The 68,157-nt window shown below is 41.4% G+C and overlaps 2 protein-coding genes across 5 annotated transcripts in view; both read left to right on the forward strand.

Moving 5' to 3' along the window:
• The first annotated feature begins 939 nt into the window (after positions 1-939).
• LOC131684276 (calcium-binding mitochondrial carrier protein Aralar1) lies at positions 940-48,203 on the forward strand. 3 transcript variants are annotated; one of them, XM_058966993.1, is made up of 10 exons: positions 940-1,528; positions 30,313-30,453; positions 30,551-31,000; positions 31,060-31,283; positions 31,511-31,546; positions 32,109-32,275; positions 41,001-41,119; positions 41,600-41,770; positions 41,831-42,269; positions 42,331-48,203. In XM_058966993.1, the coding sequence occupies exons 1-10, from the start codon at positions 1,466-1,468 to the stop codon at positions 42,612-42,614; spliced, it is 2,094 nt and encodes a 697-aa protein (XP_058822976.1). In that variant the 5' UTR covers positions 940-1,465; the 3' UTR covers positions 42,615-48,203. The 3 variants fall into 3 exon arrangements, with proteins under 3 accessions (XP_058822976.1, XP_058822993.1, XP_058822986.1); XM_058967003.1 differs by lacking the exon at positions 940-1,528 and adding an exon at positions 22,297-22,790; XM_058967010.1 differs by lacking the exon at positions 31,511-31,546 and having other exon boundaries at positions 942-1,528.
• Positions 48,204-66,728: 18,525 nt separating this feature from the next.
• LOC131684370 (uncharacterized) overlaps positions 66,729-68,157 on the forward strand; it is a 3,434-nt gene continuing 2,005 nt past the window's right edge. For both annotated transcript variants that reach the window (XM_058967197.1, XM_058967206.1), the window contains exons 1-2: positions 66,729-67,384; positions 67,461-67,747. In XM_058967197.1, the coding sequence (XP_058823180.1) occupies positions 67,005-67,384; positions 67,461-67,747 (667 nt within the window). In that variant the 5' untranslated portion in view covers positions 66,729-67,004. The remainder of the gene's footprint in view (positions 67,385-67,460; positions 67,748-68,157) is intronic.

Below are 68,157 nucleotides of genomic sequence, written 5' to 3' on the forward strand. Positions count from 1 at the left end.
TGGACTTTTTTTGTTCAAAGGGGGGAAAATATCCAAATCGAGCAGGTATTATTGATGTCAAATGACTTTAAAATGCATAAAGCGTCAAAATTTGATGTAATCTCGAGAAATTTTGATGCCAAATGACTTTAAACTGCATAAAACGTCGAGATTTGATGTAAACTCGAAATTTTTTTTTTGACGAAAATCGACTTTTTTTGACTTTTTTTTGTTCAAAGGGGGGAAAATATCCAAATCGAGCAGGTATTATTCATGTCAAATGACTTTAAAATGCATAAAGCGTCAAAATTTGATGTAATCTCGAGAAATTTTTTTTACAAAGATTGACTTTTTTTGACGATTTTTGTTCAAAGGGGGGAGTAAAGGAAAATTTCAAAATCGACTTTGTAATTTTGATGCCAAATGACTTTAAACTGCATGAAACGTCGAGATTTGATGTAAACTCGAAAAAATTTTTTTGACGAAAATCGACTTTTTTGGACATTTTTTGTTCAAAGGGGAGGAAATATCCAAATCGAGCAGGTATTATTGATGTCAAATGACTTTAAAATGCATAAAGCGTCAAAATTTGATGTAATTTCGAGAATTTTTTTTTTACAAAAATTGACTTTTTTTGACGATTTTTGTTCAAAGGGGGGAGTAAAGGAAAATTTCAAAATCGACTTTGTAATTTTGATGCCAAATGACTTTAAACTGCATGAAACGTCGAGATTTGATGTAAATTCGAAAAAAAAATTTGACGAAAATTGACTTTTTTGGACGTAATATCGCATATCATTCCCACTAACGCACCCGTACGGTAAACTACCACTCACGCTCTCCAGCTAGCATCAGCCCGTTCACGTCACGCTCTCCTTTTCTCGAGGAGGTGCACCACCAAACAACGATCTCTTGCTTCTGTATTATCCCACTATCGCGCGACTATCATCATTCCATGCCAGTTTGTGATGCCTCTCTCTACGTTGGTACATGTAAACCGTATGCAGTCCGGCAAGTAATCGGGTACATTGTAATAGTTTGACAGAACAATTCCATCTTTCATACATGCAGGGCGCATTACTACCGATGTAAGCACAGAGCGAAAAAAATTGCAATAATATAATCAGTTCTGAGACAAAAGGTGGGAAGAGAAATTTGTCGAGAAGTGTTTGTGAATATTTTCCCCGTTGAAAAAATACTGGTGGAAAGGAAAAAAATCGTGCGTTCGGTTCGGTAGGTACGTCCATTCTACACGACCATCGACAGTGACTGGATTAGTGGTTGTTGGTTGAGATACAGAAGAAAAGGTTACGCAAAAATCAGAAAAAACCGGTGCAACTGAGACAATCCAGATATTGCGGTCGCTGCAGATAGGAAGTTAATTGTACCGTCTTAAGTGGAACTGAAACGATTAATTGTCGTAGAAACTCATTGTCCACGAGGGAGATAAAACCGATCGCCTGCTGGAGCACAAAGATAGGACAAGATGAAAGCGCTGACCTTGGAGGAAATTCTGAACCTATGCGGCATGATTGCCTACTGCCAGGAGGTAAGTTTGATTTGGGTAATCGATTTACTTCCCGGACCGGAAAGCCTTGAATAGTACGATCGGATTATCATCAGGAAACAATAGCTGAAGTTTTTTTCTTCTTTATTTTCATTGGACATGTTATTTTTCCACTTCGGAATGATGACGTCTCTAACCTTCATAGACCTTCATGGGGTTACCAGAGTCAGGTGCGGTACCGAGAGTATCACGATCGGTGTGTGAATGGAGTAAGAGAATGTTAGTCTGGGCACCGTAATCACCGGAACACCCTATAATATAGTGCATGGGGGATTGTTTTGACAGTTCCACCTTGCTGCAGCTGGAGCGAGTTCCGCCGATACAACTAATACACGAAAGCGCGCGCGCGAATCCAGCTGTGTGCTCGACGTTTGGACGTGTTGCTTGCGTATACGCTGTGGATAAGGGGGGGACACGTGCAAAATAAGCGGCCTGTCGTCGGTGGCGGTGGTTGTGTGAGTCGACTGACCTTCTCATAACTGGGATGATGTTTTATGATTAAATTTTGTTGTGGGGAATTCGTAAAATAAGTAGAGGATTTTCGATTCAAAGTGGATTGGTTTCCGTATTGATCTCTTAGAGATATTTTTGAACTCAAAAGTAACTAGAATTTTATGTAATTAGTGTTTCAGATAATGTAAACACTAGGATTTCGGGAAGATCTAACTATTTCTTACAGTTTTGAGCCGGCTTTTCTGGTAGTACTTTTTTGAAATATTTCCTATAACAGCTTTTACACTATAAGTCTGTCAACCTAACCTTAATTATTGAAATTGTAGGGTCAGGCTTCGGAACTGTCCCAATTAAATGGACTAATATTTGTTCAAAAGAAAAAAAATAGTATGAAACAATTTTTTTCTGAAGATTCATGTAAAAAGCCATAGGTATATTAAAAAAGAAACAAATCGCGAATAAAATAAAATTTCATGATTGTCTATGCTGCAGAAAGGAACATATTACCTGTACGTCAATCGAAAGCTGAAACAGGTTACTTTGATTACTTATTATATTTGCGCTCACGATGAGTGTATATGCACAGGGTGGTTCCATAGATGGCCAGTAAACAATACACAATTAGGTTCTTTACTGGCACAGTTAACCTCACTTTTCTTGACAGTTCGCTTGTACTGTTTACATGGACTTAGAAAAATTTGTGGACGACTAGATTCGCTCGAAGAAAATCGTAAAGAATTTTTCTAAGTCCATGTAAACAGTACAAGCGAACTGTCAAAAATGAACACTCAGTTCATTTGTGACGTCAGCGTAAAGTATTCAATTAGGTTTTACACCAACCGACATAACCCCGCAAAACGAGCCGGATGAACTTCTTTTGACAATTCTCGGTGGTTTGTTTACATGGAAGTTACGTGAGTTCGAATGTAACAGATGAGCAACCGTTGCGCTCGCTCTCACGCATCTGACAAAGTAAACAAATCACCGAGAATTGTCAAACATGAACTTCATTCATTATAAGTTCATTCGTGTCGTCATCTTGTAGAACTCAATATAGAAGTACAGAAGCGGATTCAGAAAAAAAAGGTAAGTACAGAAGCGGATTCAGAAAAAAAAATCGGGGGGATCCAACATTTTGATTTTGAAATGTTCATTGTGCAATACGTAATATACAATAATAATTGTTACCAACAGTCCTTATTTTAAAGGACTTGCCCTCAATTTTGAAGAGTTTGAAAAGCTGTAGCGGGCCAAATGGCCGTTTACGGTTTCCGTCTACCAAAACGCTCCTCAGGACGTTTTAAACGAGTAGCTTTAGCGCCACCCCCGAAGAGGACCACTCGTCAGGTTAGAATTGCCCAGCATGAAACCTAACCTCAGGGCAGGTTATAGAAATTGATCCCGAAATGGCGCAAAGGAACGGTAGGTAAACACAAAATGTGAAAAGATGCACTCCGTTTCGCGTATAGATGGAGCCACTACTATATTTAGCAAAGACGCAAGAGAAATGATCGTTATACCAACTCGAAAGCTCATGCACTAAAAAAACGATCAGTTATCATCACAGGCAGAACTCAGTCGAACACTCTTTCCCTCTCGCTTTGTAAGTAGTAGTGGGGACTAATTCCCGATAGCCCATCGGAGTAAAACAAACACAAAGAAAATTCAAATCTACGGAAACGACGCGAAACGTGAGAAATCTTCTCGAACCAAATTCACTACATGGGAAAGCTAATCAACATAAAAAATACAAACATTTCAGGTAACACTAACAGGAAAACATTTTATTGGACGGATTAAAATACGGCATTTTATTCTTAACCTAGGTTTCATATATTCATTTAGCTTTACATTTTTCGTGTTCCTTCCCTTTCTAGCTTTCCCCTTTCCTGTCTACCTATGTGCGGTCAAAATTTCCTGCTAGCGGATAAAGCTGCGCTGAGCAGTACAAATGCGCGCTCGGCTTTAGCTTTCGAGCGGCAAAGAAAGCTTTCGAAGGTTTGAGTGTTGTGTGTGTATGGATCTACGTGCACGGATCAATGATCTATTTTTAACTTACATGCGTTATTTCAGGAACAGCGCCGATCTAGTAGAGCTGCATCTCAGCTGGGTGCCGACTGGTATTGCGGCTTCGGCACCGACTTCCTATCGCAAACCAATTAAGCGATGGCGACGAACGGCGTCTACAATGGCGTCGCAATGATGACGCTATTTAGGCCTTTGCCTACCGGGTGTTGAATTCGGCCAACTTTTCGGCGATGAAGATGGCCGTCGCTCTAACGAAGCGCGTTGATGATTTGCTGCTTCCTTCCGACCTTTTGCCAAAAGCGTCGGGAACTTTCGAAGCCGGAACGTGGGGTCAGCAGGGTGGCAAACGAGACGGGCGGTGTGCCGAGCGTATGCGTCGCTAGAACGCGGATGGCAGAAAATCTCCAAACTTTTGCAATAAAAGAAAAGAAGCCGTCGATCGGCTATTCGACGCTTTGAAGCTTTTTATCACACAACTCAATTATTAGTTCTTACCTTCTTTTCACACACAAGTTCGCACGAAATGTAACGAATTCAAATTTGTTGACCGCACAATTCACTGATCGCACTAGCTATGCCTATCGGAAAGGAACTTTTTTAAATAAATTTAATCCTAAAATACTTCTCACATTTTTAACAACTACCTTTTAAAACACACCGCGATACTAAAAAAAGAACTTCACACTGCTGCCTCTTCCACGATCAGGATCGAAATGGACGAGTTGCAGTTCTGTAGATCCTCAGATAGGCGTCAAGTGATTCGAGTATTCGTAGTCGGAAGTACGTATTTTTACAAATACTACTCTTTCGACAACCATTTCTCTCGCTTGAATTTTAAGAATACTCTTTCCTCTTAACACATTCGTATCTATCCATTTCATTCTAATGCGCATTTGGGTTTTGGTGAGACGGAATATTTTGGAAAGTTCATCCGAAATAGGCTAAAATTGCATGCAAGGGAATATTTGTACACAAGCGTCTGAATATTTCTTGATGTGATGCGTTTTGGCATAGTGAGTGTAGTGAACGAATAATGACAAAAATTACGAAAAAGGTGAACATGCTACAAAGCGTCCTTTATTTTACCTCAAATGCTCTTAATTTTTTTTCGAGAGTTGTCCTACTAGAGCTGTAGAACTAGGTTCTCGGAAGGGCTTCCCGTCAGAATCACATACTACAATTGGCAGACGATACAGGCAATGTCGCCCACTAAAACACTGCCTTAGGTCAATTGTAGCGGGCCGTGATTCTGAATGTGATATTCATTTGTCGGTTCAGGTATGTGCGGGCGTAGAGACTCGCGATCGCGTGTATCATCGCGAAGGGCTCGAACATTCGTACGTTAACGTGTTCGATCCCGTGTGCGTTTGTATGTCGCGTGTACTAACGTGTATGTAACTTCGCGTGTATAAATTCTATTTTATAACCGTGTGCCTTTCGCATATTCGCGTGTGTTCTTGGATAATCGTGCGCGGACTGTGAATCTAATACTTTATTTTTGGTGTACGGCTAGGATGCTAAAAGAGAGTGAGATCTTCCATATCACTAGAGTTCCCGGTGATGTCGCCATGGAACGTGTTGTCTAGTGGATATGAGCTTTATTTATTGATTGGTCCTACTGAATGTATGGATCTAAGTTATTAGGACAGAGAATAATGGTTTCCGGAAGTGACCGATTCATGAGCACGCGAAAACGGACGTTTGTAGGCTCGCGTTTGTTCGTATGTTAACGTGTTTGTTACGTGTGCTCGCGTTCATGTCAGTACCGTCTTTATGCATGGGCACAGTGGGCCAGGGCCAGGGGCCCCGGGCTTTTAGGGGCCCCATCTTAGGATGAATGTAGAATCATTCTGAAAGCTATGTTCCAAAAAAAGTAGCGCTCAACTCAACTCTTTAGCGTGTGGGTACATAAACCTTGTTTGGTAAGCTATCTGCGCATGTGGCAAATTTTCGTTTCTTCATCACATCTGGGATTGAGAATGGACAAATCTACATGAAAACCTCAAAAATTAACCCTGGATTTTTTGAGGTATCACTATACTTTCGCGGCCAGATTAGGCATTTTCCACTATGCCATCGTAGTTTGATACAGAACCAATTATGCTATTTTTGTACGACACTCCCCCTTATCAACAATATTTTAGTCCGAATCAGGAATCAGAATATACTGGATCAAATGGAACGTATCCCGCAGGTAGTTGAGGATTCGTGCCTAACGGCAGCGTGCATTCGATATGTTTCCTATTTGGACTGTTTTATATGACTGGCATTGAAATTATTTTTTTAACTTAAATTTTTATTCATTCAAGTCAGGGATGTAATGCAGAGCAAATAAAGAGAAGAATAAAAAGCGCACTTTGCACTTTTCATGCGAACCACCGCTCTTCTCTTTCACAATAAACCTCTTCACTCCGATGTGTGTGGCTCCTATACGTGCATTTTACTCCATGGCTGCACACCTCAAAGTGTAGAAATAAAGAGGCTCTTTAGTGCGAATCTTGGTCCCACACGCATGTAAACAGAGAAAGCAACAAAAAACGTTTTTAAAATGTTCTTTCGATCAATCTTTATCTGAATTGTAGGTTGATTCGCCTTTCTACCTGTTTGCCAGTGAAGGGAGGCACAAAAAAGTGGCTCTTCAAGGTGACTCTTTGAACGAAATTGTGCAGCTCTTGGTGCACAGACCTTTCTCTTTTTCGTTTTCAAGTTTCTCTTTGTGCGGTCGTTCAGCACATCGCAGTGTTTTTGTACTGTTCTATTTTTCATTGATGTATTTCGCTCTTTGTGGCACATTATGTGAGCAAATAAGACTGATTCAAATTTAGGTTTACGTTTTATATGTTTCAGTCTAAGTGATATAGCTTTGATTTTCATCTTTGATGAGCTTCGTTGGTAGGTAGTTGCATTCCTGTTTTGTGGGTGATTATGAATGAACTGCTAATAGTTGTGGTAGTGAATTATTAAAATGAATTGTGTTGCTCATATTAATAGGTTCGAGCAGCGATGCCAGCCTTCCACTTTAAACTGGATTCTTCCAGTTTTTTACAGCATCCAGTCAAACAGACAATCGGAAAAATCTTCCAGTTTTTTGAAATTTGAGCCAGTTATATCCAGTTTTTTTAAATATTCATATATTTAGTTTTTTTTTCTCACAAATTGTAACTTGATTCATAGAATTTTCAAGCAAGCCATGGGATGATGCCGAGTGTTCCAGAATAAGATTTTAATCCACCGTAACCTGAACTCGTTTTTATACCACTGGTGAGTAAAACGGTTCGGGAATGTACAAATGATTCGATTTCAAATGAATTTTACTCAAACATAAACAATAAACTACATTGTGACCATTTGTTGAATTCTCAACTAGTTGTCATAGTGGTATCTAAAGAAAGGTTTAAGCGCATCCTTAAGTTTAGCAAATGGTCTTAATTTTAGGATTTTGTGGATGTGTAGATTGAAACCTTCAAAACAGTAAAATTCGACTAACTATTACAATTTCAATCAAATTCGAATGTTTTAATTTTTTTTTTGATTTGGACAACAATATCAAAAAACCGACTGAAATTTTCAGTAAAAGGAGGTATGGAACATACGTGTTCACTAAAAATTACGTTCATTGAACCGTTGACTTAAACATTACAGGGGTAAAGTAGGTTTTTTTTTCGAGCATCCAGTTTTTTTTCAAGAAAGGTTCTAGTTTTTTTGAAAAAATGTTGGCAACGCTGGGTTCGAGCAATTTCGAAGTTTTGCTATGTTTATTTGTTTATGTAACAATGGAAATATAGGACATTTGTACTTTTAAAAAGTAAAAATGCTTATTATGGATATTATTTAATATTTCCATATCAACATTTGAATAGGGCTAATAAGATTTGTAAACAAACTTTTGTTTTGCTAATTTCTCCTAATTTGTTATAATTTCAACACAAAAAACATTTGAAATTGATTCTACCAAGGATAAAGATGTTGATTCATGTGTATTTTTCATGAAATTCAACTCGGTAGCGGAATAATGAGCGAAATAAGTTTGTTTACAAAAGTTTCATTAGCCCTTTTGAAGAATTACTATTGATTTTTTCTTCGGTCTCCTTCTGCACTGATTGCAGGAGACCGACACTAAAGAGGCAGAATTCTAGACGTGCCGCTTAACTACCGGCGCCGTCTTTGAGATACTAAATCGTTAAATATGGAAATTTTAATATTACTTATAATGTACTTGTGGTTCGTCTCGGTTTTATTAGCATATTGCTAAATATTTTTCCTAGATTGCCATAGTGTAAAGACAATTATTGAATTAATCGTCGACATTGTAGTGTTGACAGCTAACCCGCCGTACTCCATCATTCCTCATTATTGACGGAGGCACTCTTCAGTCTCAAATAACGTCTTACAACTATGACAGATTATATAATATGGAGAGGTAACAGCGCAGCTGGTAAGTGCATCACACTGTACGCAGCTCATCTTGTGTTAGGCCCTTTGCCGCTTTCGGTCAGATTGGTCGGAAAAGCTAATATCTTTTTAAGATCTACAAAAATCATCTTCCGTTTTACGACGATACTTGGAAATTTACTATGCCATCTATAGTGATGGAAATCTAAATCTTTTATCCATATATTTTGATTCCTACAGTGTTTTTAATACTTTCACATGGTTGCATGATTTGGGGCTAAAATTTGAAAAATAAATCCAAACGTGGCATAGATAGCTCCCTGATACTGGGGATCTTTTTTAGATCATCCTACTCTACAGCAGTTTATACCTGTTCAATTATAGGGGCCCCTGAGATAAGTTGTGCCCAGGGGCCCCGAATGGTCTTAAGACGGCCCTGGTTCATGTGACTTCGCGTGTACAAGGTTACAAGATTTTGTAACCATGTGGCCATTCCTATAAACGCGTGCGTTCTTGGATGGTCACGCGGACCTTCATTATGATAGTTAGTTTTCGGTGTACAATTCACATTCTGACAGGGAGTAAGTTACCCCATATCACTAGAGTCCTCGGTCATGTCGCCATGTAACGTGGTGTCCAATTAAAGGCATGGACCTAGTCTGCTGATATCCAGATAGAAACATCCGGAAGTGACCGATTCATGATCGTGCGACCACGGGAGTTTTTAGGTTCACGCTTGAGACCGCGTTTGAAAATTTATAGGAGCTGAGACATTCACTTTATTACCGGGATGTTATCATGTTTACGAGATCGCGGGTGCAGGCGCTGTGGATGGTTGCGAAGGGCTCAAGCATTTGTGTATTAACGTGTTTGTCACTTGTATGTGACTTCGCGTGTAAAATTTCGATTTTATGATGATGTAGTGTGTATTCTTGTTTGATGGCGCGCAAACCGTGAGTCTGATGATTAATTTTTTGGTGTATGGTACAGATGGTAGAAGAAAGTCTGTTTCCCCATATCACTAGAGTTCCAGGTCATGTCACCATGGAACGTGTTGTTTAGTGAATATGAGCGTCACTTTGTTGATTGGTTCAACTGAAGAGATTAGTTCAGACTGTTAGAACCGAGGTAAGACTTCCGGACGTGACCGTTTCATGATCGCGCGAGTGGTGGGTTAATGTGTGAGACCGTGTTTGGATGTTTAAAGATGCTACGTTTACTTAACTACCGGGGTTTTTTCATGTAGGCGAAATCGCGAGCATAAGTATGTGTGGATTATTGTAATTGCATGATCGCGTTTGTGGACAGGTTTGTGTTATTGCGAAGGGGCCGAGCGTTTGTACCTATATGAGTATAGATAGCGTATAGTAGAGATATACTAATAAAAGGAATCATAACATGCCGAATAACCGATTTACCGATACTATTATGGTATACATCAATAATAGAAAAGCAAACTAATAGATGTACAAAAGAAACAGACTAGCGAAGTAGAACAGAAAAAACACATGTGACATGCAATCAAACTCGTCTAAATGCAGCAAATGTTGTATATTTACCATTATCGACAATTGCATGCTGTTAGACTTTCATTATGCTATGCTGGCCGGGAATGGATGACTCAACGTAAAAAAGGCGCATAAGCCCTCTCGGTCTCCTAGATGCACCACTATCGAGGCGTAATGCAATAACCAACTTGAAGCAGTTGTTCTCTAACGCTGATGCGCGCAATATGCCTGATGATGTTTGCAATACCGTCAAACCCCTTAACCGTGGGGAGGCTCAAATGCTCTTAATTTTAGTCTCAAACCCATTTCAAATTTTATCAGATGAAGTTAATTCCGAAAGAATGAAACTTTTCAATCAGCATTTTCCATTTTGTTGTTTCTGTGCTGGTTCTGAGTGGGATTATCGAGTAACAATGCATTAGACAAGATTACGTAGTTCACTTATGCTCCAAAATTTTAAAAGAAGTCACATTCTGTCTTCACATATTACCAATAAATGTTTTTGCTAGTGAATTAGTTTACATTTCCTCTGAACTGAAGGCGATTCTGTGTGAAACTTCAGTAAGCTCGGGAGTGAAGGAATAGAGGAGGTGTCGACACTTAATTGTGGCTTCGGTAAATGGATCTCAGAAATAGGCAGATTTTACACAAATTATTCCGTTCTAAATGTTTAAATTATGCATTCTCTCTAAGTCGTTCAACCGCAAATTTTTTTTAAAAGAATCAAAAGAAAAATTTAAAAAAAGAATCTGAATCAAATACGTGAAGTTATAAATAGAAATGCCGCCTGTCCGTTTGAATCATTCGTCGCTCGCCTGCCAAAGCAGCAACATCATGGCTATAATGCCTGGACGGTATAAAAAGTAGTTAAACACAGTTAACTATGTTCGAATTCGCCCTCGTTTATTTGCTATGTGCAAAGCTTATCACGTGCGCGATTTGATACGAACGAGTATAGTAATGCAATGATAAGGATCGAGTCGTGTCCACACGGTGATTTGAAAAATTAAGTTGTTGGGGTGGTTTCGGATTAAGCTCGGCGACGTGTGTGCTGCTTGTTAGTTAGCGTTGGGAAAAAATAATTTATTTTTATGCTATGAAATTTTCATGTCAAAATGCTTTCGGCGGTTTTGTAGGTACCTAGGGTAATGAACCTATTGGTACACATGTTTCATATTTTGGATACACTTGATGCGTTTTTATCATTAAGGCATCTGATAACATGCTTCTGTGAGTATTTCTAAAGCACGGGCGGCCTCTACTGGGTTTGTGCTTACTTAAAGGCGGGGGTTAGTTGGAGATTTTGGTGGGTGAGGAGATTGAGTTATGTTAGAGCAGTGACCAAGAATGGTTTTTATTTTTATCACAGGTTTGCAAGCATTAGTTTTTGTACAGATCAGATTCCTTAGGGCATATTCAGCAGCATGGGATTTAATATGGGAGTTTCAAAGTGGAATTGCAACAGAAACGATTACATCCCCAGTATTTCAAATAGTTTTGCTTCGAACTTTGAAACGGATATGTTCTGCCGTTCGGTTTGCTACTTTATTTGAAACACATTTAGATCTGTTTTGAATAAAGAGTATTTAGAACACCAGACCCGTGCACAGAAATTTCTCAAGGAGAGGGTTTTGATTTGTTTTATGTTTCTTACAAAAAAAAAGTTATAGAAAACCCTCAAACATCGAAGAATTTTGCCGAGGGCAGGAGGGCCGAGTCTTGTGTACCAATTAGCTTAGCTGAACAAATTGAGTAAAGCCTGTTATAGAAAAGGAATCATCAACAGACACCGCTACCTGCTGGCTCGTGTTGGTGTCGGATTCATTTGTAGTAGTTAAGCCTATCGACTAAACCTTAAGCTCTTGTATCTCGCAATCCTCATCCATCCGAGGCAGCTGTTAGATACTACATCAGCAGGGATTGTGCTCAGGCTCTTGTCAGTTTATGTCAATGTTTTTTTTTTCATTGCTGCCGACCAACATTCGCTGTATATCTAACCTACTGAGGTCTGCTGCAAACATCGTGACCTGTTGAGACACAAACTGATCCGAAGGTGTCGACCATCATGATTCACATCACTTTACAACCACCTTCGTGGGGTTTCTGTCCCTTCTTGGCGCTACTCGTCTATGTTTCTGCTTGCTGGTTCTGAGAGTTCCTCGGATGCGGTATTTCTCCCGATACCGATGCCCATTTTCGCGAGCCCTTTAGCTGTCAGCCACTCCAACGGAGAAATTATCGGCGGTGAAATTTCTCCATACTGCGATGTCTTCATTTTCTCCGACTTCGTGTTGTTCCCACTGACCGACTTTTCTGTGTAACTAGTCTACTCTCAAGTGTTGCTAATATCGAAACTTGTCGAAATGTGAGCCGATCCAGAGAAGCAGACCAAATTGGGTTTCTTCTACGGCTTGTTTTTAAAGTGACGGAACTCAAATGACATTTTATGTGTCATAACGGCTCGCAGTATATTTTTTCCAGAACAGGATGTTCATAAAGTGTTAGAAGTAATTCAAAACCCTCATGAGAGGGGTTTGAACCCACAAAACTCTCCCCTTGCGCACGGGCCTGCAGCACGCTAAACTCAGATTCGATCGACTTGGGAAAATAATTTTGAGTCTAGTAATGACCGAAGGGACCTCCCCTCAGGAATGGTTAGTTCTAGGCTTTTTGTAGTAAATAGTATTGCTACGAAAGTAGGTACAGCCCTTGTGAATATTGTAGTAAATCCTACTCATGGCTTAGCTGCAGTTCTTGATATCCAGTGAAAACCTACTCTACTTGCTATTTTTCGCACTTCCCAGGTGTGATTATTATGTTATACATTACTCTCTAACACATATTGTTGATCCCATAATTTACACTCACCTTACCGTAAGCAAGCTAATAGATTGTGCATATATACATTACTTCTATCATCACAAACACGCGACTTCTATTAGCACGGAAGAAAAACCTATGCTCCCCGAAAAATCATTATCATTCCGAGTCACGTGCCCGAGGAGCCAGAAGGTCAATTATACTCCGCAGTAAAACATTGGCCGCGGCTGCGATGGCGATGACGAATTGATTGGACTCATCGGCCAAAATAGTAAATTTGGAAGGTAGCTGTCTAGAAGAAATGTGCATATTTACTCCTGTAACAGAAATTCAATCATTTTTTTAAATAGTGGACACCATCGTTTTTAACATTGTTATGATTTTGCTGACCTCGCAGTTTCGCACATTGCCAATACCTTCTCATTCTATTCGTCTTGCCAACAAGTAACGTATCCGATAATTTGTGCAAGCGTTCAAGCCAGCATTGATTATAAAGTGCGATTCCGAATTTATTCACACCTTGAACAATAACGGCCGAGGAGTAATACATAGACCTGCCTCGGTGAAGTGGGGTTCAATACTATGCGCTATGCTATATTTATCCTTATTGGAGAATATTTTTGGTAAAACCTATTTTTCTCCACTAAAAAAAAAATTGTTCTAAACCACATTTGCGCGTTAAGGGCACAAAACCTATAACTAAATTAGTTATGGAATTTCCGTTTGAACTTCGTCTCATCAGAATCCGACAGTAGCTTAGTGACAGGACGCCTTTTCTTTCGGTACATCACTTAGGGCTAGTGGTTTGCTCAGAAACACAAATAGTGTTTTCGTTCTTGGAGCTAGCATTAATCCGGCGCTAGCTTAGTCCTGTCACTAAGTTAGTGTCGGATTCTGATGAGACGAAGTCGAAACGTAAATTCCATAACTAATTTAGTTTGGTAGTATATTTTTTTTGATCGGAAAGTAAAAGAAACATAACCTACAAGTTTTGAACAAATCAGCAGATTCAAGTAAAACTCATTTCTCTGCAGGGTTAAAAACAACATATTCATTATATTCTATACCAAAAGGGGATTATCTCCTTTCACGGAGCTACATATGCTATGCATTCCAACGTATGAGATTATACGTGTACATATGTATGTTGTTTACGGTGAAGTATAGCGGAAAGTGCACTTTATCTGATAAGACAGCTAGCCGTGGCAGGTTGTTGTTTGTTGTGCAGGATCATAGCAGAATCGATTAAGTAGTGCTTGGAAGGGAAACTGAGCGGGTGAAAAATAGGAAATAGTCTACGATATGAGTTATTCGTTAATTTCCGTAAAATATCGTAAAAACATCGATAGAGCTCGGCATTCTAATTTAAGTTAAATCCAATTCTCTAAACTTCAGAATGATATCTAATTGATTTTTACGAAAATGTAGAAATCTGTTTCGTTTTACAGAAACTGAGCAACAGGATTAGGTATAAGGCGCATGCTCACGGGTGGGCTAAGTTCTAGATTCATAATTTTGATAGTTGTATAATATAAAACTGAAAATTTTAAAACTAGAACTTGCCCTCCCAGGAAAAAATTTAATGGGTGCTTTGTTTAGTACAACACTCCTGTTACGTTATGTCTTGAGTATAACTCTTGTACTCATAATTATTTTTCCTCAGTCTATCAAATCTAAGTGTCTGTGCCCGAAACTGTCGATGTATTTAAAACAGTTCTAACCATGTTTTAAATTAAGCAACAAATAGAATGGTGTCTTAAAATAGTATTAAATTTTTAAACAAAACTGTCCGAAATTTTGTTTTAGGGTGGTCCAACTGAAGGTTGGAATTGCAGCGGGTAGTGATTCTGATAAATATATTGAGTGTACAGTTCAGATATAGGGGCATGGAAACTTTATGATCGCGTGGGAACGAGCGTTTGCATGTTCGTATGTTTGTTAGGACTGCATTTAAAAGGTGTTTTTTATCTTTTTTTTTAATTTGAAATTAAAATTGAAAAAAAAAACCGTTGACAACCACCGTACGTGTATTTTTGTAGCATATAATCTACAATTTAATGTTCAGAAATAATATCAGATGAACGCCAATGTAACAGTGGTTATGTTTTGAAAATCCATTTCGATTGGTGCAATTTTTGTCATTTTTTCGAGAAAAACTAGAAAATTTTGGTGAAAAACGCATTCAATATTGACCTGTTGCACATGAGTTATTTGCTGTTTATTTGTGTAGACGAGAAAATTAATGTAGCATTATGAAAAAAAAATCCAAAAAACGTCAAATCACAAGAACGAAGCAGCCAACCGTCATTATGGTTTTTCGATATGATTCGTCCATCGAACGGCGTCTACAATAACTCGATGATTGCAGCGGCCATATGACATGTTACACTATTTTTTTTTCGACAAAAGATCTTCCAAATCATAGGTAGCAACATTTGGAAGCATCCAGTCCTCAACTAAGTTTCGATATTGTTCGCAAGTGATGTTGACCTTTGTTTCAGCATCATTTTTGAATAAAAATCGGCCCCGGAGGCCATACTTCTATAAACCGCACCAAACAGTAACTTTATTGGGATGAATTAGGTGTCTCTAGGATCTTCTCGGGTTGCCCATCACACTGAATAGACACATCCGTTTGTTTAATAAACCTAAAATGAGCTTTGCCTGAAAAGACGAATTTTCGGCAGCTAATTGCGAAAAGTTGGCTTGATCGATAGGTAATGGAATTGTAGAGAAAACTGAACAAATTAAAAGAAAAATTAAGATTATTTATTAACTCAGTTGTCAAAAATCGTGATTGAAAAAATGATGAAAAAACATCCTTTTTAATTCGAAAAGGCTAACACGTTGACTAAATTGCCGGAGAATTTTTACTATTACCAGGTGTATAAGCTTAAAACCGCTGTTTGCTCATAGATGGCGTTGCTGAGTGTATTTAGCTACCATAGAAACGTCATACTTTTTTGCGTGAGTCCGACACCTGTTTGCATTAATCATTGCACATCATCAGTGATTTCATATGACAACTTACATTTTTACCTAGGTAATCAGGTCTATGTTTGTTTCACAAAAAGGTTTAATTTTTTGTTTTAATTTGAAGAAATCGTCTGACTAATCGCATCAAATGCTTGTAGGAGGCCTATAGTGACAGTGCGTTATCGGAAAAAGATCAAAGATGCCCGAAAATGGCAAAGGTTAAAAAAATGGCATACGTCAAAACAAAAAAAGCGAAAAAATGGCATACGTCAAAACAAAAAAAGCGAAAAAAATACCGAGAGATGGAAAAAATGTGTAGCTAGCGAGGGCAAATACTTTGAATAAATTATTTTTTGCGTTCTATAAAAAAAATCATTTTTTGACAAAAAACAGCGGATTTAAGCTTATACACCTGGTACGATTACGAGATCATGGGCGTAGGTATGCGTGAGTGCTCCCCCCAAGTAACCATAAGCATTAAGCCATTGCACTATATTGGCTATACATTTGCACTAATTAAAACTCCATTACAGCATTAACAATGCAATAAAGCTCTATATTAACATCAATGATGCATAACTGCACAGCCGACATATAGCATTATCGCTTGCTCTATATGCGTATATAAATCTGATATAACGCGTACATGCTTCAAGGATCTTTAAAGCATGTAAGCTTTACAAGTGCATTTAATGCCATTGTAGAGCAAATAAAAAGCTGATATAATGCTATTGTAATGCTGTGGGTTTATTTGTTATGCAACTCTTCTTGAATATTATATTCGGCATATTTCATTTCAATCGAACATATGCAATATAGCCCAGGAAGCAAACGCAGCGCACTTACCGTGAAGGACGAGGCAAGGTACCTCAGTTCGAGACTTACTAAAGGCAATTTTCGCAAACATTCATATCATGTGAGAACGAAAACCCATTAAGGATATTCATTACAATGCATTAGAACAGAGTCAATTACGGTTTTAAACAGAGCATTTTATTTTTTAAAATTTTTCCTTTTTGCTCATCATACCGAAACGAAACCTGAGAAATGGTTTTAAAACCATGGCGGACAATGACAGTCAACTGAAGCTTTTTAATAGCATTAGTAGTTCCAATATAAGGCTTTCAATTTCGACATTTGTGCGCTGGTGCTATATAATAGCATTAGTACAGCAGAAACGAGTTGTCAATCTCTGCACAGTAATAGCACTATTTCGCCTTTTCTGACATAATACCAGCATTATATCAGTATTTAGAACTAAACGGCTTTTAATACAGCTTTATATATGGATCTAAAGCAGAAATTAGGCTACGTTATAATGCTTATTGGTTACTTGGGCCATTTGCTATCTGGTTTCTATTATCGCGAAAGGCTCGATCGTTTGTATGTTACTGTGCACGTTTTGTTTATCGCATTAACATTCGTATGTCGCGATTGCTAGAGCGTTTGTAGTTTCGCATATACTAATGCGACTCCATAACGGTGTGGTCATTTGCATATTCGCGTATGCTTTTGAGTATTTACACAAACGTGTATGTGTAGTGGAAGTCAATATTGTAGCCGAGAAAGAATAAAAAATAAGATGAAACAACGCATTAATTAGACATATATTCAGTAAAGGTACGAGTAACGTACGAGTCGTATGCTACTGTATATTAGAGAAAGACGGTAAATATCGTAACAATCATTCGCAGAACATCAATAAGAAATAGAAATGAAAGGCGAAAAAGTCAACTAAATACAACGCATGATAAATCTATATTTCATCTATATAACAGCCTAAAAGAATCTACTTTTATCTTCATTGACTTACTTGCTCAAAATTTAGTTTTGGGCTAGTTCTGTCCAAATTCCAGCTCAAATGGAGCAAGGATTTTGAATGCATTTGAGCAACAGATCCACAGAAATTAGCCGAAATTATGTATCATATTCTATTACGACCCATTTTAAGCCAATTACCTGTGGTGGATTAAAATTGTTCTGATGTTCATGCGCTGATTGACATCGGTTCATCGATGCTTTATCGAGAGAAACATCGATGAGTTGTCTGTGGGGAAGTGCCAAAACTATATGTAATCGATATTCAACGAACAAAAATGAGGAACCTTCCACACGATGAATTTTAACATATTGAAGGAAGGTACACAGTGAAGAGACATCCATTACCGAACAATAATATCAATAAAACCTGTGTAAACCTTTACGTTAGAACACTAGCGCCGCCACATCAGCCCATACAAGAGGGTGAATGTTTTGACGTTTCTTTGAAAAATGAGTGAAGCCAACATAAGCTGGCTTTCTGGCTCGGCTAGTTGTCAAAAATTGCAGCGAACGCGCTTTAAGCAGCGTTCACATTGCTACGAGCCAATGTTGTTAACTCGACCTGAAACTTTTCGAATGCAAACAAACTTCATTTTGATGTGCTTAACTGGCACTCAGGTTATAAAAGCGTTCGAATTTTGTGGAAAAGAAGCGATGCAAGAGAAAGCGTGAATTCTCTTATATTATTAATTACTTGTTTTGATTCCAACTTTTAAACAGTGTTATACAGTTCATGTGAACAGACCTTAAACATTTGAAACGTAGCTAGCGCTACTGGCATTTGGTGGCAGCTTCAGGCAACAAACAGTTTTCACGGGGCTGAGCCCATATCAACTACCCATTCAAACCGATCCCAGAACCGTTTCGAAATCCTTAATGGAGACCAGCTCAAAGGCAACAACCGATTCCGACTCAATCGGTTGTTGCATTTGAGCTTAAACATCGTGTACGTACACCGGATGCGTACACAAGAAAGATAAACGCAAAACAAAACGAGCTAACGCTAGTGATGATGAGTACGTACATGGGGTTCGGTTGTGCAGGCGAACACGTATACGTGTTTTTGTACGCATTAGCGTGTTTGAGTTTTCACACGAAATGCGGGTGTAGCATGAGCACAGAACTAGAGCGAACACGGTGTTCGATGTTCATTTGGGAAGACAGCTTCATATAAACTATAGGTATCAGTTGCTTAATGGTATCCGAGACAAATGAAAATCAAACATCAAAGTACTTCCAATTTCCGAATAATACTCCAGCAGCGTGGAGCGCTTCTCGGCTGTTGCCGAAATGTCAAAGGTCCACTCGGACAAGATCAGGGTCCTTTTAGCAAACTCAAAGCAGGCAAACGATATTGCTTGCTGCGAGTATTTCACGCGGTACTATATTGTGTATGTTCCAGCAGTAATTGTAGAAATTGAAGGTGTCGTTTATGATGAGTTTGGCATGCGAGGATCTACTGAAGTGCGGGGTTGGCTGTTTTAGCCGGTGAAAATAGTGGAGGGGTTGTACTTTACGATTAGTCTCTTAAGATGGCTCAAAAACTTATCCCCAATCAAATTCCTCTCGGGTGAACTTCGCTTGAACCGCTTTACGCTAGTTTAGTTGATACACCCAAATCCGACGGGTATGTTTATGCCATTGCGCATTGCGGTATTAATCTCATATTGCAGCAAAGGTAGTAAACGGTGGAATGACGAATTCCGGTTGCTGTTCATGTATGTGTATCACACAACCAAACACTTTTTGAGTATGTGTCAAGCTCGGCTCTGTTCGTATGTAGGATAATTCGGTCGATTTCTATGATAGTGTTAGTATCGTGTCAAACCAACCGGAATTCTAGCAGATTTCTGCCCAAATTCAGGCTGAAATCTGCCCCAATATTGGCAGAAACCAGCCGGAATTACAGATTTTTTTTACTGGGTAGGTTGGATAGTCAAATAAAATTGTGGGCAGTTTCCGGATCCAGCACAGTTCCCGATCCGGACCAGCTCATAAACCCGATCCTCCCGTATCCGGACCAGCACCCGGATCCGGACCAGTTCCCGGATCTTGACCAGTACCCGGATCCGGACCGGTCCCTAGAACCAGCCTAACCCCTTTTCCCCTTATCAGCTCCGGACCTGAAACAGGCCCAGACTTGGTTCGGATGTGTGGATTCAAACCGTAGGTCTTGCTTCCCTACATGACGGGAAGCACTGTGCATGATTTGTGCAGTCGCTTCCTTGCTGTTGACGTCCGTGATAGAAAAACTGACCGAAATACCCCACCACTATTCCGAGTCGGAGTCTGACTTAGCTTTGAAGCTAGCCGAGTGTGAGCCGATATTCAAATACGGAATGTGTCGTGTAGAAAAAATCGACACTCGTTTTTATCCACAATGTGTTTGCTTTGCTTGATGCGCAATACAATGACAAGTGAAGTGCTCCACACTTCCAGACAATCCGACGCGTTAATATTTATTGTATAAGAATTGATGAAACATGCGATGTAGAGAAGATTTGAATGTGTTGGTATTGCCGTTTAGGGAATCTTTTGTTGGGACCGTTTCAGTATTAAACATCTTGCTATTAGAGCACTTTCTTCTTATTACCGTAAAAGTATTACAGCCGAGTTTTGGGTGTAGTTGTGCCTCCTAAATAATTAGTTTGTCTAGTCTTGCAAATGAATTTTAAACTTTTCGAAGCTCGCCTTTGAATTTCTTTTAGGATAAGAACTCCTACAAAGTATTCGATCTATCGTATATCGATTCTCTCTGATACTCTCAATTTCACTGTTGAGGTAAAACTACGTCTTTGTTTCCGATATACGGATACACTTTGAAAATTCAACAAAAATGGCATGTAACGAAAAGTGATCAGGTTTAAAATGCTTATAATTCAGCCATTTCACGATAATTTTTTGGATTTTTTGCACATATCGCTCAGAAATACTTCTAAGAACAGATTCCAATGGATAAACCCAAAGATTTTTATATAATGGCCTTTATAAAATTAAATAATGTATAACAGAATCAAAATACCATGCATTTGCACACAGAAGGTAGCGCTTCCCAAGTCCGGCACGACAGATTTATGTACCTAGCGCGCTACGCTTCTACGAATGACGTCATCACCGACTGTTGAAAGAACCGATTTGGTCGGACAGGCTCAGTCGCCTGTTGAGCTGAAGGCAGAGTATTTCGTTGCGTGCTTTCGTTGCGCAAAGATGAAAACTTTGTTAGCATCAAATTTACACGAATCGATGGAAAGCGCAACGAAGGTTTATTATTTTCGTTAATGGATTCCACTTGATTCATTGCCATTCTGCCTATCCTACTTTGATTCTGCGAATACGTACTACAAAGTCTATTTATGAACAAATACACTGCCACTCACAAAACCGTCGCAAAAAGGCATCTAAGTCCATATACAAAATTATTTTCGGTTTTTGTGTATTTATAGCTCCGATATATGAACAAGCATCCGCTACATTTAAATGTCTACTTTAGGAAAGTTGCAATAATGGAAAAATGAAACTAGAAAGCTTGTTCCATTTCGGGTTTTTTACCGCTCAATTTCTAGTAAATAGCTTCACTATTTATGATCACAATGTTTTGGAAATTTGAGTGCACGGTGGTGCTAATTGTTCCATTTCGTTAAAATGTCAGTATCGAAAAAATATCGGCAAAAAAGTAGTAATACCACGAAATATCAACGCGATAAATACCGATCTAAAATCTCGATATTCGGACGCCGCAGTATCGATATTTTATGTAAAGCTATAGTATCGCCCAATATTATATACACCCGAATTTAAGCGAGTGTAGATTTCGTACACTCGTATAATGCATCGGCCAAAACGTAAATGCCGTTGATTAGAGCTACTTGGTTAAATGTATTACGATTCACTCATAAAGAGCTTCAAGAGATAAGTGTTGTGAAATAAAAGAGCCATATAACAATTGATTCTTTCTATATTTATTGCCACTAATTTGGTTCTCTTACATTGTGGCACCAGGTTGCTTTGTTTCGTTTTATATGCTAACGGAATGATTCGCAATGCGATTGATCCCATGCCGTACTCAGTTTTACTAAAAATTTAAATTAAGGCAGCGTTTTCATAATCTTACTTATTTTTACGTAAATACTGAACTAATTATTATAATTAAGGAGCGTCGTCTACCCTTGAAAAACATATAGAAAGAGAACAGCGGCGGCTCCATTTTGTAACGTTTGGATTCGTTGGCGTTGGCCTTTTGATATTTGGATTGGAAATTCCAAACAGGTAGTACGCTACGAAAGAAGTGCAGTGCCCAACTGGACAGAGTATGTATCTCAATAAAACAAAACCCTTGTCATTCATTTTAGATGGTATGCTTAGATTAAGGGAACAGTCTAGATCTAAATACTGGCCATATTTACTCTTGTTCTACAAAAAATCCTGATGTCGTTGGACGCGCTGCCATACGATACCAGGGCATACGTTATCAAAAATTCCTGTTTTCGTCTTCACCACTCTCTTGCTCTTTACTTTTCTAGTCAATCATATTTATCCATATAAGCAACAAAGAAAATTATAAAATATGTCGTTTGCTCAAAATTTATTTCTCTGAAAGTTTCGAATCAAATCCGAATCCAACATTCTAATCTCACCGGTAAAAAAACTGACCCGCTCCGAGCAAACAGAGCTTCTAAAGAGCGAAATCGCAAATAAACTACATATAAAATCATGTTACATTCCCAGTACCTACCAGAGCTCCGCCGTAGCATTCCACATTTGCCACTGTCAAGGGTTTGTTGTTTGGTGTAGGTGGAGCACACGCGGTCCGCGATTCCACTCGTTGATATCTAATTACACGGTTTCGTTCTTTTTTTTTAATTAGTAATTGTTATACCGTTCCCCATTCCCCATTCAATAGCTGTCAAACAGCTGAGCCCTCCCTATCCCGGGGGATTAGCAACGCACATGAGTGTCATCCCCGCGTGTGTTCGCATTTTCCGTCGACCTTCCGGGTGTCTGTCTAGTATTGTTCAAGGTCGCTACATCGTTGTACGTGTCCGTTAGCGGTGTTCTGTTCGTGTCGAAGTGATTCGGTGTGTAATTCTGATTCGTGTCTATGTGCGAAGGAAAATTCATTATCATTGGAGAAGATTCCACAGTGAAACGTTCAAGTTGGGAAAACTGGATACTAATTGATACATCACGAAGCGATGGCGGAGAAAAATGCAACCAATAATGAGAAAAAGTTACGGAAGGAGAAAGAGGTAGGAGGTTCGATCAATTAGAGTGCTTGTGTTTGCAGATGGGAGATTTTCATGAATATCTACCGATGGGCATTAATTATTAATCAAATTTGATCTGTTAGAACTCTGGTAGTTATTCGTTGGTAGTCAAATGATGTTATGCTAGTTGCTGAAATGCATTGACAGTAAATCAATAAAATTATAAATAAGAAAATTTATCAAATAAAAGTTCACGCTCTCAGTGTTGCTATTCGCTAATTCGTCTCAGGCCCTATAGAATCGTGATTCGCTGGTTGGGACGCTAGCACCGTCCAAACAAATAACTAATTTTATTCGCTGGTTGACACGACTGGCAGATGTTAGAACAAGCCAGAAGGGATGTTGGTGGTATATATGATTCCATTCAAGTCTCTAACTGTTGTCAGTTTAATTGTCCAAATGAAATAGACATGATATTTTGATGAAATAATGTAACAACTTATCTACTGAGGTGACTCATTTAGCCTACTCAAACACTGCATAGAAGTACCTATTTGATCTTTGAGTGAATACCAAACGAGGTCCATCTTTGTACGTGCTTCTATAAAAACCCACCGAGGTGGCTGTGACAAAATCATCATATCAGTTATAACCCCCTAAAACTGTTTGCTCTTGTTTGTATCAGGATTTGTCTAAATTAGGTCCCTTATCTGTGAAAAAGTCATATTTTTAACAGAATAAATCACATAACGGTCGCTAAAGCAACTAAAAATTTTAAATACTTGCCATTTCTCCAATACTACTTCCTATTTTAATGTGACTATATACTATACTAAAATATTAGCGCGTATTCCCTTTCCGCACGACAATCAAAGAGAGTTTGTGAATCATCCTAAAAATAACATTCGCTGGCATTGAACTACTTTCCAACCAAGTTCGTTTGCATTAATTCATTCCCTCTCACTTCAGATATCTCCTACAACATTTGTTTGTATATGGTAAACGACCTTTCCGATGTAATCAAACTTTTAAATCGCTTTATCTTATCAAGAAAATAAATTATAAGACTAGAACCATCAGTATCACTGCATAGTGCATGCATATGGAAGGAAAAGTTATCAGTAAAAATTTTTGCTTTCTTTCCTCGCGTGTATAAAGAACACACAGAAGAAAAAAAACAATCGACCTTTGAATGTGCTCAGCCTGTGTTTTGTGAGTCTGTCCGAAAATAACCCAAAACACGGAGAGTCACTTGCCGCAAGCGTGATTTTGTTGAACTTGTGTGTGCGCGGGATAGTAGTGGGAAGCCACAGAAACAGAGAAAGAGCGGGAGAGAGTGGGAGAGAAACACCACGCGGACATCCACCGGGAGCAGCTGATACCGACCGGTATAGTAGTCATTCTGCGTCAGCGAGGAATGTACCCGCGCGGGTGTGCGTTGCGGTTGATTGATTCATGAATCGTCGCGGCCGGAACTGTGTGACGTACGTCGATACTCACTAAGCGGGTATTTTCAAACTCGATTGAGCACATATTTTGGCACGGCTTGATTTAGATTGCTGTTGACCTGAGTCGAAGTAAGGGGGTTCCGATGGGTGGTTTTGAATGGTACAAACTTGAAGTAAACTTGATGAAATTCGTATTTTAGGAGTTCTAATACCAAGTAGATTTATTCAACAGGCGTATTAGCAAGGGAAGATGGGGTAACATCCACGATCCTCAGCAATCAAATGTATAACTTAAAATGGACAAAAATTTCAAATCTCGCTGTTATACATATGAAAGACCGTTAATTTAGCAACAATCAAACATTACTGAACATCTAGTTTTGTCTTAAATTTGTTGATTTTTCATAACGGAGTAAGACGGACAGAACACCCGCGAATCGCAGAGGAGATTTGGTATATTTCACATCCCTGCTCTCACTTGAGTACTATCGTTCTAAAATTTTTATAACTTTCCCTACTTAGTAATTTCAAGCTAATCGAATGTCGTTAAAATGTTATTTTATTCGTTTTTTTATAATTGGTTCATTTTATTCCTTTGAATATTGATTATAATAATTTTATTAATTGTATTTATTATGCGAATTTTAATCATTTTATCACATTCATTCATTTTATTCTTTAGATTAATTTTTACATTCATTCCGTTGATCAATTGAATTGATTGTTGCCATTTTATTCTTCTTATGCATTTTATTCATTATATTAATTTGGATTATTTTATTCATTTGATAAATTCTCTGCAATTTTATCAACCACTTTCATTCGTTCACTTCTGATCATTTATTCATTCCATTAAGGGGTTATATGCAAAGTTGGGGGAAAAAAGTGAGCTAAGTTCGGGATTTTTTATGGGTTTTAAGCAAATTTTCTTCGAAAAAGCGTTGGATATTCTTGGGAGTACTATTGAAAAAAGAAAAACAAGTTGAGTTCTAAACATATGTAAATATTGTGGGAGTTTTTGCCCCTCCCCCGATGCGCTTTTTCTCAGAGACTTGCAGTCAACATTCTCCGAGGCGACCCGCTCAACTGAAATCATTAAAGTAAAAAAATATTGAAGAATTCTTGTTTGTTTACGAAAAACCAATATTCTTGTAGATGTACCTTGGCCGCCCTGTCATCTAGGGTCTGTTGGACAGGCAAATAAATTAGAAATCAAGTAGTGGGCAAACTAGCTTCTATTGCGCCCGTCTGGCAACATCTATGATGTTGAGAACTATCACACGAACTCAATTTTAAGTTATAGGCTTTCGAGAAAATCGTGCATGATGTACTAATAGTTACCATTGTAACCTCTGGCTACGCAGGGCGAAATAATGTGACAACAATAAAAATTGAAAAGTAATGTCTAGTTTAGGATATAATCGGAGTGTTATGAACGGTGTTCAGTCATTTGGTCGAAAGCCATTTAGCCGAATGGTGTTCGGCCGAACGCTCTTTGGCCGAAAGGACCGAACGGGTCATTTGGATGAATGCCATTTAGCCGAATGCTCTTTGGCCGAATCTCGATTGGTCGAATGGGACATTTGGCCGAATGGGACATTTGGTCGAATGGGACATTTGGCCGAACGGGGCATTTGGGCGAATGGGACATTTGGCCGAATGGGACATTTGGCCGAATGGGACATTTGGCCGAATGGGACATTTGGCCGAATGGGACATTTGGCCGAATGGGACATTTGTCCGAATGGGACATTTGTCCGAATGGGACATTTGGCCGAACGGGACATTTGACCGAACGGGACATTTGGCCGAATGGGACATTTGGCCGAATGGGACATTTGGCCGAATGGGACATTTGGCCGAATGGGACATTTGGCCGAATGGGACATTTGGCCGAATGGGACATTTGGCCGAATGGGACATTTGGCCGAATGGGACATTTGGCCGAATGGGACATTTGACCGAATGGGACATTTGGCCGAATGGGAAATTTAAACCGAATGGGACATTTGGCCGAATGGGACATTTGGCCGAATGGGACATTTGGCCGAATGGGACATTTGGCCGAATGGGACATTTGGCCGAATGGGACATTTGGCCGAATGGGACATTTGGCCGAATGGGACATTTGGCCGAATGGGACATTTGGCCGAATGGGACATTTGGCCGAATGGGACATTTGGCCGAATGGGACATTTGGCCGAATGGGACATTTGGTCGAATGGGACATTTGGTCGAATGGGACATTTGGTCGAATGGGACATTTGGTCGAATGGGACATTTGGCCGAATGGGACATTTGGCCGAATGGGACATTTGGCCGAATGGGACATTTGGCCGAATGGGACATTTGACCGAACGGGACATTTGACCGAACGGGACATTTGACCGAACGGGACATTTGGCCGAACGGGACATTTGGCCGAACGGGACATTTGGCCGAATGGGACATTTGACCGAACGGGACATTTGACCGAACGGGACATTTGACCGAACGGGACATTTGTCCGAACGGGACATTTGGCCGAACGGGACATTTGACCGAACGGGACATTTGGCCGAATGGGACATTTGGCCGAATGGGACATTTGGCCGAATGGGACATTTGGCCGAATGGGACATTTGGCCGAATGGGACATTTGGCCGAATGGGACATTTGGCCGAATGGGACATTTGACCGAATGGGACATTTGACCGAATGGGACATTTGGCCGAATGGGAAATTTAAACCGAATGGGACATTTGGCCGAATGGGACATTTGGCCGAATGGGACATTTGGCCGAATGGGACATTTGACCGAATGGGACATTTGAACGAATGGGACATTTGACCGAATGGGACATTTGGCCGAAAGGTCCAATTAGCCGAAAGATTTAGTTGGCCGAAAGGTCCATTTCGTCGAATGTCATTTGGTTGAATGCCGTTTGAATGTAGGTCATTTTGCCAAAAGTAATTTGGCTGACAGAGGGGCCGAAAATTTGTCCATTTTATGTGACTGAATAACCGAAATAGAGAAATACGACCTAATTAATAACGTTATTCATTTGTCTTATATGTTGTCTATTTATTTTTGTATTTACAATAGTTGTTATTGTTGATCCAAATATCATGTGGATACTTTCCTTCTTTTTAACATGAGCTGTTCTTTTATATCTATCTATACGGAAATAGAGCGATTTAATTTTTTCTAAAGCTCTCGATAAGGTATTCAGTTTTCAGAGAGAGTGAGAAGTATTAAGAGACGACATATATCCATTTCGGGTTTATAAAAATGTTTTAAGGAAATGGTTATCCAATGTAATATGACTAGTTAAGATATTTTTCATTTTTCGATAAGGGTTTGAAATTTATTTGGTGTACTGGTTTTCTCAAGTGAATCGATAAAAAGTTAAAGAAATTTGAACAATTCCATAATTTGTTTGTTTCAATAATGTTACAATATACATTACATTTTTGGTTTTTGACGTAATTGTCCGTACCTTTATTTGAGATGTTTGGTAGTGTTCCACGGAATAATAGACTTACGTCCTTCGCAAATAATCCTGAAATAATTCTGATTGCGCTGAGGCATTGTGTTGCTCTCATAAGCCTAAGATGAACTCCTATCTCAGAGATCTCGACTTTAACAGTACGTACACAAGAGGTTGGGAACTATAATTAGCTAGGATGTTTGCGTTTCGACTTCGTCTCTTCTGAACCATTGCACTTGACCAATGAACCGGACTGACGCTAGTCCAAAATTGGAAACACTACTTGTGAACACACAAAACGTCTTTTAACTTACGATTGTGGTCAAACCTCAATTGTTATTAGGGATGGCAGTAGAGTTTTTGTATATATTGCAATCAAAACATTCCTAGATTGTAACGGATTTCTGGTGTTTTGTTATACAGCTATCGAATAAAAGTAATTAAACGGCCTTCGGTAGCTCGATTTGATAGTAATCTATAACATCGATTTTTTTAGAATTTTTTTCGAGAGTTGGCATACTGCAGCTGTAGGTTCTTGGAAGGGCCCCCGTCAGAATCACACACTACAATTGCGGACGAGACAGGCAATGTCTAAACACTGCTTAAGGCCAATTGCAGCGGGCCGTGATTCTGAATTTGATATTCATTGAACGGTTCAAATATGTGTGGGCGTAGATACTTCGCGTTCGCGTGTATCATCGCGAAGAGCTCGAGCATTTGTATGCTAACGAGTTCAATCGCGCTTGCATGTCGCCTGTGCTAATGTGTATGTAACTTCGCGTGAATAAATTCTAATTTATAGCCGTGTGCCTTTCGCATATTCGCGTGTGTTCTTGGATGATCGCGCGCGGATTGTGAATTTAATACTTAATTTTTGGTGTACGGCTCAGATACTAGAAGAAAGTGAGATCTCGGAGTTCCCGGTTATGTCACCATGGAAGGTGTTGTCTAGTGGACATGAGCTTTATTTTTTTATTGGTCCAACTGAATGTATGGACCTAAGTTGCTAGGACGGTGGGTAATGATTTCCAGACGTGACCGATTCATGATCGCGCGAACACAGACGTTTTTAGTTTCGCGTTTGAGACCGCGACTGAAACTTCACGAAGGGCTTAAGCGTTCGTATGTTAACATGTTTGTCGCGTGTGCTCGCATGCATGTGACTTCGCCTGTATAAAACTCGGTTTTGTAACCGTGTGGCCTTAGATGGTCTTACGGACTGTCTTCCTGATATTTAGTACTCAGTGTATAATTCACATTCTGATAGGGCGTGAGTTACCCCATATCACTAGAGTTTTTGGTCATGTCGACATAGAACGTGTTGTCCAGTGAATATGGGAGCTTTATTTTTTAATTGGTCCAATTGAAGGCATGGATAACGTGCTGATATCAAGGATATAAACTTCCGGAAGTGAATCATGATTGTGTGAGCGTAGAAGTTTTTAGAGTAAAGCTTGAGACTGCGTTTGAAAATTTATAAGCGCTGAGACGTTCACCTTATTATCGGGAAGTTATCATGTTTGCGAGATCGAGGGTGTAGGTGCCGTGGTTGGTCGCGAAGGGCTCAAGCATTTGTATATTAACATGTTTGTCACGTGTATGTGACTTCGCGTATATAATTTTCGATTTTATAATCATGTGGCGTATATTCCTTTCCTATATCCATCACATGATGCTATTGACTTTAATATTATTGCACCATCTACGATCATTGCGATCCGTACATTTCCTTGATACCAAAATCGTAACCGTTATCGGCGGTAGTTGAAAGTAGACTGATTTGGAATTTTTGAACCCATTGGAACTATAAATAGCTCTCCAACCGATATATGGCTGTTTTCTAATGTCGTTTTTGCTTGAAGCGAAGCTGAGTCAGTTTCTAACCCCAACTGCTCTCAAAATGTATGAACTGACAGCGGTTGGGGTCAGAACATGACTCAGTTTCGGGTTCAAGCGAAAACGCCAGAAGTAACAAAACACTATCAACTTTTTTTTGTTCAGTAGTCTGTAAACCTTCGGTCGTTGATTAGTCGGAATTTATACATATTGTTGGATTTTTCACATGAATCCGAAATTTTTAATTAAAAAATTTCATAAATTTAAGATCTCGGAATCGAGATGGGGATATTTCTTGTTGTCATGCATTAGGGTCAATCAACAAACCTCATAGTCAAATCAGCAATTCTTGGATTATAATCTTCTAAAGATTATCTAAGTTTACAATAGTTTTTCCGCGCGAATTCTGTTTTCTAAAGATTTCGGTCTACTACACTTATGATTTCTGATTGTTTCGAGCAATGTCACTCAGCTTAAACCCTGTTCCATTCGCCGGTACCTACCGGGTGCAATCAATCGTCACAAACTTGGGCCGTCTCCTTATCATTATACGCATACTCAGCCACGCACGTTCATTCATTCGGCATTCGGCGCCGCCGACTTGCCAAATCGCTGCCGTCTTCTGTTATCATGTTTGTCGTTTTGGGACCGACCGGCGCCCGAGAATAGGTTCACTCGGTGGATAATGTTTATATTATTCAGTTGTATGGGAGCACCAAACGAAAATGTCGCTATTGAGTAGAACCGTAATTCGCTTGGGATAAGTTTACAAATAGATGTTTAATTCCATCTTTTTTTCTTTATTTACAGAGTCCGTTACATTTGAAGCGAGCATCTACGGAGAAGCTGCGGGAAATCTTCAGTAAATATGCCACCCACGAGGTCAACGGTGAACTTTTTATGACCAGTGAAGACTTCGTATGGAGCTTTCTGGGCCAGTCGTACAACGAGGTGAGTCAGCCATTTGTTTAGATAACTTTCAGCTGACCTTTCCTATCATCAACTGTTCATGTGATCCGCGACACTTACGTGTGTTTGTCACCGGCAGGCATCCGTAAAGCTGCTGACCAGTATCGCCGACACCAGCAAGGATGGACTGATTTCGTTTGCCGAGTTCCAGGCGTTCGAAGGTCTGCTGTGTGCCCCGGATGCCCTGTACAAAACCGCCTTCCAGTTATTCGATCGTAACGGAAACGGTTCGGTGACGTACAGTGAGTTTGTCGATGTTTTCCAACAGACCGATCTGCACGCTAAAATCCCTTTCAAACTGGACGGTCCATTCATACAGCTCTACTTCGGCAAGGACCGACAGCGGATGATTAGCTATGCGGAATTTTCCCAGTTCCTGCATGACTTCCACGAGGAGTGTGCGCTGGAAGCGTTTCGCATGAAGGACACCTCCGGGTCCGGGTTCATCTCGGCACTCGACTTCCAGGATATTATGGTTAATGTGAAAAAGCATCTGCTGACGGCGGAGGTGAAGGATAATCTGGTTGCGGTAGGTGGCGATATTCAATTTTTTTTTAAATTTTAATATGAAGTTCCTTCCATTTGTAGGTTACCGAGGGACACCGAGTCAGCTTTCCATACTTCATGGCATTTAATTCGTTGCTGAATAATATGGAGTTGATTAAACGCATTTATCTGAACGCTACCGCAGGCAGTCGAACGGAACCGATCACCAAGGAAGAGCTACTTCAATCGGCACAAACAATGAGTCAGATCACCCCACTCGAGATCGATATTTTGTATCAGCTAACCGGGGCGATACATCAGACGGGGTAAGTTTATTTTAGGGGAACATTTTGCTGGTTCTGGTTCATAATTCTTACTGGAAAAATGAATCAGTTTCAAGCTTTGTACGTTTACGTGTAAATCTTTATTGAAATTGTGTAAATTTACTAAAACATAATATTTGCCTCGTGTAACTGTTTCTCTTCCTTTTGTAACGCCGCCTTGCCGCTGTTTGTTCTAACGTAAAATCAAAACATTGCTACGGATGGCAAAGGGTTTGGTGGAAGCGTAAAAAAGTTATAGAAAATAGGCAAGTTATCTTTGCACCAGAGAGTTCACCTGTTATGCGATACCCTGTAAAGTCAAAAGTACTCATTCATTTTCAGAGCTTGTTGATCAACTGATTTTCCCCTTCATATTATGTTAAAAATATTAGTCTAATGCACTTCAAACTTTAAACAATAGAGACTATTCCAAATCGCGATGAGTTCGTAAGTTTTTTTTCTTTCCCAGTATTAAGCTAACGGATCAAGTAGAGTGATTTCATTAGACAAGTTTATAATTCTTTCAATTCTGCTATCATATAACATTGGAACAGACCAGCGAAACCTTCGACTATTTATACAAATTTATAAAGCTGTTTTCCATTGTTTTTTCTCTCTTTTTCCACGTTTGTTTTTTATTCGTTTTGTTGTTTATGTTCTATTGCTACTTTTAATCCAAATGTTCCGTTACCCCATTGATTTAACCACCCTGTTTCTTCGAGTATGATTATGTGTTGTTTTCTTTTTCTTCTTTTTTGATCTTCAATTGGCAATTGTGTTTTGCTTATGTACGGAAACATACATACAAAACGTGTTGCGGTGTTGCAGACGCATAGTGTACAACGACTTGAGCAGTATTGCACCGGAACACTACACAAAACATATAACCCGACGGTTGGCGGAGATTAAAGCCGTCGAATCACCGGCCGACCGGTCCATCTGGATTCAGCTGCTGGAGAGCACGTACCGGTTTACGCTGGGATCGGTCGCTGGCGGTAAGTATTGAAAATGGGTCATGCTTTTTACGTGCTCTGTAAGAGTTGCCAAGCCAGTTTGGAGCGAAACGTATCCGAAATTGATTGTAGATTTGGGTCAAAATCAACCATTTTGTTTTAGTTCAACTAGATTATATTGTGTTGGATTCCCGTTCGATCGCTGTTCTTCGAGTGATTGTTGCTTGAATATTCACGAATTTCAGTAATTATGGAGAAATTCAATCGAGTTGTTACTGAAATCTAGATCGAATTGTTTCGAAATCGATCAATCGTAAAATACCGACCGAAATATGAATTCCGACAAAACACTAGCACCACCTGTTGTCCTGTAGCTGAAATTCGATGTAATTTCGCCATAACTCGGGTAAATAAGAGTGTATGTAAGGAGAGTGAACACCACTAGACCTGCCTCTCTCTTTACCTTCGAGCATGTGCTTTGTCTTGGCTGAGCCTATTTTCGCTGCGTCCCTCTTAAAAGGCACGAAGGCCTCTTCCTCTGCTCTACGATCGATTCCAATTACATCAATATCACCCGCAAAACCCAGGAGCATACCCTATGGTGATAGTTCCGTTCCTTTGCACGCCTCTTCTCCTGATAGCTCCTTCAAGAGCAATATTGAACAGCAAATTTGAAAGTGCATCGCCTTGCTTCAGTACATCTAAGGACACATCTGCAATCCGAATGCTTGATTTTGAACCATCCAACGTCGCACGTATCAGTCTAGCCAGTTTCGCCGGAAAATCATGTTCTGACATAATCTGCCACAGCTCATTTATTTTTACTGATTCGTACGCCGCCTTAAAATCAATTAACAAATGGTTGGTCTGCAAGATCTACTCACCCTGTACTTGTCTAGATTCATCCTCAAATACTTCTAGCATACTTCAGATAAATTTATTTCAAACTTTTTCGAAATGGGATCCTTTTTGCGATAATCTGCGAGGGATATGAAGTAGCTGACTCACACGGTTTTCTTGGAAAGCACTTCCATACTTTTTCAATGGCAGTTATTAGAACACTCCACATTTCCTTGGTCCAAAAATGGCGTTTGAACGCTCTTTGCCTCATGTGTTTGTGCTGAATCTTGGGTACAGCAAATGCTAACGTAAGGAAACTCACTACCGACCATGATAAAATATTTTGCTGTAAAAAAACTCCAGGTGGACTTACTGGATTATTTTTACACCATCCGGAATTCGGAAAACAGGAGATGTTTTGCCATTTAAGGCTACTGCAGCCCAAACCATAATCGTATCCGGTTGTTGCGTCCTATATACACATTTATCGCTGGGATTATTGGAATCAAAATTTTTACTGAGTATCCTATCATTTTGAGTAAAAAAATCAATAACCTCCCGTCGACTGTACCACAAGCGGTCTCATCTCTCGATAGTTACAGCCGGTCGAACATACCAATTTGGCCTCGGATTAGTGTAAACGCCGCAAGAGAGCCTGCGTTGTATTGTGGACCAATGTAGCCCTCAGGCTCTCGTCAGAGCCGAGTATTCCAATGATGTTTTGGTCCCTCCTGCACTCAATAGCTCTCTGTTGCAGAAAACCGATTGCTTGAAAGCGTTCATCATATCGTGTGTGGTCATCTCAACAGGTTTTCTAATATTGGAGTTAGAAGATCATCGTCATCATCTCCTGCTCATATCGATCATCCGTTGTTTGTTAATTACCTTTCAGCTTATAATTATAATAGAAGTGATACATCGACAAACGAGTCCGTTCCAGCACCGACGGCTCCTGCTGTGCTTGCTCCACAACCGGATACACATCATGACCAGTTTCTCTCTGTGTACTACCAGAAAGAGAGATGGTATGAGAACAAAAACGCAAGCTTTTTCGCTGCCCCTCTCCTCCAGCGACTATGGCATCATCATTCTGACCGAGACATGGCTGCACGATGCTGTATTCAATTCAGAACTTTCGCTGGACCTCGTAATATACCGATGTGATCGCAACCCAGCTTCTAGTCATGTGCGCCGTGGTGGTGGCGTGCTCATAGCGTTGAAGAACTATCTCGCAGGTTCTCTGCTGAGCTTAAGCGGAGTTGAAAATTTGGAGCAAATTGCAGTACGTCTCTATTTGCTGTATATGTGTGAGGCCAAATAGCGACCCAGAGTTGTACAAAGCAAACACCAATTCCGTAATATCCAATATTTTGGACAAAGCCAGCAGCTCCGACAGTGTTCTCATCATCGGTGATTACAATCTTCATCGTCTGCAGTGGTCGCTTGACAGTGGTTTGAAGTGCTATTTGGTTCCCAACGCCTCGTCAACACAACATACCGTCGGTTCTCATGGAAAAGAGGGACAGTCTGTCTTTGCCTTGAGATATGGTGGTAGACTTGAGCGATTCGTAGTAATGCTGCCTAAGCTCGACTCCTGCCAGCAAAAGACAAAAGATTAGTCCGCAAGATTTTAAGCCACTTCTAGTTTTCCGATCTGTATATTTCACATCCTTGCTCTCACTTGAGTACTAAGGCTCTAAATTTTCATAACTCTCCCTACTTAGTAATCTGTAGCTAATTGAAGGTCGTTAAAGGTCTTTAAAAAGAAACTGTGACTACATATTAGTCGAAATAAAAAAGGCTATTAATACAATTGTATCAAAATATTGAAATTGTGAGAAAAACTAACGACTGTTGATGGGGTTACGTTCGGCTTCCAGTCTTTGAAGTATTTACCAAACGAAACATTTACTTTTCATCCGACATTTCGGCGGCATATATTGCGCCTTTTTCAAGGAATTATGCTAGTTACCGCGTTATCGGCAAGCACACCTTCGTATATTGGTGCAATAGTCATATTCAGCTATTTTTGCGTATTGCCACTGACTCACGAACGTTGCGGTTTAGTAATTATCCGAAAAAGATCCGTAACGAAGAAATTTATTTTGTGTTCTTTGATGGCTTCAGGAATATAATCATTGATCTGAATAATATCGGAGATAATCAATATATAAGTTATAATATTCTTATATTAGATAAATGAGTAATAAAATTCATCATTCTTGCTTTCATGAGCTGTTCTTCAAGGCATTTCTTTGACTTTTGCCCATTCATGTATGTAAGAGCTAATCTAAGTTAATGTACGTTATTCATACCTTAACCCCTTTCATGTTCATGTTGTTTATAAACATTGCGTATTGCAATGAATCTGTTTGGATTCCATTGAATCAGTGCTGCCCGGGACAGTTTAAGTTGACAACGAAAAATGGAATTTTAATATATCTTCGTTATTTTGCTATATTATTAAAAACTGATAAAACCTATCAATTTAGACTGTCTTCAATTACGTTTTCCACGCATTTAGACTATTGTAATTATTCTAGCAGAAAGGTATTGAGCAGAAGGCAAAATTCGAGCGGCTTCCAGCAATGCGAGGGCAGCACCTATCCTTATGAAAAAGTTTTTCGTGTTTTTTGACCCCACCTTTTCAAAGAAAAATAATTTTGGAACCTTATATGCACTATAATAAAGATGAACATGGAAGGGTTAATACATCTGGGATTGATTTTATACAAAAGTGATAAAACTATTCTAGTCATGTGAAATTTATTGGTTGTATACCGAGAAATTTTCGCAATCTGAGTATGCTTTTATTTGAGCAAAGATTCCTCCAAATATATACAGCAGAATAAAATGTTGACCAAGGTTGATCAGTTTCCAGTATAATTCTTCAACAACAAAAAAGTTCAAACATTCATACTACCCGAGGCCATAATCGCAAAAAAATCCTTTAAGTGATACTTCAACATGATAATTTATGCCCATCGTCCATTATGCCTAACGTATATTATGCCTAACGTCCATTATGCCTAACGTCTTTATGCCTAATGTTCATTATGCCTAACGTACGTATGCCAAACGACCGCAACATTTTGGTCCTTCGTGAATAGCAGAAAACGTTCTGGAAGTACACCAACTGATCAGTCCGCATTTGTTTGGGTAAGTAATACGCGGTCAAGCAGGTTTAATGTACCAAGCGGCGTCCCGCAAGGCAGTCATCTATCCCCTCTCATTTTTATCTTATTCATTAAACATACGGGACTCTATAGTGTAGTACGATCACTGTTCGCCAATGCGTTAATCATGTGCTCTTCCTGGCACGTCATCATAGCTCAGGGATAGCAGAACACTTTGTGCATTGGACCGGAGTCCCAAGGGTCGCAGGTTCGAATTTTGGCTCTACGGTGATTTTTCACATATCTTTCGTTTAACTCACCATTTCGATCTATCGTTGGGTACTTTTGTTTAACTCAACATTTCGATCTTATCTACCTCGTTGGATACTACCAAAATGTATTAAATATGTTATTGGCACTTCTGGTAAAACCCAAAGAAATGAATTAATTGTTTGACTCATTAGCTCCTACTAGACTAGACGTCGTTGAGATTTATAATGGAAATACTATCAATTTTACGCCTGAGTACTTTATTATTATCGTAACTACTTGAAAGATAAACAAGCAGGTCTATCACGAATAGTTAGAAGAATGATCAGAATTAATTTACTAATCTAGTACAAAAAACAGGATATCTTAAAGATGCAGAAAATGATGTATAAAGATGTTCTTGTCGCTACTTACGACATGGGAGTGCGAAACCAGTGAAATGTCGCCGGATACTACACGGCCGCATTTTTCTACCCATAACTCCGGAACCGGAACTCCGATCGACAAAAAAATCAATAGCAGCCTATTGGGAGCGCCATATCATTCGTTTGAAACCAAGTTTGTGTGAATCGTTTCAGCGATCTCTCGCTCAGCTCGAAGAATGGGAAAATTGTATGTGTGTTCTTTTTTATCAAGCGGGAATTTTCAAAAAAGATCACTGCCGACTTGTCACGTGGTACTGTCGAATTCATACTGTTCTATCTCCAGTACGCCGACCCATTAAACCTAGATTTCTTGTACTTCTCTGTTCTCTTACCCCCGGGATCATCGTTGGGTATTATTTCGGGAGAGATTGTTTCTCGTTCACCGCTGTCTTCCTTAAGCTTCTGGTATCCTTTGCGTTCGTCGAGCCATTTAGCTCTCACCTGGATCCATTTTTTTTTACCTGCATGCTTTGGGCCCAATTCTCACAGTCACGTCGCCTAGTGACTAGAAGAAAATTTCCTTCTAGTCACTAGGTGACGTGACTGTGAGAATAGGGCCCTTTGTCGCGTTCTACTCGAGTAGTCCCCGGCGGTGAATCTACCCTACTACAGAGAACAAATCCCCAACTGTGGACTTTCTCTAGAGTTCCGCAGGAATTGCTCCAACACCTCCACCCTTCCTAGAAGTAAAAGTGCCTAGTATCAACATGGACATCTGAGCCATTGCCCATATTTTCGGAATTTTTCTTGTATTATCTCAAAATCGGTATTACGAATCTTCTTTCTGACGATTTTTGCGTAGCAGTAGCCGAAATTTGAATACACCGGCTATGTGGCTTTCACTAGGTTACTTGGTAATTACTTGGTAAACATATGTGATTTTTACTAGAGGCGAAACTGAGTCATGTTTTAACCCTAGCTGTCGTCGAAATGAATGAACTGATAGTGATTGGAGTTGGAATCTGACTCTGTTTCGGAGTCAAGCCAAAACGTCATGAGTTTTTAAATTGGTTAACATTACCTTTAAATCTAAACTCGAGAAGTAGCTGGAGACAATTCAGCGTTGTTCATTATTGTATCCGGTAGGACCGCGTGTCAAAATCATAATGATACCGCTGCCGTTATTCAGTAGACCAGCCAATTGATAAGGTGAAACTTGTTATTTATTTATTAAGGCTTCAACCTCGAGGAGCGTTCGCCTTTATGAAAACATTTCAAAATTGAAATACAATTCCATTTACAATATAAATAAAAAAAATGAATAATCGAATATTATTTCTGTCAACTAACCTAGGTGCACTGTTTTCAGCTTCTTGTGTGTCAATTTTTTTTTTTTTTTTTGGTGAACACTCTGTCACTTGCTGATCATTCCGTCTGCCTTCTACCTCGCTTGCGTTTGTGTCCATTCCGTCGTTGCTAGAGCAGCTTTGATTTGCGCTGTAACATGTTTGGTGCTTTTTGTGTTTTCGAGTGACTCGGGTCGTTTATTTCTGCTCTAAATATGTTAACTATTGGCTTGGGGATACCGGGGAATATTAGTTTTCCGGCATTTACTTTTGGCCGTGTGTTTGTAGTGTATCAGCAGATGTCGAAGGCTGTTTGATGTTGCTGGTTGTAGTACATGATTTTTCTTTAGTAGTTTTGGCTCATGGCTTACCGTAGTGTGCCGTCTGGTTTCAGAACTGGCACGTGTGCGTCTGCCCAGGTAATGTGCATAGAGTTCTTTGTATGAAGTTAACATCTTTTTTTTTTATTTTGTTTATTTGACACGGCTCATAGCGGTAGCTTGACGGAGCCGTGGATCTTAAATGTGTTTACAATATGTGCAAAATAAAAATAAAAGAGCAAATATTATTGGATACCCGTTGGATCTCGTGCGCGCAACTTTTTATTGCGAGCGGAGACCTTCTTTCGCGGCTCGCCTACTGCGTCATGGGGATCATTTAATTCTCTTCTATCGTTAAAGGTGCCTTGGTGCTCGCGATCAGATGTTCTTTCCTGCTTATTACCCTTACGGGTGACCAGCGTAAATCCGTCATCATTGTTTTTATCTTCTTCACCGATATTGCTTACAGTGGTGTTTGGGGTGCTGGATGCTGCTTTTGCAGTTGTCAATATGGACTGTACAGCTGCCACAAATTTTGCAACCGTTTGTGGTTCGGGTATTGGTATTGAAAATTCTTTTTTGGGTTGGTTTTCCGTGGATTCGTTGGCAATCGGTTGAGATGCATTCTCCTCTGTATCTTCCGCGCAAGGTTGTCCGTGGTGTGCTGTCTGATTACAATACTTGCACGTAGGAGTTTGCCCATCATGGGTGCATAACGTAGTTTGATTAATAGTAGCTTCGCGGGTTTTAAGTTTTATAGTCAAGTGGGAGGGGATAGGTCTTTCGATCCGCATCCTCACCACCAGAACACCGTTAGGTGTACCCGGAAAGAAATTTCTCCACGCATCAGGTGTAACGGATTCTACTTCTCCGTATTGCGACATGTATTCTGCAACTAGATCAGGAGGGGTACGTGGTGATAGGTCATGTAGCTTTACATCTACATAGTCTTTTTCAATATACACGGGAATCTTAATTCCAACTTTATCACTATCAGCCACGTGCTTCAAGTTGTTCTGCAAAACGAAACGTTCAGCTTTGGCTAACGTGTTGAATGATATAAGTACTACATTGCGAAGATGATGATACTGGAGATACATAACCTCCTTGAGCCTAAGCTGCATCTTTACCTTCAGCAGGTATTCCACTTCACTAAAACTCAATCGTATTGAACAGAATTTAAAGTCAACGACCGCTGTGTTGGGTCGGAGCAGAGTTTTTTCGTCAACTTTACTCATGACGGCAAGAATAAATTAAATGTTTCCTTTGTTCTCGAGGCAATGCACACTAGATCGAGAGGTTGCTAGTTGTTGTTCACTTGGTTCGATTGTACGTCTGACTTGGGCAGAAGTAGAAAGTAGACTCAAAGTTAACATCTTGAGATGATCTGCTCTCGAAAATCAAGTAAGACGGTATAGGTTGGTTCAGCCGCATTCGCACCATTCGAACACCGTTGAGAAAGTCAGAGAAAAGTTTCTGCAAGTGTCACGGATTCCACTTCTCCACACTTCGACCAGAATCTATTAATATAATCCGTGCTAGTACGAGGGGCCAAATCATGTGGGCGACTTTCCGTTAGATCAAGGTCCATATGCACAGGGATCTTGTTTTTGATGTTTTCGTATTCGTCGTCGTGTTGCATGTTGTTCTTCGCTATGAAGCTTTCTGCCTCGAATAAGCAGTTGAACATTATTAGCACTACTTGTCTCGTATGATGTAGCTGTATGTGGGAAACTTCTGTAAGAAAAGGTTCCATTTTCGCCTTGATCTACTGTTCCACCTCGCGCATTAAGACGGGTCTGCGATAATTCAATCGTTTATGTTCTCCCGCAATGGGCGAAATTTATTTTGTGGTTCACTCATTTCACTTGCAGTTGGGGATAACGGAACTTTGTCTATATGTTACACGTTCACGCTAGAGTGGCAGGTGCGTTCGCAAGCGTTGCACTTTTTGACTTCTGATCTGTACGAGATGAGGAAGCATACTGAAAGTGAAACTTGTTTCACCACGTAGAACCGCATATTGTAGCGTGGTAGTGTAATTGTTGAGTATGATGGAAAATTCATAGTTCCTGCTTTTCCTATTCCAGATACAAATCATCGTATGATAAAAACAGAAGAAAATTATATTGCTAAGGTAGCAGACATTGTCATTCTAAAAATTACCTCTCCGATTTTCCACCAATGTTTTCACTATAATATTCCTTATATCAAGCCCGGGAAACTATTGCAGACGACCAAGTCCAGTCATGACAGCGAAATCGAGAAAAAAAGAAAACAGCAAAACATTAAATAATTCGAATCTTGGCAGAAAATGCTTCACCCATCCTGTTCTATTCTCGGTGCACTTCGTAGTAAGGTTCGAAATATTTCGATCTAGATTTGAGAATGACTCAAATTGTGAACAAAACTGACTTCTGATACCATCATGGCACGTAAAAAGTTGGGATATAAAATAAGGTACTTTAAATGTGAATCAAACTAATAACTTACCATTATGTCTACCACAGCTGTCGGAGCCACCGCAGTCTATCCAATCGATTTGGTCAAAACCCGAATGCAGAACCAGCGAACGGGATCATTTATCGGTGAAGTGGCGTACCGAAACTCGTGGGATTGTTGTAAAAAGGTAAACGATTTGTATAGTTTCTGTAATATAGTATACGCTAAATGGTTAACTAAAATTACGTACAACGTAGTACTCACTGGTTGGACCACAATCTCTGTCCAACCAATAAATTTGATTCGCTAGTTCAAATAACTGACACATGTCAAAAAACTGACCAAAGGGGATGTTAGTTGTGCAAGTGGTTCGTCTTAAAGTTCACATCTCTAAGCGTTGTCAGTTTGGTTGTCAAAATGGATTAGACACGAGATTTTGACATTCAGATACTTTTTAAGTTGCAATGGCCAAACAGGCGGAGGTCCATCTAAAAAGTGTCCAACCAGCGAACTACGACTGTACTCAAAACTATTTCAAGTAGAACAAGATTTACTATTATAGGTATTCAATAAAAAAAATTAAAGGGTTAACAGGCCTAAAATACAGAAACGAATTGATAGGAGAAGATTTATGTGTCCACTCTTTAATCCCATAATTCGTTCCCAGGTCATTCGCCACGAAGGCTTCCTCGGACTGTACCGTGGCCTGGTACCGCAGCTGATGGGCGTAGCTCCGGAGAAGGCCATCAAACTGACGGTGAACGATTTGGTTCGCGATAAGTTCACCGACAAACAGGGTCAAATCCCACGGTGGGCCGAAGTTATGGCTGGTGCTTGCGTAAGTAACAATATTCTTAATCAATGTACGATTTGTTGATCAAATCCTCCACCCTTCTAGGCCGGTGGCTCCCAAGTCATCTTCACCAACCCGCTGGAAATCGTCAAGATCCGCCTACAGGTTGCCGGCGAAATTGCTGGTGGTGCTAAGGTGCGTGCGTGGAGCGTCGTTCGCGAACTGGGACTTTTCGGTCTGTACAAGGGTGCCCGCGCTTGTCTGCTCCGTGACGTACCCTTCTCGGCGATCTATTTCCCCATGTACGCCCACACGAAAGCTGCCTTCGCCGACGAGCAGGGCTACAATCATCCGCTGTCTCTGCTGGTAGCTGGTGCAATTGCTGGCATTCCCGCTGCTTCACTCGTCACACCAGCGGATGTGATCAAAACGCGCCTCCAGGTGGTAGCTCGTACCGGCCAGACGACGTACAGCGGTGTGCTGGATGCAGCTCGCAAAATAATGGCCGAGGAAGGGCCACGTGCCTTTTGGAAGGGAACAGTTGGTGAGTGTAATATGTTGGCCATTTTTGCTCAAAACTCGTTCTAACCGATTTTTGTTTATAGCTCGTGTCTTCCGATCATCACCTCAGTTTGGTGTCACCCTAGTTACCTACGAACTGCTGCAGCGAATGCTGTACGTTGACTTTGGTGGTTCACGTCCTACCGGTTCCGATGTGATCCAGTCCAAGCAGGAACTGGGTAAAGTCAACCCGGATCACATTGGTGGTTACCATGCGGCACTGCCGATGTTGAATGGAATAGAGACAAAGTTCGGTCTCAGTTTGCCACGGTTTGGTTCGACGCTGAAGGTACCGGTGAAGCAGCAGCAGCAGCAGCAAACGTCTTGATCCGGTAGAAGCTGAAATAGGAAATAGGTCGAAGAAATGACAGGTGAAAAAGCTTCTTTTGGCAGCGCAGGAAGACGTATGTTAAGTTTATCTGAGTGGTTGCGAAGAAGGTTGACGAAAACGCGAAGCGTTGATTTTTGTGTTAGGACGAACCAGGTTGTTAGGTTGATATAGTCGGAATTAGGATATTGTGGTCCTATGTAGGGTTATTACGTGTAACAAAATGACAGGAACAGTTGATGCTACTGGTAAAGCTTTAGTTTGAAGAAAAAGTACGATGTTTTCCGATCGATAGGAATAGTAATTAGTAATTTGCCAACTGGTTAAGTGAGATTAGCAATTCAGATTGATAGTTTTTGTTAGGATTATACTAATCAATAGACGCTACAAAAATGATTTGAACTGCATTTGTTTCATGTTAAACTCGTGACTGTGTTATGCATTGTTTTTTTTTAAGAAAATAATAAAAGTTTATATATACAATTAGGTGCTGAAAATTGCATCCAAGCTGCCTACACATTGTTGTATTTCGTTTCAAACAAGCATATGTTAATAATTGAACAGCCAGATTGCATTAGAAGTTCACTTATAAATTCCCCAGTAAAAATTAATGAAGCGCAAAAATAGTTTTTGGGTTATTTAATTGATTTCGTAAACATACAGACTTTCTTGCACCAATTGACAGTTCCAATTGAATTCTTAAATCAAATCAGAGGAGCAAACAGAGAACGTATTCTTTACTTTCAAGATTTGATGAAAGAAAGGTCACATGTTCATGAAATCAATTAAAATCCCAAAAGTATACATATATTAATAGGTTCTCCCAGCTTGACATAATTTACAAGAGGGCATTTTCCAAACATTACTCATCCAATAGAGCAGGAATTCGAATGAGAGTAAAATGTTCTGTCAGAGTCCGTACTAGAATCCTGACTGATTTCAGTCAGAATTTTGGTTCAAAATGCTAAAACCGAATCCGGATGCACATTTCCCCAAACTAGTTGTGCCCGTTTTTCGGAATCCGGCCTCATTCATATTCAAATCTAGATCGAAATGATTTTGCACAGCAAGTAGTCGAAAGGTTTATAGGCGGAATCGAAAAAATACACTATTATCACCTGCCGAAACTCAGTTGGAACTCGATTGAACTTCGCCATAGTGTCAGAGCTTAGATTGTGTTGTTCAGGTGCAATCATTAGGTTTATTCCAGTACCACGAGAAACTGGAAGTGTTTCGGAACAAACAGGTAGAAAGCCGTTCCTGTATTCTCTTCTCCTCTTTTTTTTCTTCTTCTGGTAGAGAACCGTAGTAAAAAGGAGCAAAATTTTTTTGCTCTTGTTTGCTCCGGAGCAGCATCCTTGTCCTGGAACAAAGCTATTATTTGCTCATCCAGAATCCAGTTATATTCTATTAGACAGTCGATCCGATCCGACTGAAATAAAACACGGTTCCGAATGAGCAAAGCATTTTTTACTTGAATTCAAACTAGAGATGGTTGGGTTCGGGTTTTTGAATTCGAAACCCAGACCCGACCCGAATCCGACGGGTTTCGGGTCGGGTTCGGGTTTTGTAAATTTAAACTTCTCGGGTTCGGGTCGGGTTCCGGGTTTTCAAATTTTAATTTCTCGGGTTCAGGTCGGGTCCGGGTTTTAGAAATTTTAAACTTTCGGGTTCGGGTCGGGTTCGGGTTATTCGAATCGGGAATTTTCGAATTCGGGTCGGGTTCGGGTTTTTGAACAGATCACACCCGACCATTTCTTGACGCTGTTTGCGTCTACACACAACACCCAGACTCCTTTTGTAGCATTAACTTTATTTATTTTACTTTACTTCGTGATACGAATGGATGACACATATAACCATACTAAATTCTCCCACCTTTAAATCGTTAGAATTCGTTATATTTTCTGATGATCAACTATTATATTTTTTATTCATGTATGAAATTTCATCTCTTTAGATTCGCAAACTATCCGAATTATTTTTTTAAAACGAGTACTCATGAGAAAGCATTTAATAATAAGTGTTTCGCGTCTAAAATCGATTTACTTTTCATGATAATCATCAAAAAACCAAGTCAAAGTAAATTTTTCGGAAAATATATTGGTTCAAGCAAGAATAATCTACGGGAAGTAGAGACAATCTATCACCGATGGCACTCATATGGTAATGGTATGCTAGTGCCACTATCACATCAGTAGTACATGTATGAAACAAGCACTTTCTGACAGATTGTCCCCGGGCTAGGCCGTTGCAGGATTCGGAATTCTTCATGAAAATACATAAATTTTCACGATTTTAAAAAATTGATCGTAAAAATCGTTCAAGCCATGAGCGGATTTGTAGAAGTTTGGAGTCGTTCCGAGAACTCCATTGGAGATCCCTACTGGCGCGCATACTGTACTAGCTAATGATGTGACATCAAGAACGCGACAGAGAATCTTGATTGACACCCTTCGACACAAGTTTAACTTTGACCGTACCAACCAGTAACGCGGGTGACGTCGTGTAAACTGTCGAATAAAGTAAATGTAATACATTATACAAAACTACTCTTGCAGGAATAGTTTTCGATAAAAAAAAAACTAGAAATTTTGGTAAAGTACGACGGGCAAGGTTGTTTGAATCTTTCATCATTATGCCTCTTGTTTCCCCATGCGTTAGCCGTTAGCAGATTTATCCTACTTTCTGATTAAGATATCGACGATTTATAAGTTTCTCAGAACACTATAAAAGCGACGTTTAATAATACTAAATATAAATGCCAATTTCTCTCGCCAGTAATTCGTTTTGTCATAGGTAGATATATATGGTGTTACTTCAGGTTCGAGTGATTCTATAACTATTTTGGATGAGCTATGGATGATACTTTTGGATGATCTTTGGATCCAGCTCAGATGCCTAAATTTAAAAATCTTCGGGATCTTTGGTTGAATATCCGTATTAACAAGTCCGGTTCAGATAGGGTTTTTCGAATTATAAATTTTCTGGTTCGGGTTTTAAAATTTTGAAAATATCGGGTTCGGGTCGGGCTCGGGTTTTACGTAATTTATATTTTCGGGTTCGGGTTTTTCTATTTTAAAATGTTCGGGCTCGGGTCGGGTTCGAGTTTATCAAATGTTAATATTTCGGGTTCGGGTCGGGTTCGGGTTTTTCAATTTTCAAGCTTTCGGGTTCGGGTCGGGTTCGGGTTCGAAAAAATTGAAACCCGATCATCTCTAATTCAAACTAGAATTTCGATGGAATTCATCCAGAATTCCAGTTCAAATGTAACAATCGACTTTGGCCTAAACCGGAATTTAGCTACAAGCGAAAATCAATCGAGTTACAGCTATGCTCCGCCAAGTGGCGGTAGTGTACAGCCGGAATTTCTCAACCAATCCAAGTTGGCTGTAATAAAACATGAGACCAGATAGGCGAAACATTTTCTGCCATAATACCAATTGGAATATTAAAGATTACAGTCGCGATTCCGGCTTAAATGCATCAACCGATTCTAGCTGAACTTCACCCTAAACCGATTGCGCCTGAATACAAGCAGAATCCAGACACTATGGTGAATATCAATTGAGTTACAGCTATTACCCGGTAGGTGGCGTTAGCATACAGGGCCCTATTCTGCGCGGCGTGTGACGTGAGACGACTAACTTCACCTCACTTTATGTGACTTTTCTCACCCTATTCGGAGAGTCGACTCGGGTGAGGTGAGATTCCCCATTGCGATTAAATGAGCGTCTCACGTCACCCGAAGTGACTCTTCAGAATCCGGTGAAAAAAGTCACGTAGAGTGAGGTGAGATTAGTCGTGTCACGTCACACGCCGCGCAGAGTAGGACCGACAGTATACAGTTAGTTCGATTCCAGTCAAAATCTTTCGGCTGAGCGTTTTCGATTATTTCGATTTCTCTCGGAATCTTTTGATTTTCGAAATCATTTCCGTTCTCGATTTCAATTAGAACAATCCGAAAGCCGGAAAAATGAGTGGACCGGGAAAGTAACATTCCGACGCCTATCAAGTCAAAATCGGTTGTTGCACTTGAAATGGTTTGACCTGATTGTGAGGAAATTCAGTTTAGTTTCCGGTATACATCAACTAGATTGAATCTTACAGTTCTCGGCAAACATATGAGGTCGTATAAGCCAACTGTCAAAAGTCTCTTTGAGCGGAAATTCCGGACAAACCGTTAGGGATGATCCATAAATGACGTAGCATTTTTGAGTGATTTTTAACACCCCCCCTCCCCCATCGTAGCATTTCGTCACAAACCTCTAAATACCTAGTGTCTAACTAGTGCTAATTTGGGTACTAGTTCAGATACATAGTCTAACTGGACACCCAGATAGTACTTGTTACTGACGAGGAGAATCCGAAACACTAAAAAAAAACCATGCTCTAACTACCCCCCTGGTAATTACGTAGCTTGACGGTAACTCTGTCCCCCCCCCCTTGTCAGCGTAAATTTTTTTAAAAATTCTATTCTATTCCCCTTTAAAAAAGCTACATAGCATGACATGACCCCCTACCCCCGTGTCGTCACACATCATCACAAAATACAAAACTCCCCCTCCCCCATATAATGCTACGTCATTTATGGATGATCCCTTACTACAGACTCTACACAGATTAGCGAAGTGTCAAAAAATGCAACCAAACGGACTGTTAAAAACTGCAACCAAATGAGCATGAGGATATTGTGAGGGGAAGTAAAGAGGAAAGCACATACAAACAGGGTGGCCAGATAGAATTCCTTAATATCGGTAGGGTCACTAACAGTTTATCGGTAGTTGTCGGTAGGCCGGGTTGTTGTCCCAAAAACGTAGTATTGACATAGAACTGTAAAATACTGACAACACAGATCTCAGACCAAATCCAACCCAAAAAATGAATGTTGAGTAGGATGTGTCCAAAATCAATAAAAATCGGTAGTTTTCGGTAGGAATAACAAAACATCGGTAGTTTTGCCTTGTTCGTCTGTGAATCGGTAGGGAAGACCAAAATCGGTAGGACTACCGATAAATCGGTAGGTCTGGCCACCCTGCATACAAAGCTTATGGGATCTTCCGTGATGCCAGTAAATATTCATGGTTGCTAGTTTTACTGTTTTTGTCTCCGAAAGTCTGTTACCGCTACTCACCAATCACGGATGTAGGTAGTAAACAAAAGAGAAAAGTTTTCAGATGATGTGAACTATGTTAGGCTAGTAACGGTTGGTCCAGAATTTCCTTTCAAGGAGAATTTCGATATTTGGCTTTTACCCCGTAATCATATGCTTGTCGATAGTTGATCGCTTTTGGTTCAGTTATAGTAATGCGGCAGTGTGACCTCGTTCAAATGCGCCTGACAGCATGCTTCCCAGGTAACCGAAAGAGAAAAAATAGTTTGGGTAGAATTTCTGAGGATCTGACGACGACCATCTTTGAAAGAAGCAGTTTTTTCCACACGATCGGCAAAAGTTTTATGAAAATCAACCAGTGGTATTCTAATAATACTCCGAATACAGTGATTGCTTTTCATGAAGATTATGTAAGCTGGTAGAGAAAAAAACTGTATATTTAGTTTTCAAAGATGGCCGCTTTTTGGGGCTCTGATTACAAAACAATCGAAAACATTCATAACGAATTGATCAAGAATAGAATCCAGTTCAGGAAGCAATCGACAAAAACCAACCAAACCAAGAGTAAAATTAAATTTACCTCACAAAATAACTAACGTCGTTTACATTGCCATAGAGTTTGTAGTTAGTTTGCTATCAGTGTAATAACCCAGAACTCGCACATCTGAATTTTTCTGAATGCACCATTTTTAGAGTGTCTTTTCTAATTGTCTTCGGAATTCTGGAACCTTCCGACAATGATAAATGAAAATAAAGTTTGAGAACCGAAATGAACCAACCCTATTAAACATATACAAACAACCTTCTGTTGTTACGTGATTAGCTTGAGGCAAAGCACTCAAGGATTGGTTAAGTTTTGTACAACTCAAATCAAATAATAATGTTTCATAGTGAATTATGTATAAAATGTATTTGTTTAAAAAAAGTAACATAAACAGAAATTAGAACATAGACAGCACCTAGAGAAACGAAACAAGCCGGTCAGTTCACAATTAAGTTATATAGGAATAAAAGAAAATATAAAAAAGCTCAAATGACAAAGCCGAGCCATCATTACTGAATCGTTGTTTCATTATCAATCCTCCCCTACACATGACTTCCTTCACCGTCTGCTTATCGATCCGATCTGACAGGTCATTTAGTACCTAATAAGTGCTCACGCATCGCATGACTAGCTCCGTGACACACAAATTATAATACACATAAATTGGTATTTGCTTTTTCCTCCCTCCCCCCCCCCCGAAACAAATGCAAATCGTCTCGATGCATATGCATCCATTATATTATTGAGCATAATTGGTGCGGTCTTGGGATGCGCTTGGGTGTAATAATATGGAACTTCGAGCCGATGCAGTCACATGTAAATTTATGCGTGGCGGAAAAATTGGAACAACCTGGTACCATTTAAACCGGAAAGAGAAAGTTCGAACGGGAAGTTTGTAAGTCCTACTATTGGTTTATTGATATCACAGATAACAGACGTTTAGGTTCAATTCGAAATGTGCGCAAACACCTACAACTACCATTTCAAAAAAGCGAAAGTCTGAATCACGTTTGGCAAACGTTTGTCGGTGGTGTAGTCATCAACGCAATGCTGATAAAGCGAACTTTTTAACACGCTTAGCAAATAGTTGAGAAGATGGCAATAGTGAGACACTGATTTCCAACGTTTATCTATTTGAAAATTTACACAGGTTTTTAAATCCTTTTTGTTCTACCCTAAATATCTGAAATTTGTATTAATATTCATTATTAATCTATTTAGTCATATTAACCTTTTAAGGCAATTCACCGTGATCGTTGGAAAAATATTTGTGTTGTCGAATCCGATCATCCCCAACACTTGATTCTCCTGCCGTCCGATGCGATCCGATGCCAACAATATAGAAATTTAAAAATGGGTTTGAACATTGCTCAAAATGTACGGATGCCCTGAGAAATTGTTCTCGTGTACTGGTTTTATAAACACTACACAGATCCTCCCAACTTTAAACGCTGAGAAACCAAAAAAAATGTCTCAATAGTGCCCAACAATGGTTTAAATAACATCACCATTATCATTGGTACCGAACAATACGAGTACACCGTATCATGACTTTCCAGTTCACTCGATCGTAGCTCGCCAGTCTCCAGTCTTCTTGAATATCCGTCGCATGCGAATCTTCCTCGATTGCACGCGGCCAGTAGGGGTCGGGGTCTGCCCCAAGACGACGACCTCATGCAGGTTCTCTGCTGCGCATAACTTTGTTGGTATCCCTTCCGGAATTCGCAGTACATGCCCAGACCACTGTAGCTTGCCGTGTTTTATCATTCACTCAATGTCAGCACGTTCGTATACTTGGTACAGTTCTTGGTTGATACGTCTGCGCCATCCTCCATTTTTTCTACTGTGTCGCCGAGTATTGAACGCTGAATTCTTCTCTCAAGCACACCGAGCACTCGGATTCCTTCAACACTCAAGTCTCATAGCCGTAAAGAGCAACAGGGAGTATCAGTGGATTGCATGTAGCATGTTAAGGACGTGTATGCAGGCTACGAGACTTAAACTGACTACTAGAAAACCATATTTACAGTCGCACCTTTTTCTTCTCTTCTTCTTGTGCTTGTTGGGTTAACGACGCGACGCGGAAACCAGAAATCTTCATAGTCCTTAGCCATAGGCGGAGTCGTCAATATGGAGCACCTAAGAGACCTAATCCTAAAAGAACATGGCCATAAGGAGCTTCCAGCACCGCCTCCTACACCGATACACCTGGAGATCACCGCCGCAAACAGATACGCAAATTGATCATGTTCTGATTGATGGACGGCACTTCTTGGACATTATCGACGTAAGGACCTATCGGGGCGCTAACATCGACTCGGACCACTATCTGGTGATGGTTGAACTGCGTCCAAAACTATCCGTAGTGAACAGTGTAATATACCGGCGCCCACCGCGGTATAACCGTCGCGACAACACGCAGCATCTTGAAGCAGCGCTGCCACCAAAGGAGGAGCTCCCCTGGAGGACTGCTGGACCAGGACTATAGCAGCCACAAGCAGCACTACGGAGAGCGTCCTGGGATACGTACAGAGGAGTCGACGGAATGATTGGTTCGATGGCGAGTGCCAAGAGATATTGGACGAGAAGAATGCAGCACGCGCAGCGATGTTGCTTCAAGCCACCCGTCAGAACGTGGAGTCATATCGACGGAAGCGAAAACAGCAGACTCGTCTTTTTCAGGACAAAAAGCGCCGCCTGGAAGAGTCTAAGAGAGAGAGGAGATGGAGCTGCTGTATCGCTCTCAGGAAACGCAGGCATTCTTCAAGAAGCTGAATGACTCTCGCAACGGTTTTGTGCCGCAGGCCGAAATGTGTAGAGACAAGGAAGGTGGCATCTTGACGGACGAACGTGAGGTGGTCGAAAGGTGGAGGCAGTACTATGAATGAACATCTGAATGGTGCGCAGGCGGACGATCGGGCGTTCGAGGAGGACGATTATGTCAGTGTCGCAGCCGACGGGGATGTACCGGCGCCCACTATGAATCAGGTTAACGAGGCTATTCAACAGCTCAAGAACAACAAGGCAGCTGGTAAGGATGGTCTAGGAGCGGAACTCTTCAAGGAGGTTCCGGAGAAACTGACGGAATGTATGCACCGAATAATCGAAAGAATCTGGGACAAGGAACAACTACCGGAGGAATGGAAGGAAGGGGTCATCCCCCGATATACAAGAAAGACGACAAATTGGACTGTGTTTAAAGCCGCATATGACACGGTGGACCGTGTAGAGCTATGCAAAATAATGGACGAGAACGGCTTCCCAGGAAAGCTGACAAGACTGATTAAGGCTACGATGGATGGTGTAAGGTGTTGTGTCAAAATTTCGGGCGGCCTCTCGGGTCCGTTTGAAACACGCGTCGCAGGGGACTAAGACAAGGCGCTGGGTTGTCCAGCCTGCTGTTCAATATAGCGCTGGAAGGTGTAATGCGAAGAGCGGGGTTCAACATACGATTTTCACGAGGTCCGGATAGTTCGTGTGCTTCGCTGACGACGTGGACATAATCGGTATAAACAAGGAAACGGTAGCAGATCTGTATACCCGACTGAAGCGCGAAGCAGCACGAATAGGACTGAAGATAAATGTGTCTAAGACGAAGTATATGTTGGCTGGCGGAACCGATCGTGTTAGGGAACGCTTGGGCAGTAGTATTACGATTGACGGCGACGAGTTCGAGGTGGTTGACGAGTTCATCTATCTAGGCTCATTGGTGACTGCAGACTAAAACACCAGCCGGGAGATCAGAAGGCGTATTATGTCTGAAAGTCGTGCCTACTATGGGCTCCACAAAACTTCGAGATCCAGGAAGCTTCACCACCTCACGAAATGCGCCATGTACAACCAACACACTGATTAGACCGGTGGTTGGTTCTCTACGGTTCTCTTTACATCGCATTGTAATGTTGGTAATGTTTTGTTGTAGAGGTATGTTTGTTCCTAGAGAAACGGTGTAGTCGAATCCGTCACAGCTAGTCGAGTAGTCCCACGTCCTTGAGAAAGGCCAGCAACACTTCTTCTCGGGCGGGGACGTTGGTGCTGCCGGAGGTCACCGAACTATGGACAGATAACTAGCAAATGTTCCACAGTGGTTCGTGTAACGCATATTGGTGGGGGGTATAAGAGACCTCCGTGTGCTCAACTCTGAGGCGGCGACACGTTGTTCGCTCCTATCGGACTGGTCTGTTTTAGCGGTCAGGCGAGGCTTTGTCGCGCTGAAGGTGACCGGTAACATACGAAGGCTTCGGTAATCCCTGACTTTAGCTGGCCCAAAATATCTGCGGCCGGGACAAGTCGGGTAAGACGTCGGCGGGCGTGTTACCCTCTGGCCGCCAGGCGATCAGCCTTTTCACTGCCGTCGATGCTGCAGAAGCCAACAAATTGTGGTGAGTGGATCATACTCTGCCTCGATAGCCTTGATGAAAGAATGTCAGGATTTTCCCGACTGAAGCCGCCAGTTTCAGACAGTACAACGGCGGATCTATCTTCCGGTTTCTGAACAAAAGCAAGCGCGATAGCCGACGCCTTGGCAGATAACACCGAGTATGGCGCCTGGAGGCGAAAGGAGAGTCCCTCCCCCATGCCGCTTATTCCTATTCCGACCCCATTACCGATCTTGGATCCGCTCCAACAATCCCAGTGCTCTTCTAGCGATGGAGAGTGCAGCTGCCCAACGAAGGGGTAGAATCCCGGCTTCCACGTAGGTCGCTTCAGGCGGCATGCTGGGAAGTAGGTCAGAAGCAACGCGAATTGTTCCGTGATATAGGGGGCTTAAAATGTTGATAAATCCTTCCATATTACAGGACGTCAGCTCGAAGCTGTTGATAAGCGCCTGGTTAATATTAGCATGCAAAAGCCGACTGGCTCACCGTACTTAAGACGTCTTGAAGTTTACGACGGGTTCGTCCGGTGGTCCTTCCCATCGTGACCAGCACGATGTCATCAGCGAACACGAAGACGTAGATCCCCGCCGGTAGGCTGACGAATAATGAATTCATGGACACCTGAATTCGGTAGAAACGGAAGCGAAAGGCAAAGGACTCTTCACATTTCCTTTCGATCATGTCCATATGAGCCTGCCTAGTCCTAGTTCTCCGTTCTAAAGTTTATCCCTGATTCGCTCTAGAATACCTATCCGTCTATCAATTTCATTGCTTTCGTTTCTCTTAGTCTTAAATTTTTCGAAAATAGCCAACAAAATCGATACAGGGAAGCGAAGTGCCTGTCTAGCTCGTTGCCGATAGTCGTTGGATCGATCGTCGTGTACCCGTCAACAGTAATGACGTAGCCATTGTGTCACCGCTTTCCGCTTAGGGCGTTAACTCTCCGCAAGAGCTTTAATGTCGAGGAATCTGGGTCTGGTACAGCTGGTTTTTGGCTCTTCTATGGCGTTTTCTGGCCTCGTTTCTAGCCTTTCCGAAGTCACCCGCTCTCTGACTTCAGCACGAGTCATCCGCAGAAGTCTTCCTCAGTGCCCGTAACGCAGTTCGACGAGCACAGATAGCTATCCCGACCTCTGGGCAACATCAGTATACCGCCTGTCACAGAGGGTTCCCGCTTGTCCTGGGAATGCAGGAAACTGCAGCCCGATTTAAGATGCCGGTGAGTTCGTTCGGGGTGTATGATTCGTTCCGATCTATTAGACCGTTAACGGTCTCCTCGTAGCGGATTTAGTCTGCCCGATCGAAAAAGCACCGTCTTCGACGGGTTGTTCAAGGTGGCGTTTGATTGTACGAAGCCTGGATTGGGAAGTGGTCACTGTTAAATGGTTCCATCCATAAGGTCCTGCTAGCGCCCCGAGCAGACTGAGACGTCGATGACGGATTCTGTCTGTCCGCGGAGAAAAGTCGTTGAGAACCATGTCATCGTTTTTGTCGACTACTTCGGCGATGTCGTTTCCTCTCCTGTTCCATGTACGTGAGCCCCACATGGTGTGCTGCCCGTTTACATCACCCATGATGATGAATGGGGTCTCAACTCGCTCAATAAGCCACTGAAGTTTGTTTCCTACATTCCCAGTACTGCCGGGAATATAAAGGGATACAGCGGTACACTAGACTGGATCCTCGATCTTCCTGGCGACGGCTATTAGTTCGGTATCAAAAGATATCGGTTCGGATGGTCAGACCCACCGTTTGGTAGATATTATCCCCACTGCCGGCATCCCACAAATACCGGTGTCCAATCCATGGTACTGAGTTCGTCTGATCCCGGATGTACGTCTCCAGTAGCACCAAGTAGATTGGCTAAGTCTGGGTAATGCTTCTTTATAAGTCACCAAAGTCGCAAAGGTTTCGTTCGATTTTGTTCACATTGGACAACTTGCAAAATATGTATGATTTGCACCACGGAGCAGAAAATTTATTTAAAATATAAGTATTTTGGGGACAAAATCAGCCAGTACCCCACTTTTCCATATTTTTCGAGAAACGCAAATAAATACTAAGATTATTTCCTTTAAAAGGAGGTATAAATTGTAATGTTCTGATTGCGACTCCAAAAGTTATAGCATTTAATATAGTTTTTCTCCATATTTTACCAAAGTACCAATTTCAGAAACTTCAAACGAAGTAGGCGGGGGTCTAAAATTGTCCAAATGATGTGAAATTTGACATCTGAGCTCACTTTGACATTTATCAAAGTATGAAAGGGTGGGACTAAAAAAATTAAAAAAAAATTGTAATGCCCTAATCAGCGTCTTTTTTTGTTTGGTCCACTTGAAGGCATTGGACCTATGCTACTAGGGCCGAGGATAGGACCTTCCACCCGTAACCGATTCATGATCGCTTGAACATCGCGTGAACATTTGAAGTGTGCGTGGATGATCGCGAAGGCTCGAGCGTTTGTATGTTAACGTTTTTGTTGCGTGTGCTAGCGTGTATGTAACTTTGCTTGTATACAAGAATACTTTTTGTAAACGTGTGGCCATTCGCATGTTTTTGAATGATCGCGCGCGGACCGTGAATAAACTTAATTTTTAGGGGGAACCGGGGCTAGACAGTCGGGGTAATTCGGACCCCTTCGATTTCATAGAAAATCGCAGAACTTTTTGTCTGTCGTACATAGTCGTGGAACCGCTAATATTCAAAAATATTAATTGTGAGAGCTGAATTTATTTGTTTTTTTAGAAAGGAGATACAAAGTGTTTCATTTTTTTACCATCCTAAAAACAAAAATTATTATAATGGTAAAACCGTGATTAAAGCAACAAATAAAAGTGAAAAAAAATAAAGGGTAAGTGTTTTGAAAAGCTTGAGGCTCCTATTTCATAGAATGATTTTTGTTAGAGTTAAAACATAGATATTCTTAAGACGCTCATCACTTTTGTGCGAAACGAGCGTACGGGGCTATTCGGACCCCCTATTCCATCAACCACCCTTCAGCGGCTTGTGGCTACGCACACGATTACACATGCAACAGCAAAGAAAATACGTGGTGCGCCAATCGACAGATGTGACTAACGCATTTTATTTTTCTGCTTCTTGTAACCTGTCGGTAACAATTTAGCACTGGGTGGAAATATACCTATTTGTGGGTATACACTCCGTAGAGTGTATTTGTTGAAATGTAAAATTATGCTCACCGCTGTTCGGAACCGTTCACTTTTTCATATAAATTTTGTTTATTTTCGCGGATGTGAACGGTTTTGTTCGTGCAGTTAGGTTATATAATTTTTGTTTTATGTTTGTGAATAAGTAATATAAGATAGGCCACCGCTCTCTTTTTGCTGAAAAATGTGCGCTGATAATGCTACGGATCGGCGATGACAGCTATGCGCCGAGGTGGTTGGTGTTTGTTTTGGTCGAGTGCCAATGGCGGCCATCTTGATAAGGGAGAAAGTGACGGACCACGACCGAGAACAGACATCCAGAATATTTAACTGGTTTTCGGGACAGTTTCCCGCCACCGTAACTGTTTAGTTCTGTGCGCACGTGTGAAAGTGAAAATCCTGTCGAAAGATGCCGGCCCGTGGTCCGGCTGGTCTTCGTTTTGTGGTGCCGGATCGCCGTCAAGAGAAGCTAAGTGCAAAGAAGTATTCGCTTGCCCGACTAACCGTTAAGGATCCGATGCACCCGTTCCTCTCGCTGTAGAGGATAAATCGAACAAGCCTTGCTCTCCTCTACAGCTAACAGTCAAGGAAAGGAAAGCAGGTAGGACGACGGCTCCATCTGGGAAGAACACTGCGGTGTCTTCCGGGATTCCATGCGGGGCGCAAAGGATTCTGGTGATTCGTCACCAACGTCTCTAGGGAGGTTCCAGCAAAAGAGCCAAGCTCATCTCCCTAACTAATTGTTAAGGACCGCTGCCGGAGCAACCAACGTAAACAGGGAAAACTCGGCCGTTGTTGTCCCGGCCGGTCGGAAGAAACCATCCGCCTTTCCGCCCGCAGCAGTAAGTCACCAGCAGCAGCAGCAGTGAAGAGGAGATCGGAGTAAATAAACATGGTAAAATTTAGTTTATTTGTTTGTTTACTTTTTTTGTTGATACGAAAATCCGAAATTCTGTAGAAGCACCTAGGCCGCCCTGAAAAGAAGGGTCTGCCGGGCAATCTGAAACCGAGTAGTGGGCAAACTGCTACTTACATTTCGTACATTCTTAAGGAACTTCTCCAATAAATATTGTAAAAAAATAAAAATAAAATGATGGTATGAATTAACCCTACATTGGGAAAACGTAGAGTTTTGTAAAGCGTCGCCTAGCGCTGCCATGGAGTGGTGCAAATTAACTTTCATGACACCAAAATGTAGCTGAGGTTTCAAACTAACAATGAGGACATTTGACTGGTAAATTCGTTCACATCTATTCACCTAAAAGGGCGGGTAGGTCCGAATAGCCCCGCGTTCCCCTACGTAAAAATAGAGTTCAATATTTGGGATTTGGTTTGTAAAAAAGTTCTTTTCACATTCTTATTGAAATTTGTTGGTTGAGCCATACTCCAGATAACTAGAACGATATGGGTATTTCTGGAACAGACTTGATAAATAAATGATGGAAAATAGATGTTTGAAACCATTTAAAAATCGAAGATGGCGACTTCTGGTTGAGCAATATTCTTGATAAACCTAATAACGGGTATTTGGGGGGGGGCGACTTCCAGTTGAGCAAAATTTTGTATAACCGGGGTATTTTTGATATGGGTTTGACGAGTAGATGACGGAAATCGATGAATGACGGCATTTTGAAGGCAAATATAGAAACTTGAAAATTTCTATAATCATATCAGCACTAATCACTATATCTATACCTACTCTACTGCGAGACGGAAAAAATAGAACAACCTGGTACCATTTAAACCGGAAAGAGAAAGTTCGAACGGGAAGTTTGTAAGTTCTACTATTGGTTTATTGATATCACAGATAACAGACGTTTAGGTTCAATTCGAAATGTGCGCAAACACCTACAACTACCATTTCAAAAAAGCGAAAGTCTGAATCACGTTTGGCAAACGTTTGTCGGTGGTGTAGTCATCAACGCAATGCTGATAAAGCGAACTTTTTAACACGCTTAGCAAATAGTTGAGAAGATGGCAATAGTGAGACACTGATTTCCAACGTTTATCTATGTGAAAATTTACACAGGTTTTTAAATCCTTTTTGTTCTACCCTAAATATCTGAAATTTGTATTAATATTCATTATTAATCTATTTAGTCATATTAACCTTTTAAGGCAATTCACCGTGATCGTTGGAAAAATATTTGTGTTGTCGAATCCGATCATCCCCAACACTTGATTCTCCTGCCGTCCGATGCGATCCGATGCCAACAATATAGAAATTTAAAAATGGGTTTGAACATTGCTCAAAATGTACGGATGCCCTGAGAAATTGTTCTCGTGTACTGGTTTTATAAACACTACACAGATCCTCCCAACTTTAAACGCTGAGAAACCAAAAAAAGGACACAATAGTGCCCAACAATGGTTTAAACAACATCACCATCATCTTTGGTACCAAACAAGCCGAGTACACCGTATCGTGACTTTCCAGCTCACTCGATCGTAGCCCACCAGTCTCCAGTCTTCTTGAATATCCGCCGAACACGAATCTTTCTCGGTTGCACGCAGCCAGTAGGGGTCGGGGTCTGCCCCAAGACGACGACCTCATGCAGGTTCTCTGCTGCGCATAACTTTGTTGGTATCTCTTCCGGCATTCGCAGTACATGCCTAGCCTACTGTAGCCTGCCATTTTTAATCATTCACTCAATGTCAGCACGTTTGTATACTTGGCACAGTTCGTGGTTCATACGTCTGCGCCATTCTCCATTTTTTCTACTATGTCACCGAGTATTAAACGCTGAATTCTACTCTCAAGCACACCGAGCACTCGGCTTCCTTCAACACTCAAGTCTCGTAGCCGTACAGAGAAATAGGGAGTATCAGTGATTTGTATATAGCAAGTTTAGCACGCGTATGCAGGCTACGAGACTTTAACTGACTACTAGAAAGCCATATTTACAGCCGCAACATACCTTTGTCTTCTCTTCCTCTTGTGCTTGTTGGATTAAAACGCGACGCGGAAACCAGAAATTTTCATAGTCCTTGGTCATAGGGGGAGTCGTCAATATGGAGCACCTAAGAGACCTAATCCTAAAAGAACATAAGGAGCACCTTCTTCCAGCACCGCCTCCTACACCGATACACCTGGAGATCACCGCCGCAAACAGATACGCAAATTGATCATGTTCTGATTGATGGACGGCACTTCTTGGACATTATCGACGTAAGGACCTATCGGGGCGCTAACATCGACTCGGACCACTATCTGGTGATGGTTGAACTGCGTCCAAAACTATCCGTAGTGAACAGTGTAATATACCGGCGCCCACCGCGGTATAACCGTCGCGACAACACGCAGCATCTTGAAGCAGCGCTGCCACCAAAGGAGGAGCTCCCCTGGAGGACTGCTGGACCAGGACTATAGCAGCCACAAGCAGCACTACGGAGAGCGTCCTGGGATACGTACAGAGGAGTCGACGGAATGATTGGTTCGATGGCGAGTGCCAAGAGATATTGGACGAGAAGAATGCAGCACGCGCAGCGATGTTGCTTCAAGCCACCCGTCAGAACGTGGAGTCATATCGACGGAAGCGAAAACAGCAGACTCGTCTTTTTCAGGACAAAAAGCGCCGCCTGGAAGAGTCTAAGAGAGAGAGGAGATGGAGCTGCTGTATCGCTCTCAGGAAACGCAGGCATTCTTCAAGAAGCTGAATGACTCTCGCAACGGTTTTGTGCCGCAGGCCGAAATGTGTAGAGACAAGGAAGGTGGCATCTTGACGGACGAACGTGAGGTGGTCGAAAGGTGGAGGCAGTACTATGAATGAACATCTGAATGGTGCGCAGGCGGACGATCGGGCGTTCGAGGAGGACGATTATGTCAGTGTCGCAGCCGACGGGGATGTACCGGCGCCCACTATGAATCAGGTTAACGAGGCTATTCAACAGCTCAAGAACAACAAGGCAGCTGGTAAGGATGGTCTAGGAGCGGAACTCTTCAAGGAGGTTCCGGAGAAACTGACGGAATGTATGCACCGAATAATCGAAAGAATCTGGGACAAGGAACAACTACCGGAGGAATGGAAGGAAGGGGTCATCCCCCGATATACAAGAAAGACGACAAATTGGACTGTGTTTAAAGCCGCATATGACACGGTGGACCGTGTAGAGCTATGCAAAATAATGGACGAGAACGGCTTCCCAGGAAAGCTGACAAGACTGATTAAGGCTACGATGGATGGTGTAAGGTGTTGTGTCAAAATTTCGGGCGGCCTCTCGGGTCCGTTTGAAACACGCGTCGCAGGGGACTAAGACAAGGCGCTGGGTTGTCCAGCCTGCTGTTCAATATAGCGCTGGAAGGTGTAATGCGAAGAGCGGGGTTCAACATACGATTTTCACGAGGTCCGGATAGTTCGTGTGCTTCGCTGACGACGTGGACATAATCGGTATAAACAAGGAAACGGTAGCAGATCTGTATACCCGACTGAAGCGCGAAGCAGCACGAATAGGACTGAAGATAAATGTGTCTAAGACGAAGTATATGTTGGCTGGCGGAACCGATCGTGTTAGGGAACGCTTGGGCAGTAGTATTACGATTGACGGCGACGAGTTCGAGGTGGTTGACGAGTTCATCTATCTAGGCTCATTGGTGACTGCAGACTAAAACACCAGCCGGGAGATCAGAAGGCGTATTATGTCTGAAAGTCGTGCCTACTATGGGCTCCACAAAACTTCGAGATCCAGGAAGCTTCACCACCTCACGAAATGCGCCATGTACAACCAACACACTGATTAGACCGGTGGTTGGTTCTCTACGGTTCTCTTTACATCGCATTGTAATGTTGGTAATGTTTTGTTGTAGAGGTATGTTTGTTCCTAGAGAAACGGTGTAGTCGAATCCGTCACAGCTAGTCGAGTAGTCCCACGTCCTTGAGAAAGGCCAGCAACACTTCTTCTCGGGCGGGGACGTTGGTGCTGCCGGAGGTCACCGAACTATGGACAGATAACTAGCAAATGTTCCACAGTGGTTCGTGTAACGCATATTGGTGGGGGGTATAAGAGACCTCCGTGTGCTCAACTCTGAGGCGGCGACACGTTGTTCGCTCCTATCGGACTGGTCTGTTTTAGCGGTCAGGCGAGGCTTTGTCGCGCTGAAGGTGACCGGTAACATACGAAGGCTTCGGTAATCCCTGACTTTAGCTGGCCCAAAATATCTGCGGCCGGGACAAGTCGGGTAAGACGTCGGCGGGCGTGTTACCCTCTGGCCGCCAGGCGATCAGCCTTTTCACTGCCGTCGATGCTGCAGAAGCCAACAAATTGTGGTGAGTGGATCATACTCTGCCTCGATAGCCTTGATGAAAGAATGTCAGGATTTTCCCGACTGAAGCCGCCAGTTTCAGACAGTACAACGGCGGATCTATCTTCCGGTTTCTGAACAAAAGCAAGCGCGATAGCCGACGCCTTGGCAGATAACACCGAGTATGGCGCCTGGAGGCGAAAGGAGAGTCCCTCCCCCATGCCGCTTATTCCTATTCCGACCCCATTACCGATCTTGGATCCGCTCCAACAATCCCAGTGCTCTTCTAGCGATGGAGAGTGCAGCTGCCCAACGAAGGGGTAGAATCCCGGCTTCCACGTAGGTCGCTTCAGGCGGCATGCTGGGAAGTAGGTCAGAAGCAACGCGAATTGTTCCGTGATATAGGGGGCTTAAAATGTTGATAAATCCTTCCATATTACAGGACGTCAGCTCGAAGCTGTTGATAAGCGCCTGGTTAATATTAGCATGCAAAAGCCGACTGGCTCACCGTACTTAAGACGTCTTGAAGTTTACGACGGGTTCGTCCGGTGGTCCTTCCCATCGTGACCAGCACGATGTCATCAGCGAACACGAAGACGTAGATCCCCGCCGGTAGGCTGACGAATAATGAATTCATGGACACCTGAATTCGGTAGAAACGGAAGCGAAAGGCAAAGGACTCTTCACATTTCCTTTCGATCATGTCCATATGAGCCTGCCTAGTCCTAGTTCTCCGTTCTAAAGTTTATCCCTGATTCGCTCTAGAATACCTATCCGTCTATCAATTTCATTGCTTTCGTTTCTCTTAGTCTTAAATTTTTCGAAAATAGCCAACAAAATCGATACAGGGAAGCGAAGTGCCTGTCTAGCTCGTTGCCGATAGTCGTTGGATCGATCGTCGTGTACCCGTCAACAGTAATGACGTAGCCATTGTGTCACCGCTTTCCGCTTAGGGCGTTAACTCTCCGCAAGAGCTTTAATGTCGAGGAATCTGGGTCTGGTACAGCTGGTTTTTGGCTCTTCTATGGCGTTTTCTGGCCTCGTTTCTAGCCTTTCCGAAGTCACCCGCTCTCTGACTTCAGCACGAGTCATCCGCAGAAGTCTTCCTCAGTGCCCGTAACGCAGTTCGACGAGCACAGATAGCTATCCCGACCTCTGGGCAACATCAGTATACCGCCTGTCACAGAGGGTTCCCGCTTGTCCTGGGAATGCAGGAAACTGCAGCCCGATTTAAGATGCCGGTGAGTTCGTTCGGGGTGTATGATTCGTTCCGATCTATTAGACCGTTAACGGTCTCCTCGTAGCGGATTTAGTCTGCCCGATCGAAAAAGCACCGTCTTCGACGGGTTGTTCAAGGTGGCGTTTGATTGTACGAAGCCTGGATTGGGAAGTGGTCACTGTTAAATGGTTCCATCCATAAGGTCCTGCTAGCGCCCCGAGCAGACTGAGACGTCGATGACGGATTCTGTCTGTCCGCGGAGAAAAGTCGTTGAGAACCATGTCATCGTTTTTGTCGACTACTTCGGCGATGTCGTTTCCTCTCCTGTTCCATGTACGTGAGCCCCACATGGTGTGCTGCCCGTTTACATCACCCATGATGATGAATGGGGTCTCAACTCGCTCAATAAGCCACTGAAGTTTGTTTCCTACATTCCCAGTACTGCCGGGAATATAAAGGGATACAGCGGTACACTAGACTGGATCCTCGATCTTCCTGGCGACGGCTATTAGTTCGGTATCAAAAGATATCGGTTCGGATGGTCAGACCCACCGTTTGGTAGATATTATCCCCACTGCCGGCATCCCACAAATACCGGTGTCCAATCCATGGTACTGAGTTCGTCTGATCCCGGATGTACGTCTCCAGTAGCACCAAGTAGATTGGCTAAGTCTGGGTAATGCTTCTTTATAAGTCACCAAAGTCGCAAAGGTTTCGTTCGATTTTGTTCACATTGGACAACTTGCAAAATATGTATGATTTGCACCACGGAGCAGAAAATTTATTTAAAATATAAGTATTTTGGGGACAAAATCAGCCAGTACCCCACTTTTCCATATTTTTCGAGAAACGCAAATAAATACTAAGATTATTTCCTTTAAAAGGAGGTATAAATTGTAATGTTCTGATTGCGACTCCAAAAGTTATAGCATTTAATATAGTTTTTCTCCATATTTTACCAAAGTACCAATTTCAGAAACTTCAAACGAAGTAGGCGGGGGTCTAAAATTGTCCAAATGATGTGAAATTTGACATCTGAGCTCACTTTGACATTTATCAAAGTATGAAAGGGTGGGACTAAAAAAATTAAAAAAAAATTGTAATGCCCTAATCAGCGTCTTTTTTTGTTTGGTCCACTTGAAGGCATTGGACCTATGCTACTAGGGCCGAGGATAGGACCTTCCACCCGTAACCGATTCATGATCGCTTGAACATCGCGTGAACATTTGAAGTGTGCGTGGATGATCGCGAAGGCTCGAGCGTTTGTATGTTAACGTTTTTGTTGCGTGTGCTAGCGTGTATGTAACTTTGCTTGTATACAAGAATACTTTTTGTAAACGTGTGGCCATTCGCATGTTTTTGAATGATCGCGCGCGGACCGTGAATAAACTTAATTTTTAGGGGGAACCGGGGCTAGACAGTCGGGGTAATTCGGACCCCTTCGATTTCATAGAAAATCGCAGAACTTTTTGTCTGTCGTACATAGTCGTGGAACCGCTAATATTCAAAAATATTAATTGTGAGAGCTGAATTTATTTGTTTTTTTAGAAAGGAGATACAAAGTGTTTCATTTTTTTACCATCCTAAAAACAAAAATTATTATAATGGTAAAACCGTGATTAAAGCAACAAATAAAAGTGAAAAAAAATAAAGGGTAAGTGTTTTGAAAAGCTTGAGGCTCCTATTTCATAGAATGATTTTTGTTAGAGTTAAAACATAGATATTCTTAAGACGCTCATCACTTTTGTGCGAAATGAGCGTACGGGGCTATTCGGACCCCCTATTCCATCAACCACCCTTCAGCGGCTTGTGGCTACGCACACGATTACACATGCAACAGCAAAGAAAATACGTGGTGCGCCAATCGACAGATGTGACTAACGCATTTTATTTTTCTGCTTCTTGTAACCTGTCGGTAACAATTTAGCACTGGGTGGAAATATACCTATTTGTGGGTATACACTCCGTAGAGTGTATTTGTTGAAATGTAAAATTATGCTCACCGCTGTTCGGAACCGTTCACTTTTTCATATAAATTTTGTTTATTTTCGCGGATGTGAACGGTTTTGTTCGTGCAGTTAGGTTATATAATTTTTGTTTTATGTTTGTGAATAAGTAATATAAGATAGGCCACCGCTCTCTTTTTGCTGAAAAATGTGCGCTGATAATGCTACGGATCGGCGATGACAGCTATGCGCCGAGGTGGTTGGTGTTTGTTTTGGTCGAGTGCCAATGGCGGCCATCTTGATAAGGGAGAAAGTGACGGACCACGACCGAGAACAGACATCCAGAATATTTAACTGGTTTTCGGGACAGTTTCCCGCCACCGTAACTGTTTAGTTCTGTGCGCACGTGTGAAAGTGAAAATCCTGTCGAAAGATGCCGGCCCGTGGTCCGGCTGGTCTTCGTTTTGTGGTGCCGGATCGCCGTCAAGAGAAGCTAAGTGCAAAGAAGTATTCGCTTGCCCGACTAACCGTTAAGGATCCGATGCACCCGTTCCTCTCGCTGTAGAGGATAAATCGAACAAGCCTTGCTCTCCTCTACAGCTAACAGTCAAGGAAAGGAAAGCAGGTAGGACGACGGCTCCATCTGGGAAGAACACTGCGGTGTCTTCCGGGATTCCATGCGGGGCGCAAAGGATTCTGGTGATTCGTCACCAACGTCTCTAGGGAGGTTCCAGCAAAAGAGCCAAGCTCATCTCCCTAACTAATTGTTAAGGACCGCTGCCGGAGCAACCAACGTAAACAGGGAAAACTCGGCCGTTGTTGTCCCGGCCGGTCGGAAGAAACCATCCGCCTTTCCGCCCGCAGCAGTAAGTCACCAGCAGCAGCAGCAGTGAAGAGGAGATCGGAGTAAATAAACATGGTAAAATTTAGTTTATTTGTTTGTTTACTTTTTTTGTTGATACGAAAATCCGAAATTCTGTAGAAGCACCTAGGCCGCCCTGAAAAGAAGGGTCTGCCGGGCAATCTGAAACCGAGTAGTGGGCAAACTGCTACTTACATTTCGTACATTCTTAAGGAACTTCTCCAATAAATATTGTAAAAAAATAAAAATAAAATGATGGTATGAATTAACCCTACATTGGGAAAACGTAGAGTTTTGTAAAGCGTCGCCTAGCGCTGCCATGGAGTGGTGCAAATTAACTTTCATGACACCAAAATGTAGCTGAGGTTTCAAACTAACAATGAGGACATTTGACTGGTAAATTCGTTCACATCTATTCACCTAAAAGGGCGGGTAGGTCCGAATAGCCCCGCGTTCCCCTACGTAAAAATAGAGTTCAATATTTGGGATTTGGTTTGTAAAAAAGTTCTTTTCACATTCTTATTGAAATTTGTTGGTTGAGCCATACTCCAGATAACTAGAACGATATGGGTATTTCTGGAACAGACTTGATAAATAAATGATGGAAAATAGATGTTTGAAACCATTTAAAAATCGAAGATGGCGACTTCTGGTTGAGCAATATTCTTGATAAACCTAATAACGGGTATTTGGGGGGGGGGGCGACTTCCAGTTGAGCAAAATTTTGTATAACCGGGGTATTTTTGATATGGGTTTGACGAGTAGATGACGGAAATCGATGAATGACGGCATTTTGAAGGCAAATATAGAAACTTGAAAATTTCTATAATCATATCAGCACTAATCACTATATCTATACCTACTCTACTCTATACTCTATCGCCCCATTCCGTTCACATTATTCAGATTATAGACAGTTTATCAAAACCGAAATTCGCCATCTTGGAGTTCAAAATAGCTTCAGGCATCGATTCCCGTCATGTACTCGTCCACCCCATTCCGAAAATACCCATATTGTTGAGGTTATAGAGATTTTATCTTAACCGAAAGTCGCCATCTTGGATTTTAAAATGGTTTCAGACATCGATTTCCATCATCTACTCGTCAACCCCATTTCGGAAATATCCAACTTTTATTAGTTACAGCTAACAGAGTATGTTGAATTGTATACAACTTTGTACTGATACAGTACAGTACACTATTCATGCGATTTTTACAAACTTGGCAAACTTATCAACAACCATCAATTGGAAACAAAATAGAGCCATTGCAAATTCTAAGATATCGTTTTAGGATTATGAGAAAAAAATCCCATGGGGCGACGGCACGTAGCGGTTTCACACGCGTTCGTAAATAGTGTTGCTCGAGCATTAAGTGAACATTGAGCAATGGACGCGAACGAAGGAATGGCGGGGGCTGGAGAGATTTTCGCTAAACCGGAAGTCGCCAACTTGAATTTCGAAAAGGCGTCAAGCATTCACCTCTGGCACTAACTTTTCAAGATTATTTTGAAAATATTCATATTGTTTAAATACGTGCCAAAAGAAGTCTTCCAGACCTGTTTTTTCCACTTTTTTTTCAAAAATCTTTTGCATTCAAAAGTGTACCGAAAACGATTTTGTTCAAATATTGAATACATACTGATTTAATGATGTAGGCAAATAACCTTACTTGTACCGTTCCGATGAGGGAATAACGCTCGATCCCAAACCACGACCAATCAAGATCACATTCGAAATCACTGAACCGACACTCCGAATGGGAATGGCCACACGACCCTCCCACTAGTCACATGATAACACACCGATCGGAATAAGGTTACCCAGTTTGCTGATTCTGTTGACAGAAGAACTAATAACTGCAATCCAACGATCAGCCGATGCAGTCAGGTGCAACGAATACGAACCCTAGACCCTAGCAAATGGTCAATATAAAACGATCTGGATCGACCGGCGTCACGAGTAGTGTCCATTTATGCGGTGAACATCATGCACGTTGGTGGTCAATTTTAAATCGGGAAACAATGAAACGACGACGTCTTCTGGCCGCAGTGATTTCGGTTGTGCTATGCTCGTCACTAACCAGTAGGCTGGTTCTTGGCAGTTCGTTGATAAACAGTGCCTGGAAGCAGCTGATGTGGGAGACCAAGGATCTGCTGAAGTTGTGTGCTACCAAAAATGACTCTAACTGGGACTGTCTGCGGCGGGAAAGTTTACTGATTGTGGATAATTTTGTGAGCAGCGAAAGGATACCGTTGCTTACGGGAGCTGCTTTGGTGAGAGTTAAGGATGAGCATGATAAGTGAGTTTTGCTTTGCATGAGAAAATTTCAGTTCAGTTTCAAAGCATGGTTTGCTCTGTTTTTTTTTCGTACACAGACACGTGCGTCCTACCGATGCTTTGGCAAGGGCTGTCAATGAAAGTGAACCCGCCGTGAATAACCTCAATCCAGAGACGGGTGGGATAAACGTCGATGGTGTGGTGCCTGTAGACAAAACGTGGCGTGGTCGCGTTTTGCGTGCTCTGGAAAATATGTTTCAAACGCATGTACTGCAGATAGACTTCTTGAATGCTGTCGATGGGAAAGGACAACGAAACAAGAAAAAGGAAGAAGGTTGGCTGCGACTGTTCTATGGGAAAATGAAAAATCAACACGTGGTTGAAGGTACGATGAATTTCGATTTTTACTTGCCGAATGACTAGGCGAATTGCGTTGATTGATTTCAATTAAAATGCCTGGTGGTATATTAGTAACAGTAATGTGCCACTTGCATTATGTCTATTTTAGGAAACACACTTTTATGAAGTCCATTGTATTATCACTCCATATCTAAAGGTCATATCAACGGCATTAGTGGTTATTAGATACAGTATTTTATTGCGATTACACGACAAGCACTCGTTACGCGGCATGTAACCGCCGGAGCTAATATAATTTTTAGCAACATGGAAACTCAATTATCGCGGTTTTTACTTAGCACTAACGAATGTTCAGTGCCTGAATATAGCATTTTCTCTACTCTATTGATCTATTTATGATCCTGTTGCATTTTCTGCCCTAACAGTACAAGCATT

This window comes from Topomyia yanbarensis, chromosome 1, assembly GCF_030247195.1.
Source record: "Topomyia yanbarensis strain Yona2022 chromosome 1, ASM3024719v1, whole genome shotgun sequence".
Classification (NCBI taxonomy): Eukaryota; Metazoa; Arthropoda; class Insecta; order Diptera; family Culicidae; genus Topomyia; species Topomyia yanbarensis.

Bases quoted from the DNA above. Each gene is read 5' to 3' on its own strand.
- LOC131684276 (XM_058966993.1), top strand. From the start codon at position 1,466: ATGAAAGCGCTGACCTTGGAGGAAATTCTGAACCTATGCGGCATGATT. The intron at 30,454-30,550 runs GTGAGTCAGCCA...TGTCACCGGCAG, and splicing joins TGGGCCAGTCGTACAACGAG to GCATCCGTAAAGCTGCTGAC. The intron at 42,270-42,330 runs GTGAGTGTAATA...TTTTGTTTATAG, and splicing joins CTTTTGGAAGGGAACAGTTG to CTCGTGTCTTCCGATCATCA.